Source organism: Heptranchias perlo, unplaced genomic scaffold (assembly GCF_035084215.1).
Source record: "Heptranchias perlo isolate sHepPer1 unplaced genomic scaffold, sHepPer1.hap1 HAP1_SCAFFOLD_63, whole genome shotgun sequence".
Lineage (NCBI taxonomy): Eukaryota > Metazoa > Chordata > Chondrichthyes > Hexanchiformes > Hexanchidae > Heptranchias > Heptranchias perlo.
In genome coordinates, this window is record NW_027139655.1 from 4,109,882 (window position 1) to 4,181,970 (window position 72,089).

General features: G+C 48.4%; 5 non-coding genes across 5 annotated transcripts; 4 read left to right on the forward strand and 1 right to left on the reverse strand.

Moving 5' to 3' along the window:
- The first annotated feature begins 39,410 nt into the window (after positions 1 to 39,410).
- trnam-cau (transfer RNA methionine (anticodon CAU)) lies at positions 39,411 to 39,483 on the forward strand. Its single transcript has one exon. It is a non-coding gene; the product is annotated as a tRNA-Met (tRNA).
- A 9,579-nt stretch (positions 39,484 to 49,062) lies between these two features.
- On the forward strand, positions 49,063 to 49,136 carry trnan-guu (transfer RNA asparagine (anticodon GUU)). The gene has a single exon. It is a non-coding gene; the product is annotated as a tRNA-Asn (tRNA).
- A 440-nt stretch (positions 49,137 to 49,576) lies between these two features.
- trnav-uac (transfer RNA valine (anticodon UAC)) lies at positions 49,577 to 49,649 on the forward strand. The gene has a single exon. It is a non-coding gene; the product is annotated as a tRNA-Val (tRNA).
- A 2,410-nt stretch (positions 49,650 to 52,059) lies between these two features.
- On the reverse strand, positions 52,060 to 52,142 carry trnal-cag (transfer RNA leucine (anticodon CAG)). The gene has a single exon. It is a non-coding gene; the product is annotated as a tRNA-Leu (tRNA).
- An 8,292-nt stretch (positions 52,143 to 60,434) lies between these two features.
- trnag-ucc (transfer RNA glycine (anticodon UCC)) lies at positions 60,435 to 60,506 on the forward strand. The gene has a single exon. It is a non-coding gene; the product is annotated as a tRNA-Gly (tRNA).
- The last annotated feature ends 11,583 nt before the right edge of the window (positions 60,507 to 72,089 follow it).

A 72,089-nucleotide genomic window follows, 5' to 3' on the forward strand; every position in this document is an offset into this window, starting at 1 on the left:
TGTCGACTTTTGTTATTTTGCCAATCACCTGAAAGATTTTGAACGCTTTTATCAAATCACCTCTTAACCTTCTCTGCTCTAAGGAGAACAATCTCAGCTTCTCCAGAATCTCCACGTAACTGAAGTCCCTCATCCCTGGAACCATTGTCGTGAATCTTTTCTGCACCCTCTCTATCTTCTTCACATCTTTCCTAAAGTGTGGTGCCCAGAATTGGACACAATACTACAGTTGTGGTCGAACCAGTGTTTTATAAAGGTTCCACATAACTTACTTTCTTTTGTACTCCATGTCTGTACTCATAAAGCCCTTGACGCCACATTCTTTTTTAACCGATTTCTCAAACTATCCTGCCACCATCAAAGATTTGTGCACATATACCCCCAGGTCTCTCTGTTCCTGCATCCCCTTTAGAATTGTACCATTTAGTTTATATTGCTTCTCCTCTTTCTTCCAGCCAAAATGTATCACTTCGCATTTCTCTGCGTTAATTTCATCTGCCACGTGTCCGCCCACTCCACCAGCCTGTCTTTGTCCTCTTGAAATCTATCACAATCCTCCTCACTGTTCACTACATTTCCAATTTTTCAGCCATCTGCAAATTTTGAAATTGTGCCCTGTACACCCAAGTCCAAGTCATTAATCTATATCAAGAAAAACAGTGGTCCTAATACCGACCCCTGGGGAACACTTCCTCCAGTCAGAAAAATAATCGTTCACTCCTGCTTTCTGTTTACTGTCACTTGGCCAATTTCGTATCCATGCTCCCACTGCCCCTTTAATTCCTTGGGTTTCAATTCTGCTGACAAGCCTATTATGTGGAACATTATCAAACAACTTTTGAAAGTCCATATACACATCAACTGCATTGCCCTCATCAACCCTCTGTTACCTCATCAAAAAACTCAGTCAAGTAAGTTAAACACGATTTGCCTTTAACAAATTCGTGCTGGCTTTCCTTTATTAATCCACACTTTTCCAAGTGACTATTAATTTTGTCTCGGATTATCGTTTCCAAAAGCTTCCCCACCACTGAGTTTAAACTGACTGGCCTGTGGTTGCCGGGTTTATCCTGACACCCTTTTTAGAATAAGGGTGTAACGTTTGCAATTCTCCGGTCCTCGGGCACCACCCCCATATCTAAGGATGATTCGAAGATTATGGCCAGAACCTCTGCAATTTCAACCCTTACTTCCCTCAGCAATCTTGGATGCATCCCAGCCGGACCGGGTGACTTATTTATTTAAGTACAGCCAGCCTTACTAGTAGTTCCTCTATCAATTTTTAGCCTATCCAGTATCTCAACTACCTCCTCTTTTTCTGTGACTTGGCAGCATCTTCTTCCTTGGTAATGACAGATGCAAAGTACTCATTTCGTACCTCAGCTAGGACGCGGGGTCTTAGCCTAACATTTAGAGCCAGGACGTGCAGGAATGAAGTTAGCAAATGCTTCTATGCACAAATGGTTGGTGAAGTTTGGAACGGTCTTCTGCAAATGACAGTTGTTGCTCGCTCAATCGAGAATTCTAAATCTGAGTTTGATAGATTTCAGTGAACCAAGGGTATTAAGGGATATGAGGCTATGGCGGGTATATGGAGTTAGGTCACAGGTCCACCGTGATCTGATCGAATGGTAAAAAAGGCTCGAGGGGCCAATTGCCATCCCCACTTGCTGCCTCCTGATATGTGCCAGCTTCTCCTGCAAGAAAGCGGGACGTGTGCCTGGGTGAGGTGCCTGTCATGGTGAATAGCTGCCAGTGTGTGTGGCCTGTGAGTTGTGGGTGGGCGGCTTGCAACGGTGGTAATGTGTAAAGGTGAGAGGTTGAGTACTGATGGAAAGAGTTTGTTGGTATGTGGGTGATGGGGTGTGTCGTGCGTGGAGCAATGGATGCGGCTGGTGGTGTAGTTGGTAGGAGACGCCACTTGACAGTTGTCCTCACTTACCTTGACCACTCATGTCAAAACATTGAACTTCTTCCTGTTCTGCATCCACGTTCACTACTGAGGGAGCACTGTGCTGTCGGATGGTCAGTACTGAGGCAGCACAGTGCTGACGGATGGTCAGTACTGAGGGAGCTCAGTGCTGTCGGATGGTCACAACTGACGGAGCACAGTGCTGTCGGATGGTCAGTACTGAGGGAGCACAGTGCTGTCGGATGGTCAGTCCAGAGGGACCACAGTGCTGATGAATGGTCACTACTGAGGGAGCACTGTGCTGTCGGGTGGTCACAACTGAGGGAGCACTGTGCTGTCAGATGGTCACAACTGCGGGAGCACTGTGCTGTCGGATGGTCAGTACTGAGGGAGCACAGTGCTGTCGGATGGTCAGTGCTAAGGGAGCACTGTGCTGACGGATGTTCACGACTGAGGGAGCACAGTGCTGTCGGATGGTCAGTACTGAGGGAGCACAGTGCTGACGGATGGTCAGTACTGAGGGAGCTCAGTGCTGTCGGATGGTCAGTACTGAGGGAGCACAGTGCTGTCGGATGGTCAGTACTGAGGTAGCGCAATGTTGTCGGAGGGTCACTTCTGAAGGAGCACAGTGCTGTCGGAGGGTCACTACTAGAGGGAGCGCAATGTTGTCGGAGGGTCACTTCTGAAGGAGCACAGTGCTGTCGGAGTGTCACGACTAGAGCGAGCGCAGAACTGTCGGTGTGTTACTACCGAAGGAACGCAATTATGTCGGAGGGTCAATACTGAGGGAGCGCAGCAATGTCGGAGGTGCCAACCTTTTTCATACACATTAGAGCGAGGACCCATCTGCCCTCTCATGCAGATGTAAAAGATCACCCGGCAATATTCAAAATAGTGCAGGGAAGTTCTCCCCGGTGTCCTGGAAAATAACTCCCTCAACCAACATTACTGAAACTGATTTTCTGGTCATTTATCTCAATGAAATTTGTGGGATCTTCCTGTGTGCAAATTTGCTGTCACGTTTCCGACATTACCACAGTGACTGCACTTCACAATATCCTTCATTGACTGTTTTGGGATGTCCGGAGGCCTTGAAAGGCGCTATATGAAGGGCAAGTTCTTTCCTTCTTTCAGACCTTCAATGAAACCCATCTCTTGCTCCAAGCTTTTGTCATCCCTCCTAATATCTCCTTCTTTTGGGCCTTCTTTCAGGCACTATTGGGTCTTGCTCTCTGCTGCCAAAACTGTTCACTATTCCAGGATCATCCTGGAATGCAAAGATAACCCCCAGCTTCTCTTCTCCACTACAAACCATCTTCTTAAACCCCTCACCCCTGCCCCTCCACCGTCACCTCCAACGTAAAATGCGAGGAACTCATGGAATTCTTTGTCACTAAGATTGAGACCATCCGTTCAGCTGCCTCCCTTCCCCTAGCCCACCAAGGCAAACTTCCCCTCCGGCTCCCCCATGCCCTAGCCCTGAAATCACATCTTCTCTTCTTTCTCTCCTGCCTCCCCTCCTACCCTCTCCAAGCTCATTTTGACCATAACACCAACCTCCTGCTCCATCGACTCTATTCCCACTAAATTGCTGACCACACAACTTCCCTTCCTGGGCCTCCATGTTAGCTGATATTGTTTACGGTTCCCTCTCCTCAGGTACTGTCCCCCTCCCCTTCAAATCCGCCGTCATCACCCCCTCCTAAAAAAAAACAACCTTGAACATCTGTCCTTGCAAATTACCGCCCCATCTCCAACCTCCCTTTCCTATCCAAAGTCCTTGAACGTATTGTCACCTCTCAAATCCGTGCTCATCTTTCTCTCAACTCCATGTGTGAATCCCTTCCATCAGGATTCCGTACCTGCCACAGCACTGAAACGGCCCTTATCAAAGTCACAAATGACATCCTATGTGACGGTGACGATGGTAAACTATCCCTCCTCATCCTTTTCGACTTGTCTGCAGCCTTTGACACTGTTGACCACACCATCCTCCTCCAACGCCTCTCCTGCATCGTCCAGCTGGGTGGGACTGCGTTCGCCTGGTTCCGTTCTTATCTATTCAGTCATAGGCAGCAAATAACCTGCAATGCCTTCTCTTCCCACGACCGCACCGTTACCTCTGGAGTCCCCCAAGGATCTATCCTTGACCCCCTCCTATTTCTCATCTACACGCTGCCCCTTGGCGACATCATCCGAAATCACAGCGTCAGATTCCACGTGTACACTGACGACACCCAGCTCGACCTCACCACCACCTCCTTCGATCCCTCCACTGTCTCCCATTTGTCACATTGCTTGCCTGACATTCAGTACTGGATCAGCAAAAATTTTCTGCGACTCAATATTGGGAAGAGCAAACCCATTGTCTTTGGTCCCTGCCACAAACTCCATTCCCAAAGCAGTGACTCCATCCTACTCCCTAGCCGTTCGCAACATTGGTGTCCTATTTGACCATGAGATGAGCTTCTGACCACACAACCGCTCTATCACTACTTCACCTCCCTAACATCAGCCGTCTCTGCCCCTGCCTCAGTTCATCTGCTGCTGACACCCTCATCCACGCCTTTGTTACCTCCAGACTGGACTATTCCAATGGTCTCATGGCGGGCTTCTTATCTTCCACTCTCCATGAAGTTGAGATCATCCAAAACTCTACTGTCCGCATTCTAACTCGCACCAAGTCCCTTTCTCCCATCACCACGGCCCGCATCCTAACTCGGACCAAGTCCCTTTCTCCCATCACGACGGACCGCATCCTAAATCAGACCAAGTCCCTTTCTCCCATCACCACGGCCCGCATCCTAACTCGGACCAAGTCCCTTTCTCCCATCACCACGGCCCGCATCCTAACTCGGACCAAGTCCCTTTCTCCCATCACCACGGCCCGCATCCTAACTCAGACCAAGTCCCTTTCTCCCATCACCACGGCCCGCAACCTAACTCGGACCAAGTCCCTTTCTCCCATCACCACGGCCCGCATCCTAACTCGGACCAAGTCCCTTTCTCCCATCACCACGGCCCGCATCCTAACTCGGACCAAGTCCCTTTCTCCCATCACCACGTCCCGCATCCTAAATCAGACCAAGTCCCTTTCTCCCATCACCACGGCCTGCATCCTAACTCGGACCAAGTCCCTTTCTCCCATCACCACGGCCCGCATCCTAACTCGGACCAAGTCCCTTTCTCCCATCACCACGGCCCGCATCCCAACTCGGACCAAGTCCCTTTCTCCCATCACCACGGCCCGCATCCGAACTCGGACCAAGTCCCTTTCTCCCATCACCACGGCCCGCATCCTAACTCGCACCAAGTCCCTTTCTCCCATCACCACGGCCCGCATCCTAACTCGGACCAAGTCCCTTTCTCCCATTACCACGGCCCGCATCCTAACTCGGACCAAGTCCCTTTCTCCCATCACCACGGCCCGCATCCTAACTCGGACCAAGTCCCTTTCTCCCATCACCACGGCCCGCATCCTAACTCGCACCAAGTCCCTTCCTCCAATCACCACGGCCCGCATCCTAACTCGGACCAAGTCCCTTTCTCCCATTACCACGGCCCGCATCCTAACTCGGACCAAGTCCCTTTCTCCCATCACCACGGCCCGCATCCTAACTCGGACCAAGTCCCTTTCTCCCATCACCACGGCCCGCATCCTAACTCGCACCAAGTCCCTTCCTCCAATCACCACGGCCCGCATCCTAACTCGGACCAAGTCCCTTTCTCCCATTACCACGGCCCGCATCCTAACTCGGACCAAGTCCCTTTCTCCCATTACCACGGCCCGCATCCTAACTCTGACCAAGTCCCTTTCTCCCATCACCACGGCCCGCATCCTAACTCGGACCAAGTCCCTTTCTCCCATCACCACGGCCCGTATCCTAACTCGGACCAAGTCCCTTTCTCCCATCACCACGGCCCGCATCCTAACTCGGACCAAGTCCCTTTCTCCCATCACCACGGCCCGCGTCCTAACTCGGACCAAGTCCCTTTCTCCCATCACCACGGCCCGCATCCTAACTCGGACCAAGTCCCTTTCTCCCATCACCACGGCCCGCATCCTAACTCGGACCAAGTCCCTTTCTCCCATCACCACGGCCCGCATCCTAACTCGGACCAAGTCCCTTTCTCCCATCACCACGGCCCGCATCCTAACTCGGACCAAGTCCCTTTCTCCCATCACCACGGCCCGCATCCTAACTCGGACCAAGTCCCTTTCTCCCATCACCACGGACCGCATCCTAACTCGGACCAAGTCCCTTTCTCCATCTCCACGGCCCGCATCCTAACTCGGACCAAGTCCCTTTCTCCCATCACCACGGCCCGTATCCTAACTCGGACCAAGTCCCTTTCTCCCATCACCACGGCCCGCATCCTAACTCGGACCAAGTCCCTTTCTCCCATCACCACGGCCCGCATCCTAACTCGGACCAAGTCCCTTTCTCCCATCACCACGGCCCGCATCCTAACTCGGACCAAGTCCCTTTCTCCCTTCACCACGGCCCACATCCTAACTCGGACCAAGACCCTTTCTCCCTTCACCACGGCCCACATCCTAACTCGGACCAAGTCCCTTTCTCCCATCACCACGGCCCGCATCCTAACTCGGACCAAGTCCCTTTCTCCCATCACCGCGGCCCGCATCCTAACTCGCACCAAGTCCCTTTCTCCCATCACCACGGCCCGCATCCTAACTCGCACCAACTCCCTTTCTCCCATTACCACGGCCCGTATCCTAACTCGGACCAAGTCCCTTTCTCCCATCACCACGGCCCGCATCCTAACTCGGACCAAGTCCCTTTCTCCCATCACCACGGCCCGCATCCTAACTCGCACCAAGTCCCTTTCTCCCCTTACCACGGCCCGAATCCTAACTCGCACCAAGTCCCTTTCTCCATCACCACGGCCCGCATCCTAACTCGGACCAAGTCCCTTTCTCCCATCACAACGGCCCGCATCCTAACTCGGACCAAGTCCCTTTCTCCCATCACCACGGCCCGCATCCTAACTCGGACCCAGTCCCTTTCTCCCATCACCACGGCCCGCATCCTAACTCGGACCCAGTCCCTTTCTCCTATCACCACGGCCCGCATCCTAACTCGGACCAAGTCCCTTTCTCCTATCACCACGGCCCGCATCCTAACTCGCACCAAGTCCCTTTCTCCCATCACCACGGCCCGCATCCTAACTCGGACCAAGTCCCTTTCTCCCATCACCACGGCACGCATCCTAACTCGGACCAAGTCCCTTTCTCCCATCACCACGGCCCGCATCCTAACTCGGACCAAGTCCCTTTCTCCCATCACCACGGTCCGCATCCTAACTCGGACCAAGTCCCTTTCTCCCATCACCACGGCCCGCATCCTAACTCGGACCAAGTCCCTTTCTCCCATCACCACGGCCCGCATCCTAACTCGGACCAAGTCCCTTTCTCCCATCACCACGGCCCGCATCCTAACTCGGACCAAGTCCCTTTCTCCCATCACCACGGACCGCATCCTAACTCGGACCAAGTCCCTTTCTCCATCTCCACGGCCCGCATCCTAACTCGGACCAAGTCCCTTTCTCCCATCACCACGGCCCGCATCCTAACTCGGACCAAGTCCCTTTCTCCCATCACCACGGCCCGCATCCTAACTCGGACCAAGTCCCTTTCTCCCATCACCACGGCCCGCCTCCTAACTCGGACCAAGTCCCTTTCTCCAATCTCCACGGCCCGCATCCTAACTCGGACCAAGTCCCTTTCTCCCATCACCACGGCCCGCATCCTAACTCGGACCAAGTCCCTTTCTCCCATCACCACGGCCCGCGTCCTAACTCGGACCAAGCCCCTTTCTCCCATCGCCACGGCCCGCATCCTAACTCGGACCAAGTCCCTCTCTCCCATCACCACGGCCCGCATCCTAACTCGCACCAAGTCCCTTTCTCCCATCACCACGGCCCGCGTCCTAACTCGGACCAAGTCCCTTTCTCCCATCACCACGGCCCGTATCCTAACTCGGACCAAGTCCCTTTCTCCCATCACCACGGCCCGCATCCTAACTCGGACCAAGTCCCTTTCTCCCATCACCACGGCCCGCATCCTAACTCGGACCAAGTCCCTTTCTCCCATCACCACGGCCCGTATCCTAACTCGGACCAAGTCCCTTTCTCCCATCACCACGGCCCGCATCCTAACTCGGACCAAGTCCCTTTCTCCCATCACCACGGCCCGCATCCTAACTCGGACCAAGTCCCTTTCTCCCTTCACCACGGCCCACATCCTAACTCGGACCAAGACCCTTTCTCCCATCACCACGGCCCGCGTCCTAACTCGGACCAAGCCCCTTTCTCCCATCGCCACGGCCCGCATCCTAACTCGGACCAAGTCCCTCTCTCCCATCACCACGGCCCGCATCCTAACTCGCACCAAGTCCCTTTCTCCCATCACCACGGCCCGCATCCTAACTCGGACCAAGTCCCTTTCTCCCATCACCACGGCCCGCATCCTAACTCGGACCAAGTCCCTTTCTCCCATCACCACGGCCCGCGTCCTAACTCGGACCAAGTCCCTTTCTCCCATCACCACGGCCCGTATCCTAACTCGGACCAAGTCCCTTTCTCCCATCACCACGGCCCGCATCCTAACTCGGACCAAGTCCCTTTCTCCCATCACCACGGCCCGCATCCTAACTCGGACCAAGTCCCTTTCTCCCTTCACCACGGCCCACATCCTAACTCGGACCAAGACCCTTTCTCCCTTCACCACGGCCCACATCCTAACTCGGACCAAGTCCCTTTCTCCCATCACCACGGCCCGCATCCTAACTCGGACCAAGTCCCTTTCTCCCATCACCGCGGCCCGCATCCTAACTCGGACCAAGTCCCTTTCTCCCATCACCACGGCCCGTATCCTAACTCGGACCAAGTCCCTTTCTCCCATCACCACGGCCCGTATCCTAACTCGCACCAAGTCCCTTTCTCCCATCACCACGGCCCGTATCCTAACTCGGACCAAGTCCCTTTCTCCCATCACCACGGCCCGCATCCTAACTCGCACCAAGTCCCTTTCTCCCATCACCACGGCCCGCATCCTAACTCGGACCAAGTCCCTTTCTCCCATCACCACGGCCCGCATCCTAACTCGCACCAAGTCCCTTTCTCCCATCACCACGGCCCGCATCCTAACTCGGACCAAGTCCCTTTCTCCCATCACCGCGGCCCGCATCCTAACTCGCACCAAGTCCCTTTCTCCCATCACCACGGCCCGCATCCTAACTCGCACCAAGTCCCTTTCTCCCATTACCACGGCCCGCATCCTAACCCGGACCAAGTCCCTTTCTCCCATCACCACGGCCCGCATCCTAACTCGGACCCAGTCCCTTTCTCCCATCACCACGGCCCGCATCCTAACTCGGACCCAGTCCCTTTCTCCCATCACCACGGCCCGCATCCTAACTCGGACCCAGTCCCTTTCTCCCATCACCACGGCCCGCATCCTAACTCGGACCAAGTCCCTTTCTCCCATCACCACGGCCCGCATCCTAACTCAGACCAAGTCCCTTTCTCCCATCACCACGGCCCGCATCCTAACTCGGACCAAGTCCCTTTCTCCCATCACCACGGTCCGCATCCTAACTCGGACCAAGTCCCTTTCTCCCATCACCACGGCCCGCATCCTAACTCGGACCAAGTCCCTTTCTCCCATCACCACGGCCCGCATCCTAACTCGCACCAAGTCCCTTTCTCCCATCACCACGGCCCGCATCCTAACTCGGACCCAGTCCCTTTCTCCCATCACCACGGCCCGCATCCTAACTCGGACCCAGTCCCTTTCTCCCATCACCACGGCCCGCATCCTAACTCGGACCAAGTCCCTTTCTCCTATCACCACGGCCCGCCTCCTAACTCAGACCAAGTCCCTTTCTCCCATCACCACGGCCCGCATCCTAACTCGGACCAAGTCCCTTTCTCCTATCACCACGGCCCGCCTCCTAACTCAGACCAAGTCCCTTTCTCCCATCACCACGGCCCGCATCCTAACTCGGACCAAGTCCCTTTCTCCTATCACCACGGCCCGCCTCCTAACTCAGACCAAGTCCCTTTCTCCCATCACCACGGCCCGCATCCTAACTCGCACCAAGTCCCTTTCTCCCATCACCACGGCCCGCATCCTAACTCGGACCAAGTCCCTTTCTCCCATCACCACGGCCCGCATCCTAAATCGGACCAAGTCCCTTTCCATCATCGCCACGGTCCGCTTCCGAACTCGGACCAAATATCTTTCTCTCATCACCACGGCCACGGCCCGCATCCTAAGTCGGACCAAGTCCCTCTCTCCAATCACCACGGCCCGCATCCTAACTCGCACCAGGTCCCATTCTCCCATCACCTGTGTTCGCCGACGGACATTAGCTCCAGATCCGGGATCACCTCGATTTTAAAATTCTCACCCTTGTTTTCAAATCCCTCCACACCCTCGCCTCTCCCCAACTCTGTAACCTCCTCCGTCCCTACAACCCTCCACGATCTCTGCGTTCCTCCAATTCTGAACTTTTGCAAAAGATTTTAATCGCTTCACTATTGGCGGGCGTGCCTTCTGTTGCCTGGGCCTTATGCTCTGGAATTCCGTCCCGAAACCTCTCCACCTCTCTACCTCTCCCTCCTCCTTGAAGGCACTGTTAAAACCTACCTCTTTGACCCCTGACCTAATGTCACCTTATGTGGCTCAGTTTCAAATTGTGTTTGCTGATCGCTTCTGTAAAGTGCCTTGCGACGTTTTCCTACGTTAAAGGAGCTGCATAAAGGCAAGTTGTTGATGTTCATGTTTCAGTTTGTAGAGGGGTCTGGGAGAGTGAGTCAATATGAAAAAGGGTACCAAGGACTATAGATATCCAGACAGTACCCAGATTGTGTCATCATATAGAGGGATGTATGTGAGTGAGCCAATATGTAAAATGGTTCCAAGGACTGTAGATATTCAGGGAGTCCCCAGATTCTGTCATTATTTACAGGGCTCGGTGAGAGTGAGTCGATATTAAAGGGATACCAAGGAGTGTAGATATTCAGGGAGTCTCCCGATTGTGTCAGTATTAATAGGGGTTTGTGAGGGTGAGTCGATATTTATAGCGATACCAAGGACTGTAAATATTCAGGGAGTCCCCAGATTGTATCAGTATTTATAGGGGTTTGTGAAGGTGAGTCGATATTTACAGGGATACCAAGGAGTGTAGATATTCAGGGAGTCCCCCGATTGTGTCAGTATATATAGGGGTTTGTGAGGGTCAGTCGATATTTACAGCGATACCAAGGACTGTAGATATTCAGGGAGTCCCCAGATTGTGTCAGTATTTAGAGGGGTCTGTGAGAGTGTGTCGATAATTACAGGGCTACCAGGGATTGCACACATCCAAGTTGTATCCAGTCTATGTCAATATTTACCGTGGCCTGTGGGACTGATTTAATATTTACCGTGTTACCAGGCAGTGCACACATTTAGACAGTACACAGATTGTGTCAGGAAATCCAGAATTGGATCAATATTTAAAAGCATCCATAGCCTTTCTCATAGTCTGTATGAATGATTGCAGTGAAATCCATAGACTGTGCGAATATTTACAGTGGAATCGAAAGACTGTGCCATTATTGACAGGAAGATCCAGAGACTGCTCCAATATTTACAAGAGGATCCATAGACTTGCCAATATTGACGGGGTATCCAGAGATTGTACCAATATTCGCAGAATGGTCTCCAAACTGACCAGTAGAATGGTTCAGTTCCCATCTCTGAGTTTAAACCCATCCCTTGAGAAGTGGGAAGGAACACTCTGAAATTAAAGGATTTCACTCAGAAATAATCTGCAATCTGTAAATGAAGCTGCTCTCCCTTCACATCAGTGCTGTCAGACTGTGGGTCGCATAGATTCTCTTCTTCCAAATATTTATTAAAATTATATACTGGGCTTTGGGCTTTCCATCTGTGTAATATTTGGTTAAATATTTGTTGTGATATAAATATTGTTGGATTTAAAGTTGTTAACTGAATCTGTTCGTTCAGTGACTGTAATTAATGTCAGCCTCCATGGGCCCTATTTGTGTCAGTGGAGTGTTTCTCCCTGCTATTAATAAGCGACTACTTTCAACATGTTATCCCATAGTGTCAGTGGGAACATCACCTCCAAGGTGGCCGACGTTGCATGTCACGCCGGATTTATATGCGCGAATTCCGGTCACCATCTGGGCACATTGGGAGGCCGCGTCGCGCCGATACAACGGGTGTTACACGAACCAATTTATAGCCTAGTGAGCTGACACGTCGAGGGAGGTCTCACAGTGTCGGAACTACAGTGAAATACATTGAAGTGTTTATAAACACAGGGAGCTGACACACCAGGGGAGGCCTCACTGTGTTAGAAATGCAGTGTAATACATTGAAGTGTTTATCAGGGAGCTGATACACCAGGCAGGCCTCAAAATGTTGGACACGGAGTGAAGAACAGTGACGTGTTTATAAACACTGAAAACTGATACACCAGGGGAGGCCTCACAGTGTTGGACACGGAGTGAAGAACAGTGACGTGTGCATAAACACTGAAAACTGATACACCAGGGGAGGTCTCACAATGTTGGAGACAGAGTGAAATACAGTGAAGTCTTTATAAACACAGAAAGCTGACACATATGCACATTGAAAGATCGGAACACGATTAGGCCATTTAGCCCCTCGAGCCTGTTCCGCCTTTCAATTAGATCATGCTTAACCTGTGACCTAACTCCACATATCAGCCTTTGCCCCAAATCCCTTAATACCTTTGGTTAACATAAATCATTCAATATCAGATTTAAAATTAACATTTGAGCTCGCATCAACTGCCGTTTGATGAAGAGAGTTCCAAACTTCTCCCACCCTTTCCCTGCAGAAGTGTTTCCGAACTTCACTCCTGAAACTCCTGGCTCTAATTTTCAGTCGTACACTCCCCAACCAGCGGAAATAATTTCTCCCTGTCTAATCGATCAATTCCTCTTCACACCTTGAAAACTGCGATCAAATTATCCCTTAATCTTCTAAATTCCAGGGAATACAAGCTTGGTTTGTTTACTCTCTCCTCGTAATTTAACTCTTAGTGTCCATGTATGATTCCAGTAAATCTGCTCTGCACTCCCAAGGCCAATATATCCTTCCAAAGGTGTGGTACGCAGGACTGAACACAGTACTCCAGGTGTGGTCTAACCAGGGCTTTGTATAGCTGTCGCATAACTTCTACCCACGTATTCTGGTCCTCCATATATAAAGACCAGCATTCCATTAGCCTTTTATGATTATCTTCTGTACCTGACCATGATATTTTAATGATCGATATACATGGACCTCTAAGTCTCTTGTGACTTTGTGATTTCCGTTCCCACTGCTGTTTCCCTGCACCAGTTACAAAGTACAGTCCTGGTCCCACTGCTGCTGAGACCCTGTGCTTCTGCCATCTCAAGCTTTCATTTCTCCAACACTCTCGTCACCTCACATATTTAAATTAGCCGAGCGAGGACATACCACCTGCAATCACAGAGCCTTAACATGATATCTCTCGGTGTGACCCGTCCAGTTAAATAGGCCTCATCCTGTTATCTCACGATGTGACCCATACAGTTAAAACAGTCTCACCCTGAGATCTCACCGTGTGACCCATCCAGTTATAGGTGTGTCACCCTGTGATCTCATGGTGTGACCCGTCCAACTAAAGAGGCTTCACCCTGTGATCTCACGTTGTGAAACCTCCAGTTAAAGGGGTCCCACCCTGTGATCTCACGGTTTGACCCGTCCAGATAAGGGGACGAGAAAGAGACAGAGGAAATTGTCCCAGCTCCAGAAAAGCATGCAGGATCTGCTCCAGCTGCAGTCGATGGGGATCGATGTCGGGGAGGAACTCAGAGAGGTGAAGGGCCAGCAAGTCTCGCTCTTCACCCTCGAGGCCTCAAAGATCACCTTTAGATCCAGGGTCCGCTCCATGGGGCAGGTTCGAGAAGTGCGCGCGCTTTTTCTTCTAGATGCTGCACAGGGAGACCTCTGGTGATCAGCAGCCTGAAGGAGGAAGAGGTCTCGGTGACGTCTTCACAGACCGACATACTGAGGATCAGCAAGTCCTTTTATGCTGGGCTGTATGACGTGAAGCCCAGAGACAGCACGGCCTCTCAATCCTTCCTGTCCTCTCTCTCTTAGAGGACAGCGAGTGGGAGAGCCTGGATTGGTCACTGACCTTGGACGAGTTGACAAAGGCCGTCCAGTCCTTCGAGAAGAGTAGAACTCCGGGGAGCGAGGGTTTACCCGTTGACTTCTACTCGGCTCTGAGGGACTGGATAGGTCCAGACCTACTGGAAGTGTACGTGGGTTTGCTTCTGGCAGGCAGCATGTCAGAATCCAAGAAGAAAAGCATCATCACCCTCATATACAAGCAGAAGGGGGAGAGGGAAGAAATCAGAAATTGGTGACCCATTTCCTTGCTAAATGACGACTTCAAAATTCTATCTGCGGCCATCGCCAACAGGCTCAAGTCTGCTCTGGAGCGGTTGATCCACCCGGATCAGACCTGTACTGTACCCGGCAGGAAGATATCTGATAGCCTTGTGCTGCCCAGGCATACGATCGCCTACATACAGGACAGGGGGGTAAACACCTGCCTCATCAGCCTGGTCCAGGACAGGGCCTTGCTCAGAATATCTCACACCTACATGATGGACGTGCTCTCCAAAATGGGGTTTGGGGAGGGAATCCGCGATTGGATCCGACTGCTCTATGTGGACATCCGCAGCTCATTACTAATCAATGGGCGGGAGTCGGAGAGTTTTCCAATCATATCTGGAGTCAGGCAGGGCTGTCCTCTCTCTACGGTCTTGTTCAAGTGTTGAATCGAGCTATTTGACCCGTCCATCAGGAAGGGCACAGGTATCAGGGGGATGACGATCCCAGGCAGCGGAGGCTCTCAGGTTAAGGCCTCCCTGCACATGGATGACGTCACCGTCTTTTGCTCCGATCAGCAGTCGGTCCACAGACTGATGGGCATCTGCGAACAATTCGAACTGGCCTCGGGGTCCAGAGTGAAACGCAGTATGAGTGAGGCTACGTTCTATCGCAGGTGGGAGACCGGATCCTTTGTCCCTTTCACCGTCAGGTCCGACTACCTGATTCAGGGGGGCCCTGGCCTCCACCAAGCCATGGGGGGAGCGGGTCGCCAAGGCGAAACAGAAGCTTGTTACGTTGGGGGGCTCAATAACGGGCAGGAACCTGGTGATAAAGTGTGAGGTGCTCGCAGTGTTGCTCTACGTGGCCCAGGTCTGGCCCATTCCCCACCGCTCGGTCGCCACAGTCACCCGAGCTATCTTCCATTTGTCTGGAGGTCCAAGGTAGAATGTGTCCACAGGGACACCATGTACAAGTCCCCAGGCAAATGGAGCAGAAGCGTCCCTAATGCTGCCCTGATCCTGATGGATATTTTTGTGTGTGGCTGCCTCAGGATGTGTGTAGAGCCCCGGTACACAAACAGCAAGTGTCACTACGTGCTGAATTTCTACCTGTCCAATACACTGAGAAAACTGGGTCTGGCCATGCTGGCCGAGCAGACGCAGGATGTACCTTCCAGCTAGACAGTCCCCCACCACTGTCCCAGGTGGAGAATTTCCTGAGGAGGAACCACTTCGATCACAAGGCCGTCAGACAGTGGTCGACGAGGAACGTTCTGGGGGTCCTGCAGGAAAAGGAGAGGGTGGATCCGATCGGGCAGTTCCCCGACCAGACGGTTGATGCCATTTGGCAGAACATCTCGTCGCTGGAACTGACCAACAGGCACCAGGATGTGGTCTGGATGGTGGTCAGAAGGACCCTCCCAGTGCGGTCCTTCCAACACGCACGGAATCTCAGCACCACCTCGAGCTGCCTTCAAAGCTGCAACGGGGATGAGACCGTCGTCCGTCTTCTGGTGGACTGAACCTTCACGCAGAATGTGTGGAGAGAGATGTGTTTGTCTCTGTCCCAGTTCATCCCCAATACCTCGGTAACACAGTACGCTGTGCTCTACGAACTGTTCCCCAGAACACAGAGAGAGATATCAACTGCTACTGGAAAACCATCAACTTGGTGCAGGAGGCCCTTTGGTCTACCCAAAACCTACAGGTTTTCCAGCTGAAGGAACGGTCCACGACCGAGTGTTGCCGACTGGCACACTCCAAGGTCCAGGGGAATGTGCTGCGGGACGCACTGAGACACGGTGCAGCCTATGCAAGGGCTCAATGGGAAAATGCTACTGTGTGAAGCCATCCCACCTTTTATTATACAGAATGTATTATAAGAGATGGACTGTGTTTTCTATTGAAATAATGGGATAAGACTGTGTGCGATCTGTTTTGTATTGTTTTGAATTGAAATTGCGATTTTTACCCTGAACTGTCGGTATCCTTAAATTTTATGAAATAAAGTATATTTTGAAAATAAAAAGAATTGATGCTAAAAGGGATTCCTTGCAGCAGCGAGAGACCTGTCCGACTGACTGAGAGGTGTTTTTTTCCCTGAAAGTTCGTGCGGTTTGACGTGTTGTTGCTCAAACGCGCACCCTGCTAGTGAGCAGAGGCAAATGCTTGAGAAAAACAGGCGTGTTCGGACAGACAAGGAAAGTTTCAAGGTTTGAGAAAGGAAAAGCCCCAACATTTTAAGCAGTGAGCAGTCTGTAAAGTTAAGAAAGCGGCCTTGAGCTCAATACCGCTAACTCCTAAAGCACGCTCACTATTTTGAGACTGACTCGCTACCTGCTCATACCACAGCGCTGTGGGACTGTAAACTGCTACTTGATCGGCCAGTGGAGCAATGGGTAACGTGTCTGATCAGGGTTCAGAGATTTGTTGGTTCAATTTCGACCTAGATGGATGGTTTTTGCAAACTGCCGATCAGTTTTTGATTTTACACCTTGCAAACTGTCCGACTTGGTAGTGTTGCCTGCTTATTTTAGGTCAAGTGTCTTCTTAGCGCAGCAGGCAGTGCGTCAGTCTTATAATCTGAAAGTCCTCAGTTCACTCCTCAGAGAAAGCATCATAAAGCTTTTCTTTCCATCTCTCACCTCATCTTTCCATGAGATCAATATCAAGAATTTTTCTTCCTGCAGCATACCAAAAGATTTGCTGCCCCTTGACCTCCCTGTACCGTAGCACGCAGTGAAGCTTAAAAAGTACATGGATCATGGGCTCGCTGAAAACTGACGCCACTTTCGTATCTGGACAATTGACCCAAGTCAAAAGGTGAGTCGAGAATGCAAGGATCGATCCTGCAATCTCTCACATGCTCAGCGAACACTCGACCAGAATCATAGAAAGGTTACAGCACGGAAGGAGGCCATTCGGCCCATCGCGTCCGCTCCGGCTCTATGCAAGAGCAATCCAGCTAGTCCCACTCCCCCACCCCATCCCCGTAGCCCTGCATTTTTTTTCCTTTCCATGAATGAATCACCTCCTCGAGCAGTGCATTCCAGATCCTAACCACTCCCTGTGTAAAAACGTTTTTCCTCATGTCACCTTTGGTTCTTTTGCCAATCACCTGAAATCTATGTCTTCTGCCCCTTTACCCTTCCGCCAATGGGAACTGTCTCTCTCTATATACTATGTTTAGACCCTTCATGGTTTTGAAAATCTCTTTCAAATCTGCTCGCAACCCTCTCTGTTCCAAGGCGAACATACCCATCTTCTCCAGTCTATCCACGTAACTAAAGTCCCTCATCCCTGGAATCATTGTAGTAAATCTCTTCTGCACCCTTTCTAAGGCCGTCACATCTTTCCTAAAATGCGGTGCCCAGAAGTAGACACAATACTCCAATTGTGGCCGAACCGGTGTTTTATAAATGTTCATCATGACTTCCATACTTTTGTCGTCCACTTATGAAGCCCAAGATCCCGTGTGCTTTTTAACCACTTTCTCAACCTGTCCTGCCACCTTCAATGATTTGTGCACATACACCCCCAGACCTCTCTGTTCCTGTACCCATTTTAGAGTGTGCCCTTTAGTTTATATTGCCTCTCCTGTTTATTCCGAACAAAATGCATCACTTTGCATTTTTCTGCGTTAATTTTCATCTGCCACATGTCCGTCCATGCAACCAACGTGTCCAGATCCTCTTGAAGTCTATCACTATCACTGCTTACTACCCTTCCAAGTTTTGTGTCATCTGCAACTTTGGAAATTGTGCCCTGTACACCCAAGTCCAAGTCATTAATATATATCAAGAAAAGCAATGGTCCCAGCACCGATTGTATACCTCCCTCCAGTCCGAAAAAAACAACCGTTGACCACTACTCTCTGTTTTGTGCACCTTAGGCAATTCTGTATCCATGTTTCTGCTGCCCCCTTTATTCCATATTTCAGATTGTTCCTTGTAAATTGCCCTTCACAGTAATTTCTTCGCACACGCCTCCAAGCAGCTCCACGACCAGCAGAGAAATCTTGCCTTGGGTTGGCGCCCCCTGAAAACAATCAATACTTTACTCCAATCGGCTGTATCGAGCATCAGCAAGAGAGCAATAGCAGAACGTGACTCACAGTAATCGTGAATGATGCTGAGAAGAGCCAGAGCCTGCAAAAGGCAGACGAGGTCACCGCAAAGGAACAGCGGCATCGAGCTCAAGGGAGCCATTAGAGCCGTGTCTGTCTGATTGACTGATGGAAGGCTTTTTTGCCTGAAAGCAGTTTAAAGTGTTGTTACTGAAAGGCACTCCCTGCCGGTGAGCAGAGGCAAATGCTCGAACAAAAAGCCGTGCTCGGGCAGACACAGAAAGCTTTAAGGTTTGAGAAAGGAAAAGAGGTCTCCTGTGCCTCAGCACCAACATGTTAAGCTCTCGGCTGCCTGTAAAGTTAAGAGAGCGGCCTTGAGCTAGTAGCTACTTACTCCAAAAGCACGCTTGCTTCTTCGAGCCAGAATTAAACCAGCAAACTAAAGATGACTTTGCTTTGTTTTCGACTACAGTCCTCTGCACTCCTCGGTGAGCGATCGAAGGGAAGCCGCAAAGATTGCTCTCTTTGGTGATTGTTCACCGTGTGCCTTTTGACTCTCCCGGACTCGTGGAGTCACGTGGACATGACCGAGACTGACTTGGTACCTGCTCATACCGCAGCGCTGTGGGAGTGTGAGCTCCGACTTACTCTCCACAATCTGGGCCAGTGGATCAATGGGGAACGTGTCTAATTACAGGTCAGAAGATTGTAGGTTTGACTTCTAGATTGCTCGAAGGTTTCTGCACACTTTTTTAAATTACAAAATATGCTTTATTTCATAAAATTTAAGAATCCACAGAGTTCAAACTAAACACCACAGTTTCAAAGCAATATAATTCAAAATAATGCATAACAGATCGTACAAAATATGATCCCAATATTACAATTCAATTACATTTCATATTTTATAATACATGGTGAACAATACAAGGTGGGATGGCTTTCCACGGTTCCCTTTCGCCTTAAAGCCTTTGCGTAGGCCGCACGTCGCTTCAGTGCGTCCCGCAGCAGGTACTCCTGGACCTTGGAGTGTGCCAATCAGCAACACTCCGTCGTGGACAGCTCCCTCAGGTTGAAAGCCAGCAGGTTCAGGGCGGACCAAAGGGCCTCCTTCACTTAGTTGATGGTCTTCCAGCAGCAGTTGATATCTGTCTCGGTGTGCGTCCTGGGAAACAGCCCACAGAGCGCAGCGTCCTGTGTTACCGAGGTGTTGGGGATGAGCCGGGACAGATACCAACGCATCTCTCTCCACAACTCTGGCCCGGGAAAATTGGAATCAAAGATTGGCAGGCAAAACTGTAATCGAACAATGGGCGGCCTTTAAAGAGGAGATGGCTCGGGTACAGTCTGGGTACATTCTCACGAGTGGGAAAGGTAGGTCAACTAAAGCCAGATCTCCCTGGATGACGAAAGAGATAGAGTGTAAGATGAAGCAGAGAATGGGGGCGTATGGCAGATGTCAGGGTGATAATACAAGTGAGAACCAGGCTGAATATCGAAATCTCAGAGGAGAAGTAAAAAAGGAAATAAGAGGGGCAAAGAGAGAATATGAGAATAGACGGGCTTCTCACACAAAAAGGGAATCCCAAAGTCTTCGACAGGCATATAAATGAAACGGGTAGTAAGAAGTGGGATGGGGCCGGTTTGGGACCAAAAAGGAAATCTACGCATGGTGACAGAGGGCATGGCTGAAGTACTAAATGAGTCTGTCATTACCAAGGAAGAAGATGCTGCCAAAGTCGCAGTAAAAGGGGAGGTAGTTCATCTATTGGATGGGCTAAAAATTGACAAAGAAGAGGTAACAGAAAGGCTGGCTATGCTTAAAGTAGATAAGTCACCCGGTCCAGATGCGATGCATCCGAGGTTGCCGAAGGAAGTAAGGATGGAAATTGCGGAGGTACTGGCCATAATCTTCCAATCATCCTTGGATACGGAGGTGGTGCCATAGGACTGGAGAATTGCAAATGTAACACCCTTGTTCAAAAAAGGGTACCAGGATAAACCCATCAATTACAGGCCAGTCAGTTTCACCTCGGTGGTGGGGAAGCTTTTGGAAAAAATAATCAGGGATAAAATGAATAGCCACTTGGACAAGTGTGGGTTAATAAAGGGACAAATTGGAAAGCCCTTTCAAAGAGCTGGCACAGGCACAGTGGGCTGAATGGCCTTCTCTTGTGCCGTACCTACTATGAAAATATGAAACTATGAACAAAACAATTTCAACAACTTCAACGTCATAAACCTGAAAAAGAATGGCAGCCAGTATGGCAGCAATCGTACTGAGGGACAAACTGGACATCTTACTGAGGTGCAAAGCGGCTATCTTACTGAGGGGCAAGGCAACCAACTTACCAGCGGGCAAGGGGGCAATGTCAAACAAATTGGCCGCCATGAAACTTAAACAAAATGGCCGCACATATCCTGAAACAAAATGACCACCAGAAAGGCAGCCATCTTAATGAGGGGCAAGGTGGAGCTTGTTCTGGTCAGAGACACGGAGAGGGTTCATTTGCTGTTCCTGTTAAATCACTGTTGCACTATAGTTAACGATACAAACTGAGTGAGACTGGCACTAGCTGATGTTTAACACAAAGACAGCGGTGCAGTGAGGGAATTAAACACCAAAACGTGAACTTCTGCTGAAAAAAAAGGATTAACGTTTGTTTTTTTTTGACGTAATGTTCACGGCGAAGGAGAGACCAGACAATCGTACCAAAGGTCAAATTAGCCATTTTGTGTAGAGAATGCAATTCTAGCTTCTATTAAATCAATCAGATTAAAATTGGACTCAATGTGAATGTGGTTCTGATCTGGGATTGTGTTTATTTCTCCATTATTATTTAATCTGAAACAATAACAGTATTTGTAACTGTAACAGAGCAGAAGAGTACTGCGGGACCCTGTCACAAGTAACACAGCACAGGGGGTAAGACTACAGTATGATTTATCACAGAATCCAGCAGCTCACTAGGAAAGTTATACATGGTACAGATGGAGAAGCGAAAAGGTGCAAAGTGATTTTACACTTCAATTTGGAGCAATGATTTTTATCTCCACAAGGTTTACTTTTATAATTAATTCAATGCGCTCTTTTTCCTGAAGAAACTTCAGGCACAAACCATGGCGTTATGAAGAAAACAATCATTTATCATTATTAATACACGAGAACATTTGAGATTATAATTTAAACAACACATTGGGTTTATGCCCGAATTAGAATTGCTTTAACACCAATAAAACAACACATTCTGAATTCCCAACATGCATAACCGTTTGGAAATCCAGTGTCTATCTTAGACTAAGCCCATAACGAAAGTTTTATACTGATGGTTGGCTCAATCTTGCCGGGAAGATTCCGGGTATTTTGATGGAGACCGTTGTCGTGCATCGTGACTTTCTCTTGTATCCAGGTCATCTACTTCACAGGCATTCTGTAAACCAGCATCGAGGCATCAAGCTGGGAGGTCGCGAGCAGTCATTAAGATTCCAGGAAGTGAAAGGTGAGATTGGACCAGTCGTGGTGGATCTGTGTCTCTCCCCACTCAACTTCTGCCCAGCTTTTAAAGAAATTTTGAAGCAGAATCACACCTCTGGGACGGTGGCTTATCAACAATAGGTTCCGACAAATACAGCCCACGATTGATTGACACTTCACTTGTTTTCGCTCAGTGTCCACAACGTAGCCGAGTGAAGTCGGCAGGAGTTCAAACCACTTCTCGCCCTCCTGGAATCGTTCTTGTTGCCATGGTGATCTATCCTCCGCTGTCTGATCTTTTGCAATGTGTCACTAACAAACCTTTAATCGTCCTTTTCCTTCAGACATGCTGAAGCCGATTTATTCTCAGGCCTTCGGTTATCAGTTCAATTTTTACTACACAGAGCAGCTGGGAAACTCCTGCAGTCAGTAATGGTCAGGGTCAGGTACACAAGACTGAGTGACTTTAATGTGCAGCCTCCAGGTATCACCTTTAGAAATGTCAAAATTAAATCCACAAGAGTGTTACCCCAGAACAAACATGAACTGTCTGGCCTGCTTCATCTGCTGTTCTGCTGGTCAGCACTCTCACACACTCCAGGCTGATTACACAGTTTGTTTAATGCTTTCTGCGTTCTATTCTCATTCCTGTCTCTGCCTTCCTTTCACTATATATGTTTGTCCATCTTTCATTGTGTCTGTTCTCTGTTTTTATCGTTGATCTCTGTTGACATTCTGTGCGTTTTTCTATCTTGTTATTTCCACTTCTACTTTTATCAATTTGTGATTCTGTGTCAATGTCTTTCTCTCTCGTTCCATCCACGTCTGCTTGCTCTCTCTCATTATGCTTTCTTTGACGCTTTTTATCGCTCTTTATTTTTATCTCCTGCCTTACAAACTCTCTTTATTTCTCTCCTTCTCCTAGTAACTCTGTCTCTACCTCTCTTTGTTTCTATCTCTCTCGCTCACACACCCTCTCCCTTTAATGTGAATCTCTTAATTTTCTGCGCTTTTGATTCATTATATTGCTTTTGTCCCTCTGTCTCTCTCTCTCGTTGTCGCCCCGTTTCTCTCTTTTCCTGCCTCTCTCTTTCTCTCTTTCTCTCTCTCTCTGTCTGTTTCTCTGTCGTTGTTTCTCTCCCGGTCTCTCTCTTCCTCTCTCTGTCTCTCTCTTTTTCTTTGTCTCTGTTTCTCGCCCTCTGTCTCATTCTCGCTCTCTGTATCACTATCTGGCTTTCTCTCACTCTCTATCTCTGTGTATGTCTGTGTGTGTGTGTATGTGTGTGTTTCTCTCCCTCTCTAAATCACCATCCCTCCCCCTCACTTCCTTTCCCTGTCGCTCCCTCTTTATCGATCTCTATGTCTTTCTCTCTCTCTCTCTGTCTCTTCCTCCCTCTCTCTCCCGTTCTCGCTCCCTATCTCTCTCCCTCTCCATTTATGTGGAGTGTCGCCCATTGTGATCAGGCCCACTGCAGCTACTTTTATTCGAAGCTTTGTAATTTATTTCAAGTCCAGCTGATCTCATTCGTGCCGTCAGTTCGAGCAAAAATGCATATGTCGTCTGCAGAATAAATCCTGCCTCAAAACGTCAGATTTTAATAAAATATAATATTAGAAGCATATTTCAGATCATTTAATGGCTCTGTGCTGCTAATATAAAATGTATTTTCCCTCCCCCGGGAAGTGCAGGAGATGGAGTATGAAATGGGATTTAGTTCTAGTGCTTGAAACCCTTCAGCTCTTTCGATGATTTCACTAATTTAACAATTAGATTGAGTGGGTATTTCACCGCGTTCTTCAGCTCCTCTCTGAATTTAGTCTGGGTCAGGACATAAATACACGTGTTTGTGCAGGAACTGAGGAGCTGCAGCATCTTTGATGTGTGTTCTGTGAGAAAAACAGGGTCAGTGATGGAGTAAAAATACCGAATGTCTGCAATTCGCACATAAATGGAATATACAACCTGTGTCAGCCACAACAGTATAAAACTGCCCGATATACTGAAGAGTAAAATGATGGATTTCTTTCGGTTCTCCATCTCTGGATCACTCTGATTCTCTCCATTGCTGCGGCCCCGGAGTCCCCTGCGGACTCGACTGGACATTAAAATACACCTGACCGTCAGAACATTGAGCAGCAAAATCAGACAGAACGGGACACAAGGGGTTAAAATGAGGTGAAACATGTCAAATGCGGCCCATGGGAGGGAAGTACGGAAGCTCGGTTTAATAACACATAACCAAGGAATATTATCAATTATATAGTACGGTTCATATGTAAAGTACCAGGGGGCATTCACCAAACAGCCCAGCACACTCACTGTTCCCAGAACCACAGCCGCCGTTCTCTCGGTGCAATATTTAGTTTTCAGCTTCTCACAACAAATGGCCACAAATCGATCAAAGGTGAAAGCGACTGTGAACCAGACAGAAACACCCGTGGCTGCATTACTCAAGGAGGCAATAAAACTACACACTGGAGTAATGAGCAGGAATGAAACTCCGAAATACATCATACCAATCCAATTCAATATCACACCAATGATAACAACCATGAGATCGCCCACTGCCATTCCAACGAGGTAGACACTGATACATTTGGAGAGACCGCACTTTCCTCGGGACAGGATCACAATCGCCACCAAGTTAACTGTAAGAGAGAGAAAAGGAAGCAGAGAATTTACTGATCAGACCTGGAGCCAAAGCAGCGGTTTGAGCGGATCTGGGATGAAATTTCCAGCATTTTCAGAGAGATGTTTTTAAACACAATGATCAATAATAAATTGGGAGATGGATACAGAAAGTGAATAAAGTGAGAACTGGATCCAGTGTAAGGGCTGTGTGAGGGCGCAGTGCCGGTGGGGAAGGGAGGAGGGGTTTTACACACCGGGAATCTAGCGGATTAAAGACGGGTTTGGGCTCTAGACGGAAGGGGAACGAGAGCGAAGTGTCGGGAAGGTGAGGGGACAGGGGGAGGTGCATCTGGTTTGTTGCTCTGGGTTAAGAGAGCCGACCGGGGTGGCACTAATCGAGAAAGTCAGCTGGAGACCGAGCCAGTGAGTGAGATTGGGAGGGAGACAAGGAAAAGGACATGTCGGAGCTGGAGGGGAGTCAGGAGCAGATAGTTTGGGAAAGTGGACAAACTGAAGAAACGGATGAGGAGACAGAGGATTCAATGCAGTGGGAGGAGAGGCTGGGATTCACAGGGAGAGACTGCAGCAGAGTGTTAGAGGAAATCTAATCTATCGGTCCCACTAACACAATCCAACCAATACATTCAACTGTTCATTTCTGTGGTTATTGGTGTCAGGGAACCTGTGTTGGGTATAAAATGTGTTCAATAGATTTACTTTGTACATTCAATTAAAATTAAATTTAAAAGTATCAACAAACTCAACCTCGTTGTTTATTGAAGTCAGCAGAGCTTTAAAAATACAGTATCCCAATATTTCATTACGATGAAGAAATTACTGATTCTATTCTTGAATTTTAATGATGTTTAGTGTTAATGTGGAAAACAAGGAACATTCACAAAAACAGACTGAGGACCTGACAGGGATATAAACATGAGGAGTGAGTCCCACAATAAAAACTCACCCAATCTGACCACATCATAATAATACCTTCAAATCACATTTTCTCTGTTTAATTGTACTGCAAGTTTCAGCAGTTCATTCTGATGAATTATTCACACCACAGCCTCTCGCTTTCCCTCTCAGTCGCCCTCTCTATCACTCACTCCACTCTCTATCTCAAGTCCATTTTCATATCCGATGAAATCGTATCATCCTGTGCCTGCATTCTGTTCACCAGCCCCGTGTTCCACCGATCATAAGAACATAAGAAATAGGAGCAGGAGTAGGCCAATCGGCCCCTCGAGGCTGCTCCGCCATTCAATAAGATCATGGCTGATCTGATCCTAATCTCAAATTTAAATTCATGTCCAATTCCCTGCCCGCTCCACGTAACCCCTAATTCCCTTTACTTCGAGGAAATTGTCTATTTCTGTTTTAAATTTATTTAATGATGTCGCTTCCACAGCTTCCTGAGGCAGCAAATTCCACAGACCTACTACCCGCTGAGTGAAGAAGTTTCTCCTCATCTCAGTTTTGAAAGCGCAGCCCCTTATTCTAAGATTATGCCCCCTCGTTCTAGTTTCACCCATCCTTGGGAACATCCTTACCGCACCCACCCGATCAAGCCCCTTCACAATCTTATATGTTTCAATAAGATCGCCTCTCCTTCTTCTGAACTCCAATGAGTAGAGTCCCAATCTACTCAACCTCTCCTCCTTTGTCTACCCCCTCTTCCCCGGGATTAACCGAGTGAACCTTCTTTGTACTGCCTCGAGAGCAAGTATGTCTTTTCTGAAGTATGGACACCAAAACTGTATGCTGTATTCCAGGTCCGGTCTCACCAATACCTTATATAACTGCAGCAGTACCTCCCTGTTTTTGTATTCTATCCCCATAGCAATAAAAGCCAACATTCCGTTGGCCTTCTTGATCACCTGCTGCACCTGCATACTAACTTTTTGATTTTCTTGCACGAGGACCCCCAGATCCCTTTGTACTGCAGTACTTTGCAGTTTCTCGCCATTAAGATAATCACTTGCTCTCTGATTTTTCCTGCCAAAGTGCGTAACCTCACATTTTCCAATATTGTATTGCATCTGCCAAATCTCCGCCCACTCACCCAGCCTGTCTATATCCCCTTGTAGGTTTTTTATGTCCTCCTCACTCTCTACTTTCCCTCCCATCTTTGTCTCATCTGCAAACTTTGACATGTTACACTCGGTCCCCTCCTCCAAATCGTTAATATAGATTGTAAAGAGTTGGGGACCCAGCACCGACCCCTGCGGAACACCACGAGCGACTGGTTGCCAGTCCGAGAATGAACCATTTATCCCAACTCTCTGCTTCCTGTTCGATAACCAATCCTCCACCCGTGCCAGAATATTACCCCCAATCCAGTGATTCTTTATCTTGAGCAATAATCTTTTATGTGGCACCTTGTCGAATGCCTTCTGAAAGTATAAATACACTGCGTCCACTGGTTCCCCTTTATCCACCCTGTACGTTATGTCCTCAAAGAACTCAAGCAAATTTGTCAGACATGACTTCCCCTTCATAAAGCCATGCTGACTTTGTCCTATTAAATTATGTTTATCCAAATGTTCCGCTACTGCCTCCTTAATAATAGACTCCAAAATTTTACCCACCACAGATGTTAGGCTAACTGGCCTATAATTTCTAGCCTTCTGCCTACTACCCTTTTTAAATAAGGGTGTTCCATTTGCAGTTTTCCAATCTGCCGGGACCTTTGCCGAGTTCAGAGATTTTTGGATCCTATTCTCATTGTCGGTTTGTTAAATAGTGAAGCCTCTGTGGAATGGTTTAATGTTTCTGCAGATCATTCAATTCTCTTTTTGTTCACCTACACTCTTCACTTCATCTACAAATCATGGAATAAACAGAATCGAATGCCTCTTCCAGACAGATCTCTCAACAATTTGGATTCCTTTTCCTGCAATTATAAAGTAAAGGGATAGATGGCGGGATTGTTCAATTAACAAGCCGCTAACATCACACTTATTATCTACAGATAAATAGAAGGACTCCTGATTCCAGCAGATACAGTGCAAACTACGAACATACGGACATACGAATTAAGAGAAGGATTAAGCCATTCGGCCCGTCAGGCCTGCTCTGCCATTTTTTAAGATCAGGGCTGAACTGAATGTGACCTCAATCTTACTTTCCCGTTTACCTCCTATAACCTTTGACTCCCTTGTTAATCGGGAATCTATCTAACTCAGCATTGAAAATGCTCAATGACCCTGCCTCGAGCGCTCTCTGGGGAAGGGAGTTCCACAGACTCAGGACCCTCGGAGAGAAAAAAATCTCATAATCTCCGTCTTAAATGGGAGGCCCCTTAGTTTTAAACTGTGACCCCTGGTTCCAGTCTCTCTCATAAGGGGAAACACCCTCTCAACATCTACGCCTTCTGGTCCCCTCAGGATATTGTATGTTTCAATATGACGACCTCTCATTCTACTAAACTCCAGTGTGTGCAGGCCCAACTCGTCCAACATTTCCTCATAAGATAGCTCCCTCATCCCAGGAATCAGTCGATTGAACCTTCTCTGAACCGCCTCCAATGCAATTATGTCCTTTCATAAATAAGGAGACCAAAACTGCACGCAGTATTCCAGATGTGGTTTCACCAATGCCCTGTACAACTGGAGCAAAACATCTCTACTTTTATTTTACATTCCCCTTGCAATAAATGACAACGTTCCATTTGCCTTCCTAATCATTTGTTGTATCTGCAGACTAACTTTTTGAGATTCTTGTACGAGGACCCCCAGGTCCCTCTGCACTTAAGAGTTCTGCAATCTCCCTCCATTTAAATAATATACTGCTCTTCTGTTCCTCCTGCCAAAGTGGACAAGTTCACATTTTCCCACATTATACTCCAGCTGTCAAATTTTTGCCCACGCACTTAACCTATCTATATCCCTTTGCAGATTCCTTACGTCCTCTTCACAACTTACTTTCCTACCTTCATTTGTGTCATCAGCAAATTTAGCAACCATACATTCGGTCCCTTCATCCAAGTCATTAATGCAGCATAATATCAAAACATTTAATTTCACAGTGAAGTCCAGTTACAGTTAGCGCATTCATCCACAGTGAAGCAGAGAAGGAGATGTGAAAGATTCAGCAGCAAACTCAGTTCAGTAGCCAGACATCTGAAGCGGCGTCAGATACACACATAATGAAATAATATTTCATAACAGTGATCACAAATAAATACATTGAAATCCCAGTTAAACTGAAACATGTTATTGGGGATGGAAGACACGCGCTGCCTCCTTGTAAACACTGAGACCGTGAGCTGTCTCATTATCAATCACTGAAGACACATTGATGAAAACTTATTCCAGGACAGGTTAGTTCAACAACAAGAAACTGTTATCAGCTCCTGATGGTCTCATATCAACTCTTAGCCCAGACACCTGATTGCAATACATTCAGTACAGAGAAAAATCCAGTGACAATGCCAGTGTTGGATATACAATGTTCATTACAGATATATGGACTGTGATGGAATACTCTCTACTTGCCTGGATGAGTGCAGCTACAACAGCACTCAAAAAGCTCGACACCATCCAAGATAAAACAGCCCGCTTGATTGGCAACCTGTCCACCACCCTAAACATTCACTCGCTTCATCACCGGTGCAGCAACTCGCCAAGGCTTCTTCGACAGCACCTCCAAAACCCGCGACCTCTACCACCTAGAAGGACAAGAGCAGCAGGCGCGTGGGAACAACACCACCTGCACGTTCCCCTCCAAGTCACACACCATCTTGACTTGGAAATATATCTCCGTTCCTTCATTGCCGCTGGGTCAAAATCCCCGCACTCCCTTCCTAACAGCACTGTGGGAGAACCTTCACCGCACGGACTGCAGCGGTTCAAGAAGGCGGCTCACCACCACCTTCTCAAGTGCAATTATGGATGGGCAATAAATGCCGGTCTCACCAGCGACGCCCACATCCCATGAACGAATATAGAAAAAAATGCATCTCCTACAAGATCGAAAGAGCAAAGACTTAACACATTCCATTATTCAACCAACAAAACAGAACAGGTAACTGTGTAAAATATGCAGGGTGAAGGAACAATTTTCCAAGTACAGCAGCAGAGGTAACACCGATTTACACCATTAACAGATGAGATAACGGCTTACCCGGAACTCCAATGGCTGCAAGAACAGGATAATAAATGCGTGTTATCTGAATCATTATTGGATATCCCATTTCGGTGAGAAGCATTGACTTCTGTTGCCCTCGGTAACACAGTTCTGGCAGGCACTCTGAGCTGATCTATAACAACAAGCCCTGATTTATACAGGGGATATGTCTCCACTGACACGGTTTTACCCCTGACCATTGCTGTTAGTTACAGTCAGTTTAACAAACACATTATATCAGCAGCTTTGACTCCGATGTAAATAATGTGGTGAATAAAACACAAACATCTCAAAGCCCAGGTTATTAACTTAATCAGATCTCTCTCAGGAATAAAGTTTAAATCTGTTCTCATACAGGACTGATCCAACAATAATGCGCTGCTCCATTTACGGTTTTTATATAACTTTATTGACCATGTTCACACCTGGTGATTCATTTATAATTTAGACCGATTTCTCCACAGTGTGGACTGAATCCAGGGACACAAGCAGACCCGTTTCACTCTGTTCCTGCAATTTCCCAGTTAAAATATGAATTGTGAGTCTCTGACACGAGGACAGTTAAAGGGCAGGTTGAGGATTGCAGCCTAGAAATGAATGTGGGTGATATTAGGGGACGGACACTGAACGTGTCCCATTGACATTCCTCTCTCCGCTATTTTACTGCGGATGTTTCCCCGTTTATTCTACATTGGTTAACGTCTCCAGTAAAATTGGCCCCGTGTAACACCGAGCTGAGCTCATGACCCGAAGTGACCTCCATCACAACGGCCCCGTGATTCCCTCACCCGCCTCCATTCCTTCCTCAGCCCGTTGCCATTGAAACCCTCATCAATGCCTCTGTCCCCTCCAGACTCCATTCCCCCAATGCACTCCTGACCGGCCACCCAACCTCCATCTTCCATAAATCTCCAAAACTGTGTAGTCCGTGTCCAACCAGCACCAGGTCCTGCTCGGCCTTATTGACCCTCAATTGCTTCCGGTCCCATATCCATTACTTTTATAATTCTTATCCTTGGGTTTAATGCCCTCCATGGCCAGCGCTTCCCCATCTCTACACCCACAGACAACCCACCCGTCACCTCCTCATCCATCGGACACTGGCCTCTTCTGGTGGGACTACACTCACTTGGTTCCACTAACCTATCTGATCAGAGCCAGGCGAAGCTTCTCTTCCCACCCTATCACAGTTATCTCTGATGTTACTAAAAGTTCAGTCCTTGGATCCCTCCTCTTCCTCATCCACATGCTGCCCTTTGGTGACATCGTCCACAGACTTGGAGCAGCTTTCAGATAGACGCTGAAAAAGCACCAACTCCATTGACCCTTCCAATGTCTTTGTGTTTTCAGGCCCACACTTTCTGCTTTAGATGAGCCAACATTTCCTCCAGTTAAAAACTGGGAAGTCACAGATTCCATCCCCACCGCTGGCTTTTTGATTGGTGAGTCTCTCACCAATCACCAAAGCCTTTACTGTCCTGCATTGGATTCCAGTCTCCTAAGCCTGTAGTTTATTTTTATTCTTTCTTACATTTAAATCCATCAGGGCCTCACCCCTCCCGATCTCTGTAACTTCCTCCATTACGACACCCCCTCCCAAACACTCTGCTCCTCCACCTATGGTCGCTTGTGCACCCGCAGTCCATTTACCCTACTTTTGACACCCGTGCCTTCAGCCATATCCACGTTCCAGGAAGCACAACCTGAGCCCCTCCATCTCCCTCTCCCCCTTTCAGGTGTCAGACGTGGCTCAGTGGTCGCAGTCTCGCCTCTGAGTTAGAAGGTTGTGAATTCAAGTCTAACTCCAGAGACTTGAACACATAATCCGGGCAGACACTACAGTGCAATTCTGAGGGAGCATTGTACAGTCGGAGGGTCAGTACTGAGGGAGTGCTGCACTGTCGGAGGGTCAGTACTGAGGGAATGCTGCACTGTCGGAGGGGCAGTACTGATGGAGTGCTGGATTGAGGGAACACAGTACCGATGGAGGATCAGTACTGAGGGAGCGCAGTACTGTCGAAGGGGCAGTATTGAGGAAGTGCTGCACTGTCGGAGGGTCAGTAGTGAATGAGCGCTGTACTGCCGAAAGGGTAGTATTGAGGAAGTGCTGCACTGTCGGAGGGTCAGTAGTGAAGGAGCGCTGTACTGTCGAAGGAGCAGTATTGAGGAAGTGCTGCACTGTCGGAGGGTCAGTAGTGAAGGAGCGCTGTACTGTTGAAGGGGTAGTATTGAGGAGGTTCTGCACTGTCGGAGGGGCAGTAGTGAAGGAGCGCTGTACTGTCGAAGGGGTGGTATTGAGGAAGTGCTGCACTGTTGTGGATGCCGCCTTGCAGACGAGACGTTAAACCGAAGCTCCATCTGCCTTCCGAGGTAGATGTAAAAGATCCCACGGCATTATTCGAAAAAGTGCGGGCTAGTTCTCCCCGGTGTCCTGAGCAATATTTATCCCTCAACGATCTTCATTAAAACCGATTTTCTAGTCATTCATCTCATTGTAGTATGTGGGATCTTATTGTGTACAAATTGGCTGCAGCATTTCCAACATTACCACAATGACTACACTTCAAAATCAGAGAATCATAGAATGGTTACAGCGCAGCAGGAGGCCATTCGGCCGATCGAGCCCGTGCCGGCTCTTTGCAAGAGCAATCCAGTTAGTCCCAATCCCCCGCTCTACCCCGTAGCCCTGCAAAGTTTTTCGCTTCAAGTATTTATCCAATTCCTTTTTGAAGGCCATGATTGAATTTGCTTCCACCACCCTTTCAGGCAGCTCATTCCAGATCATAACCACTCGCTGCGTAAAAAAAGTTTTTCCTCATGTCGCCTTTTGTTATTTTGCCAATCACCTGAAACGATTTTGAACGCTTCTATCAAATCACCTCTTAACCTTCTCTGCTCCAAGGAGAACAACCTCAGCTTCTCCAGACTCTCCACGTAACTGAAGTCCCTCATCCCTGGAACCATTGTCGTAAATCTTTTCTGCACCCTCTCTATATTCATCACATCCTTCCTAAAGTGTGGTGCCCAGAATTGGACACAATACTCCAGTTGTGGTCGAACCAGTGTTTTATAAAGGTTCCACATAACTTACTTTCTTTTGTACTCCATGTCTGTATTTATAAAGCCCTTGACACCACATGGCTTTTTAACCGATTTCTCAAACTATCCTGCCACCTTCAAAGATTTGTGCACATATACCCCCAGGTCTCTCTTTTCCTGCATCCCCTTTAGAATTGTACCATTTAGTTTATATTGCTTCTCCTCTTTCTTCCAGCCAAAATGTATCACTTCGCAAATCTCTGCGTTAATTTCATCTGCCATGTGTCCGCCCATTCCACCAGCCTGTCTTTGTCCTCTTGAAATCTACACTATCCTCCTCACTGTTCACTACACTTCCAATTTTTGAGCCATCTGCAAATTTTGAAATTGTGCCCTGTGCACCCAATTCCAAATCATTAATATATATCAAGAAAAGCATTGTTCCTGATACCAACCCCTGGGGAACACTTCCTACAGTCTGAAGAACAACCGTTCACTCCCACTCTCTGTTTACTGTCACTGAGCCAATTTCATATCCATGCTCCCACTGCCCCTTTAATTCCTTGGGCTTCAATTCTGCTGACAAGCCTATTATGTGGAACATTATCAAACAACGTTTGAAAGTCCATATACACATCAACTGCATTGCCCTCATCAACCCTCTGTTACCTGATCAAAAAACTCAGTCAAGTTAGTTAGACACGATTTGCCTTTAACAAATTCGTGCTGGCTTTCCTTTACTAATCCACACTTTTCCAAGTGACAATTAATGTTGTCTCGGATTATCGTTTCTAAAAGCTTCCCCACCACCGAGGTTAAACTGACTGGCCAGTAGTTGCCGGGTTTATCCTTAAACCCTTTTTTGAATAAGGATGTAACATTTGCAATTCTCCGGTCCTCGGGCACCACCCCCATATCTACGGATGATTGGAAGATTATGGCCAGAATCTCTGCAATTTCCACCCTTACTTCCCTCAGCAATCATGGATGCATCCCAGCTGGACCGGGTGAATTATTTATTTAAGTACAGCCAGCCTTTTTTGTAATTCCTCTATCAATTTTTAGCCTATCCAGTATCTCAACTACCTCCCTTTTTCTGTAACTTGGCAGCATCTTCTTCCTTGGTAACGATACAGGTAAAGTACTCATTTCGTACCTCAGCTCGGATGCAGGGACTGAGCATAACAATTAGAGCCAGGACGTGCAGGAGTCAAATTAAGAAATCCTTCTACGTACAAAGGGTGGGAGAAGTTTGGAATACTCCTCTGCAAACGGCAGTTCATTCCAGCTCAATCCAGAATTCTAAATCTGAGATTGATGGATTTCTGTGAACCAAGGGTATAAAGGGATATGGGGCTAAGGCGGGTATATGGAGTCAGATTACAGGTCCACCCTGATCTGATCGAATGGTAGAAAAGGCTCGAGGGGCAAAATGCCACGGCCACTCGCTGTCTCCTGATATGTGCCAGCTTCTCCTGCAAGAAAGCGGGTGATGTTCCGATCATGGTTGAATAGCTGCCAGTGTGTGTGGCCTGTGAGTTGTGGGTGTGCTGCTTGCAACGGTGATAATGTGTAATGGTGAGAGGGTTGAGTACTGAAGGAAAGAGTTTGTTGCTATGTGGGTGATGGGGGGTGTAGTGCATGGAGCAATGGGTGCGGCTGGTGGTGTAGTTGGTTGGAGGCGCTACTTGACAGTTGACCTCACTCACCTTGACCACTCATGTCAAAGCATTGAATTTCTTCCTGTACTGCATCCATGTTCATGATGCTGTGCACCTGGCATTGACCTCATCCCCGACTGCCTCCCACTACCTTTTGGGTGTATGTCTGGAGGACCTCTTGCCCACCGTGGATATCGGATGCCCCTCCTTCAGTCCACCTCTTACACCAAGGCCTCTGGTGCATCAGCAGAGAACCTTGGTGCACGGAGTCTCAGGCCGGCACATTGGTGAGGTCTGGCCTGCAGATTGGAGGATGTGGGATTTACTGGTGTGCAACCTTTATTTAATATTTTTAATTAACTCATCAGTATTTAAAAATAGGAATGGGACCTGCATCTGTGCTTTACACGTGCGATGTCTGATCTCCGTTCAGACTCCGTGCAGACAGCAGTCTGTTATATTCAGCAAATAACAGGTACTCGCTACCTTGAAGAGATTTCTAACAGACAGCCTGCCTTTAAGAAATAGGAGCTACCCCCTGCTGGTGGAAAGTGCGAATTGCATGGAATCCTCGTTCAACGCTGATTTCCAACGCAGATTGCAGGTGAGTCCTCAGGGCTGACGAAAATCTTGTCCTGCCTGCGCAGGGCCCATTGGGCGCGGGGTAATAGCGGATCGTGCTGCACCCGCCCAAAAACAGGTCCTATCCAATTATCCCCCTCAATGTCCAGGTAACATTCTAGTAAATCTGCGTTGCACTCCCAAGGCCAATGTGACCTTCCTAAAGTGTGGTATCCAGAACTGAACACAGTACTCCAGGTGTGGTCTAATCAGGGCTTTGTATATTTGTAGTATAACTTCTACCCCATTGTATTCTGGTCCTCTATATATAAAGGCCAGCATCCCATTATCCTTTATTGATTATTTTCTGTACCTGTCCATAATATTTTAATGATCCATACACATGGACCTCTAAGTCTCTTGTGATTTTGTGATTTCCGTTCCCACTGCTGTTTCCCTGCACCAGTTACAAAGTACAGTCCTGGTCCCACTGCTGCTGAGACCCTGTGCTTCTGCCATCTCAAGCCTTCATTTCTCCAACACTCTCGTCACCTCACATATTTAAATTAGCCGAGCTAGGAAATACCACCTGGAATCACAGAGCCTTACCCTAATATCGCTCGGTGTGACCTGTCCATTTAAAGGGGCATCACACTGTCATCTCACGGTGTGACCCGTCCGGTTAAAGGGGCCTCATCCTGAGATCTAACGTTGTGACACATCCAGCTAAAGGGACTTCACCTCATGATCTCACGGTGTGACACATCCAGTTCAAGCGGTCTCACCCTGAGATCTCACGGTGTGACCCATTCAGTTAAAGGGACCTCACCCTGAGATCTGACGTTGTGACTCGTCCAATTAAAGCAGTCTCACCCTGAGATCTCACCGTGTGACCCGTCCGGTTCAAGAGGCTTCACCCTGTGATCTCACGGTGTGACACCTCCAGTTTAAGGGGCCGCACACTATGATCTCACGGTGTGACCCGTCCAGTTAAAGAGGCTTCACCCTCTGATCTCACGGTTTGACCCGTCCAGTTAAATGAGCCTCACTCTCTGATCTCACGGTTTGACATGTCCAGTTAAAGGGGCCTCACCCTCTGATCTCACGGTTTGACCCGTCCAGTTAAAGGGACGAGAGAGAGACAGAGGAAATTGTCCCAGATCCAGAAAAGCATGCAGGATCTGCTCCAGCTGCAGTCGATGGGGATCGATGTCGGGAAAGGACTCAGGGAGTTGAAGGGCCAGCAAGTCTCGATCTTCACCTCCGAGGCCTCGAAGATCACCTTTCGGTCCAGAGTCCACTCCGTGCAGCAGGGCGAGAAGTGTTCGCGTTTCTTCGTCCAGAAGCTGCACAGAGAGACCTCTGGTGATCAGCAGCCTGAAGGAGGAAGACGGCTCGGTGACGCCTTGACAGACCGACATACTGAGTATCAGAAAATCTTTATATGCCGGTCTGTATGACGCAAAGCCCAGAGACACCACGGCCTCCCAATCCTTCCTGTCCTCTATTACGGAGGTCTTAGAGGACAGCGAACAGGAGCGCCTGGATCGCCCATTGACCTTGGAGAAGCTGACAAAGGCCGTCCGGTCTTTGGAGAAGAGTAGAACTCCGGGGAGCGATGGCTTACCGGTTGAGTTGTACTCGGCTCTGTGTGATTGGACTGGCCAAGAGCGACTGGATGTGTCCGGGGGTATGCTTCTGGCAGGCAGCATTTCAGAGTCCATGAGGAAAGGCATCATCACTGTCATCTACAAGCAGAAGAGGGAGAGGGGGAAATCAGAAATTGGCGACCCATTTCCTTGCTAAATGTCAACTACAAGATTCTGTCGAAGGCCATTGCCAACAGGCTCGAGTCCGCTCTAGAGCAGGTGATCCACCCGGATCAGACCTGTACTGTACTCGGCAGGAAGGACTCTGATAGCCTTGTACTGCCCAGGGATACGATCATCTATATGTAGGAAAGAGGGGTGAACACCTGCCTCATCAGCCTGGACCAGGAGATGGCCTTTGACAGAATATCCCACACATACATGATGGACGTGCTGTCCAAAATGGGCTTTGGGGAGGAAATGTCCAATTGGACCTGACTGCTCCACGCGGACATCCATAGCGCAGTCCCAATCAATGGGCGGGTGTCGGAGAGTTTTCTGATCAGATTTGGAGTCAGGCAGGGCTGTCCTCTCTCCATGGTCTTGTTCATATGTGGTATCGAGCCGTTTGCCCCGTCCGTCAGGAAGGACACAAGTATCAGTGGGATGACGATCCCAGGCAGCGGAGGCTCTCAGGTGACGGCCGCCCTGTACATGGATGACGTCACTGCCTTTTGCTCCGATCAGCAGTCGGTCCACAGATTGATGGGCATCTGCGATCGTTTCGAACTGGCCTCGGTGTCCCGAGTGAACTACAGTAAGGGTGAGGCCATGTTCTCTGGCAGGTGGGAGACCCGATCCTTTGTCCCCTTCACCGTCAGGTCCGACTAACTGATGGTACTTGCGAGCTGGTTCAGGGGGCCCCAGGCCTCCACCAAGAAATGGGAGGAGCGGTTCGCCAAGGCGAAACAGAAGCTTGGTATGTTGGGGGGACGCTGTCTCTCTCAATAACGGGCAGGAATCTGTTGATAAGGTGTGAGGTACTCGCGGTGTTGCTCAACATGGCCCAGTCTGGCCCATTCCCCCCAACTCCGTCACCACAGTCACCCGAGCTATCTTCCACTTTTTCTGGAGGTCCAAGGTAGAACGCACCCACAGGGACACCATGTACAAACCTCCAGACAAAGGGGGCAGAAGCGTCACCAATGCTGCCCTGATCCTGATGGCCAGCTTTGTGTGTGGCTGCCTCAGGATGTGTTTAGAGCCTCGGTGTACAAACACCAAGTGTCTCTACGTGCTGAGTTTCTACCTGTCCAAAACATTGAGAAAATTGGGTCTGGCCATGCTGGCCGAGGAGACGGAGGACGTCCCGTCCAGCTCGACCACCCCACCCTACCTGCCCCAGGTTGAGAAGATCCTGAGGAGAAACCACTTCGACCACAAGGCCATCAGACAGTGGTCGACGAGGAACGTTCTGGGGGTCCTGCAGGAAAAGGAGAGGATGAATCCGATCGGGCAGATCCCCGACCAGACGGTCGATGCCATTTGGCAGAACATCTCGTCGCCGGAACTGACCAACAGGCACCAGGATGTGGTCTGAAGGGTGGTGAGATCCGCACTCCCAGTGTGGGCATTCCAACATGGACAAATTCTCAGCACCACCTCGAGCTGCCTTCAAGGCTGCAACGGGGATGAGACCATCGCCTGTCTCCTGATGGACTGGTCCTTCACGCAGAATATGTGGAGAGAAATGCGTTGGTCTCTGTCCCCATTCATCCCCAACAACTCGGTCACACAGGACGCTGTGCTCTATGGGCTGTTCCCCGGGACGGACACCGAGACAGATATCAACAGCTGCTGGAAGGCCATCAACTCGGTGAAGGAGGCCCTTTGGTCCTCCCGAAACCTTCTGGTCTCCCAGCTGAAGGAACGGTCCACGAGCGAGTGTTGCCGACTGACACACTCCAAGGTCCAGGGGAATGTGCTGCGGGATGCACTGAGGCACGGTGCGGCCTATACAAGGGCTCTATGGGGAAAGAGCACCGTGTAAAGCCATCCCACCTTTTATTATACAGAATGTATTTAAAGACATGTACTGTGTATTGTATTGAAATAATGGGATCATAGTGTGTGCGATCTGTTTCGTATTGTTTTGAATTGAAATTGTGACTTTTACCCTGAACTTTATGTATCCTTAAATTTTATGAAATAAAGTATATTTTGAAAATAAAAAAGCATTGCTGCTCAAAGGCACTCCTTTGATCAGCGAGAGACCTGTCCAAAAGACTGACAGAAGTCTTTTTTGCCTGAAAGTGAGTCCGGTTTGACGTGTTGTTGCTCAAACGCGCTCCCTGCTGGTGAGCAGAGGCAAATGCTCGAGCAAAACAGCTTTAAGGTTTGAGAAAGGAAAAGCGCCAACATTTTCAGCAGTGAGCAGTCTGTAAAGTTAAGAAAGCGGCCTTGAGCTCAATACCGTTTACTCAGAAAGCACGTTCGTTATTTTGAGCCAGAATTAAACTAACAATTTAAGAGTGATTTTGCTTTCAAGTTTTAATCTCTACAAGTTTTCCACGCTCCCAGCTGAGCTCTCGAAGGGAAGCAGCAAAGGTCCCTCTCTTTGGTGATTGTTCGCCGTGCGCCTTTTGACACTCCCCGACTCGTGGAGTCGCGTGGGCATGACCGAGACTGACTCGGTACCTGCTCATACCGCGGCGCTGTGAGCGTGTGAGCTCCGACTTACTCGACACACCTTTGGCCAGTCGAGCAATGGGGAACGTGTCTGACCAAAATTCAGAAGATTGTTGGTTCGATTTCCACCTGGATGGAGAGTTTTTGCAAACTGCCGATTAGTTTATGATTTTACACCTTGCAAACTGTCCTACTTGATAGAGCTGCCTGGAGTTTCATGCATCAAGTGCCTTCTTAGCGCAGTCGGCAGCGCGTCAGTCTCATAATCTGAAGGTCCTGAGTTCAATCCTCAGAGAAGGCATCATTAAGCTTTTTTTTCCACCTTTGCTGAAGACCAAAATGAAGAATTTTTGCTTCCTGCAGCATATAAAAAGATTTGCTGCCCCTTGACCTCTCTGTACCGTAGCACGCAGTGAAGCTTAAGAAGTACATGGACCATGGGCTCGCTGAAAACTGACGCCACTTTTGTTTCTGGACAATTGACCCAAATCAAAAGGTGAGTGGAGAATGCAAGAATCGATTCTGCTATCTCTCACATGCTCAGCGAGCACTCGACTTGAATCGTAGAAAGATTACAGAATGGAAGGAGGCCATTCGGCCCATCGAGACCACACCAGCTCTATGCAAGAGCAATCCAGCTAGTCCCACTCCACCGCCCCATCGTTTTTCCTGATGTCATCTTTGGTGCTTTTGCCAATCACCTTAAATCTATGTCCTCTGTTCCTTCACCCTTCTGCAAATGGGAACGATTTCTCTCTATACACTAAACCCTTCATGGTTTTGAAAATCTCTATCAAATCTCCAGCTTCTCCAGTCAATCCACGTAACTAAAGTCCCTCATTCCTGGAATCATTCTAGTAAATCTCTTCTGCACCCTCTTTAATGCCTTCATATCTTTCCTAAAGTACGGCGCCCAGAAGTGGACATAATACTCCAGTTGTGGCTGAACCAGTGTTTTCAAAAGGTTCTTCATGACTTCCATACTTTAGTACTCTATGCCTCTATTTATAAAGCCCAGGATCCCGTATGCTTTTTTTAACCGCTTTCTCAACCTGCCCTGCCACTTTCAATGATATATGCACAAATACCCCCAGATCTCTCTGTTCCTGTATCACTGTTAGAGTTGTGCCCGCTGGTTTATATTGCCTCTCCTCGTTCTTCCTACAGAAATGCATCAATTCGCATTTTTCTTCGTTAAATTTAATTTGCCATGTGTCTGCCCATGCAACCAGTCTGTATATATTCTCCTGAAGTCTATCACTATCCTCCTCACTGTTCATTACCCTTCCAAGTTTGGTGTCATCTGCAAATTTGGAAATTGTGCCATGTACACCCAAGTTCAAGTCATTAATATATGTCAAGGAAAGCAGTGGTCACAGCACCGGGCCCTGGGGAACACCACTATCCACCTCCCTCCAGTCCGAAAAACAACCGTTCACCACCACTCTGTTTCCTGTCCCTTCGCCGATTCTGTATCCATGTTGCTACTGCCCCCTTTATTCAATGCCCTTCACAGTAGTTGATTCGCACTCGCCTCCAAGCGGTTCCACGATCAGCAGAGAAATCTTGCCTTGGGTTGGCCCCCTCCCTGACGACAATCAATACTTTGCTCCAATCGGCGGTATCGAGCATCAGCAAGTGAGCAACAGCAGAACGGGAAGCCACAGTGAGCGGGAATGATGCTGAGAAGAGCCCGAGACTGCGGAAGGTAGACGAGATCTCAGGAAAGTAACAGCGGCCCCGAGCTTGAGGGAGCAGCGAGAGCCCTGCCTGACTGATCGAAGACATTTTCGCCTGAAAGCAGTTTGCCATGTTGTTGCTCAAAGGCACTCCCTGCTGGTGAGCAGAGGCAAATGCTCGAACAAAACAGACGTGTTCTGACAGACACAGAAAGCTTTAAGGTTTGACAAAGGAAAAGTGGTCTCCTGTGCCTCAGCGCCAACATGTTAAGCTGTAGGCTGCCTGTAAAGTTAAGAGAATGGCCTTGAGCTACTTACTCCAAAAGCACGTTTATTACTTCGAACCAGCATACTTTGATCTGTTATTTGTACTTATAGTCCTCCGCTCTACAAGCTGAGCGATCGAATGGAAGCAGCTTATGTCTCTCTCTTTGGTGATTGTTCACCGTGCACCTTTTGACACTTCCGGACTCGTGGAATCGCGTGGTTATGACCGAGACTGACTCGGTAACTGCTCATTCTCCAGCGCTGTGGAAGTGTGAGTTACTGCATGCTTTTTGAAAACTGGGCCAGTGGAGCAATGGATAACGTGTGGAGGCTCGATTCCGGTTTGATTCGAAAGTTTCTGCGAATTTTTTTTTATTACAAAACATACATTACTGCATAAAATTTAAGAATACACAGAGTTAAAACTAAATTTCACAATTTCGAAGCAATACAGTACAATACAGACCGTATCTCACGGTATGAACCGTCCAGTTAAAGGGGCCTCACCTTGTGATATCACGGTGCGATCCATCCAGTTAAAGGGGCCTCAAAGATTATCATTCGCTCCAGAGTCCGCTCCGTGGAGCAGGACGAGAAGTGCTCGCGCTTCTTCTTCCAGAAGCTGCTCAGGGAGACTTCTGTGATCAGCAGCCTGAAGAAGGAAGAGGGCTCGGTGACGTCTTCACAGACCAACATACTGAGTCCACCCCACCTTGTAATTTGCTAATTTACCTCATGCTCATGCTTTAATATTGCATTTGTTTGATAAAGATTAGAAATGTATTTGATAAACTTGAGTAATGAAGGACGAGAGACAGAAAGCGACAGAGAAACAACAACAGAGCAATAAACAGGTGGAGGGAGAAACAGACATAGAGAGATTGGAAGACAAAGGTAGACACTTAGATAGCTGGATGGATAGATAGAGATAGATAGATGGATAGATAGACAGATGGATAGACAGATGGATGGATAGATAGATGGATAGAGAGATATATACATAGAAAGAGAGCTCGATGGACAGATGAATAGAGAGATATATAGATGGAGAGATAGATCGATAGTGAGATAGATGAATAGATAGATAGAAAGATGGAGAGATAGATGGATAGAAAAATAGATAGATGGATAGATAGATAGATAGATGGATAGATAGACAGATAGATAGATGGATAGATAGATACATACATACATTTAAAGCAGTGGAGAGTCAACGATACATCCGAATCGGTCGAAGGAGATTTATATTGATTTTTAATAAGGTGAAAATAACAATGGATATATTTGAAAGAGATAAAGAAACATAAAAAATAGTAGAAAGATCGCAGGCAGATTTATACATAGAGACAGAGTTAGAGATTGGCAGAAGTAGCGATGGAGAAGTGGAGTAGGTTGGAACATTGGGAGGGGGCGGGGAGTGGGTGCAGGAATAGTCCGTCTTTTTGTGATAGTTTAATTGAAATGTATTGAGTCAATTGAAGATCGATTACCAATGGGCAGCTACAAATTGCCCGATACAAACTCAAATACCCCTCGCCCCAATGAAGCTATGCTGGTGAAGAAACAACTCTATTTGAAATCAGCACAGGTTACTTGAAAGGCATCTCGTGATGAGCTTCAGACTGAATGTACTGGGGATGTTGTACTGAATTAGGCCGACCATGGAAGGCCCTGCCGTGATATTACATACCACGTGTTTCTCTGCTCCAATATTGAGAAAAGACTCGAAATTAATTGAATATAACTGCAGTTCCTCAACGGGACTTTCTCCTGCAGCTTAATATCCTCTTAACAGATCCGCCGCCTGTCAAGGTCAACCTGCTTCTCCTTTTCGGACTTTGAAATTTCAGTTAATGGTTAGTTTTGGGCTACTGTATTAGTTTGAGGTACTGTATTTGTTTGAGGAACACTATTAGTTTGAGGTGCTGTATTAGTTTGAGGAACACTATTAGTTTGAGGTGCTGGATTAGTTTGAGGAACATTATTAGTTTGAGGTGCTGTATTTGTTTGAGGTACAGTATTAGTTTGAAGTGCTGTATTTGTTTGAGGAACACTATTCGTTTGAGGTGCTGGATGAGTTTGAGGTACACTATTAGTTTGAGGTGCTGGATTAGTTTGAGGAACATTATTAGTTTGACGTGCTGTATTTGTTTGAGGTACACTATTAGTTTGAGGTGGGGTATTTGTTTGAGATACTTTATCAATTCGAGGTACAGTATTAGTTTGAGGTACTGTATTAGTTTGAGGTGCTGCATTTGTTTGAGATACTTTATTAATACGAGGTACAGTATTATTGTGAGGTACTGTATTAGTTTGAGGTGCTGTATTTGTTTGAGGTACTGTATTAATTCGAGATAGGATATTTGTTTGAGGTACTGTATTAGTTTGAGGTCCTGTATTTGTTTGAGGTACTGTATTAGTTTGAGGTGCTGCATTTGTTTGAGATACTTTATTAATACGAGGTACAGTATTATTGTGAGGTACTGTATTAGTTTGAGGTCCTGTATTTGTTTGAGGTACTGTATTAATTCGAGGTACAGTATTAGTTTGAGGTGCTGCGTTAGTTTGAAGTGCTGTTAGTTTAAGATGCTGTACTAATTTGAGGTAACATATTAGTTTGGGGTACTGTATTAGCTTGAGGTGCTGTATCAGTTTGAGGTGCTCTATTAGTTTGAGGTGCTGTATTAGTTTGAGGTCCTCTATTCGTATGAGGTTCTCTATTATTATGAGGTGCTCTATTAGTTTGAGGTACTATATTAGTTTGAGGTGTTGTAGTAGTTTGTGGTATTAGATTAGTTTCAGAATCTGTATCAATTTGAGGTGCTGTATTAGATTAAGGTGCTGTATTCGTTTGAGGTGCTGTATTAGTTAGAGGTACTTTATTAGTTTGAGATACTGTATTAGATTGAGATGCTGTATTAATTTGAGGTATTATATTGGTTTCAGGTTGTGTATCGGTTTGAGGTACTGTATTAGTTTAAGGTGTTGTATTTGTTTGATGTACTGTATTAGTTTGAGGGACTTCATTCATTTGAGATGATGTATTAACTTGAGGTATAATATTCGTTTCAGATTCTCTATCCGTTTGAGGTACTGTATTGGTTTGAGGTACTGTTTTAGTTTGAGAAGCTCTATCAGTTTGAGGTGTTATATTAGTTTGGGGTATCTGTATTGTCAGGAAAGAGTTAGTCTTTATATTGAAGTAATATTAACCTTTAGCTTTTGCCTCTTAAGTAAGGAAGTATAAATCTCTGTTGGGAGAATGAAACTACAATCATAAGACAGATTTGCTTCATTTTATATGCAAGCATATGTTTAATATGGAGACGAGTAGATTCTGAAGTCCAAAAACTCTTGGATCGTAGCTAATATCATAATACTCGTAAGTTTAATTATCCTTTTGATATAAACAATTCTCTGACAATTATAACAAGGCCTTTAAATCATTCAGAGCTGGTGTTTATATGTGTCAGACAGCATTGTGTGCTATTCGTCTTACCAGCTTCACAGGGAAGCAGGAGATTTGTGACATCTGTACGATTGCTACGTATCATTCCAAGCTGATGCAGCGGGAAAGGGCTGTACTGGTGAGAGATAAACACCATTCTGCTTTCTGGTCAATGGGCAAGGCCATATGTTCTAACCAACAAGTTCAAAAGTTAAGTTATAATTAATGCCGAAAGCAGAACACCTGGCTGTGCGGAAGGAGCCTGTTTGCACCACAAGGCGACATCTAGTGGAGGAGTGTAGTTCGGTGATGAGGGAAGTGATACTCTGATAACATGGAAAATGCTGGAAAACCTCAGCAGGTCAGGCAGCATCTGTGGAGAGAGAAACAGAGTTAATGTTTCAGCTCAATGACCTTTCATCAGAACCAAGTTGGGCAGTTGTGTTAGGTAATAGTATGAAACATAGGAATTGTTTCACTCATGTGGGGTGATTTGGATACTTTTCTGTCTTTGGACGTTCAAGATCAAAAGGAAAATAAGGGCTCGTCCGGGATCTCTCACATATTTGGACAAACAACCCCGAAGCGAGAATCATAACACTAGACCAACGTGGCCATTGGCAAAAGCCAATGCACTCAAAAGCCAGCCATCGTAAAACCCGTTTTGGTGGATATCCTTGATAAGCAATTATGACGACAGGTTGCATGGACTAGACTTGCATTCCCTTGAGTATCGAATAATAAGGGGTGATCTAATTGAGGTGTTTAAGATGATTAAAGGATTTGACAGGGCAGATAGAGACTATTTTCTCTGGTGGGGAAAGTCCAGAACAAGGGGGCGTAACCTTAAAATTAGAGCTCAGCTGTTCAGGAGTGAGGTCAGGAAGCACTTCTTCACACAAAGGGGAGTGGAAATCTGGAACACTCACCCCCAAAAAGCTGTTGAGGCCGGGGGTCAATTGAACATTGCAAAACTGAGATTGATTGATTTTGGGGCTAATTCGGGAGTTTAATGACTTTGACATTTTTCCCTGTGACTTGTATAGTTTCGATCGATGAAATATTCGTGAAAAGAGTCAGTGTAAAGAGACTCAGCAGTTCATGTTTCCCCGAGACACTTCCTTCAGACCTGAGACCGAAAAGTTTGTCCTTTCCGTAGTGTAGCGGTTATCATGTTCACCAGTTACATGCAGAAAGTCCCCGATTTGATCTCGGAGGGAAACATTTTGTTGGGACTTGCTCCCCATAAACCTTCAGGGTCGAGTTTGTTCATGCGTGAACGGGGCGACAAACCTTTTTAAATTTAACAGCGGCTGCACCGGATTCCTTGTATAATAAGCACTAAACATTTTTAAGCAGACTCCTAAAATACAGTATGTAAAATGGGAAGGGATAAAAGTTCATGACATGCAAAGCTCAAAGATTTATTGACGTTTTAATTGTCACTTGGCAAACAAGTTAACATTTCCTTCAGTGTGCAACAGAACGTATTAATGGCGATTAAAGAAAATATTAAATGTCTCACAGACTTGAATTATATTTGTGCAATGAACTATTCCCAACCACAAGGGAACACTGCATCAAATGTTTATATATTTAAGGATATAATAAGTTTTTATACATATATAATCTATGCCATCAGTAGACCCCGTGGAGAAACGGCAGCGCGTCTGACTCCAGTTTCTGAAGGCTGCGTATTTAAATCATGTCGAAATCACTATTTATCTTACCATTCATATCAGCCTGGATAATTTCGGAATCACTGCTTTTTAATAATAAACGGAACTTTGGTCACTCGTTCATTGTTCATTGCTCCCTGTCATTGATAATTGAAATGAAATGTTAATCTGGCAAAACCGGAGAACAAAATATTAAACAAGCGAAACAAATACTGAGCAAAATTATTTGCAATGTTTTGGGGAAGTGCAGCTGAAAAGCAGAAGATCTGAATGGAATTATCAATGATTGAGCGGAATACATTGCTCGACTTGTTACTCGATTGCCTTCGACACCATGGAATTCAGGAGAACCTGTTTCATGGTTTGCACTGAACCCTTGGAGCGGAGCCAACAGCCGGCTCGCTGCAACAACAGACAAGGAAGTAACAGTTTCCTCAGGCTTGGCGAGCTCAGTCGGGAGAGGCATTCCCCTCGGGATCGTGGGTGCGAGTTGCATCTTTTACGCTGCACTCATGAGCGGACCCCAGCGCTCCATTTTCGCTGAAATTGAGAATTTCTCGGCCACCTTTTTCTTGATATCACAATTGCTGGCGTGCGAGGGAAAACGGCCCTCCGCTTCACTGTGAGTGCAAGAGACAAGTCTGGAGGGGCCGCGTGGCGTCCAATGAATGTCAAAACTTTGAAAGAAGAGTTAGCGATTCAGGTACACAAACCTCGCTGGTGGGCAAGAGATTTTTTTTTTGCCAGAGGTTCCAGCCTTGCCTTCATCTCTTGCCCTTTGCGAGGCACTTGTTCCGGTTTAAATTTACAAACTGGGTGAGTTGGTGATCGTGGGGACTGCAGGAGACTCAGCGGCCCCGGGTGAGACACAGAAAAATCCGCCCAAGCCCTGTCCCAATGTACGTATGTGGAAGTAAAGACGGGAGGGAACGGTGTGACGCTCCAGTCAAACCGCCTGTCGGGGAACGCCTTGATTTTAAAATTCTCATCCTTGCTTTCAAATCCCACCAGAACCTCGCTACCCCACCCTATCATGTGGCTACAAGAGCAGGTCAGAGGCTGGGTATTCTGCGGCGAGTGACTCACCTCCTGACTCCCCAAAGCCTTTCCACCATTTACAAGGCACAAGTCAGGAGTGTGATGGAATACTCTCCACTTGCCTGGATGAGTGCAGCTCCAACAACACTCAAGAAGCTCGACACCATCCAAGATAAAGCAGCCCGCTTGATTGGCACCCCATCCACCACCCTAAACAGTCACTCCCTTCACCACTGGCACAATGTGGTTGCAGTGTGCACCATCCACAGGATGCACTGCAGCTGCAGCAACTCGCCAAGGCTTCTTCGACAGCACCTCCCAAATCCGCGACCTCTACCACCTAGAAGGACAAGGGCAGCAGGCACATGGGAACAACACCACCTCCACGTTCCACTCCAAGTCACACACCATCCAGACTTGGAAATATATTGCCGTTCCTTCATCGTCGCTGGGTCAAAATCCTGGAACTCCCTTCCTAACAGCACTGTGGGAGAACCTTCACCACACGGACTGCAGCGTTTCAAGAAGGCGGCTCACCACCACCTTCTCAAGGGCAATTAGGGATGGGTAATAAATGCCGGCCTCGCCAGCGACGCCCACATCCCATGAACGAATAAAAAAAATCTCTGTGCTCCTCCAATTCTTGCCTCTTGCGCATCCCCGATTTTAATCGCTCCACCATTTGCGGCTGTGTCTTCAGCTGCCTCGGCCCTAAGCTCTGGAATTCCATCCTTAAACCTCTCCGCCTCTCTCTCCTTTAACACATACCTTAAAACCTAACTCTTCGACTAAGCTTTTGGTCACCTGTCCCAATATCTCCTTATGTGGCTTAGTGTCAAGTTTTGTTCAAAAACTCTTCCTGTGAAGCACTTTGTGAGGTTTTACTGCATTAAAGGTGCTATATAAATGCAGGTTGTGTCCTCTGGTTATCGACCCTCCTGCCAATGGAAATAGCTTCTCCCCATCCATTCTATCAAAATCCCCTCATAATTTTGAACACCTCTATTAAATCTCCCCTTAACCTTTTTTTTTGCTCGAAGGAGAACAATCCCAGCTTCTCCAGTCTCTCCACATAACCCATCCCTGGACACGATGGAAGGCGGAGGGCTGCAACCAGGTTTGCAAATTATTGCCAATCGGGAGCTGGACAAATCGAAAGGAACCGAAATGACAAAGAGCTTTGTGTATCTGTAGATACGCTTTGGGAAACGGAATTGGAGGCGAATAAAGGACTGAGCAGAGAGGCGGCCAAGACGCAGTTGAGTCGGCATGTCCCCCTGGAACAGTTACTCTGATGTTGTGGGTGAAATTAAGAGGTCGGAGCCATTTAAAGCGCTCCCAGTTACTGCAGATCAGGCATCAAAACCTGATATCAGCGTCAGGACGCTCAGAATACTTTTTCTTCATTCGTTCATGGGTTGTGGGCGTCACTGGCGAGGCCGGCATTTATTGCCCATCCCTGATTGCCCTTGAGAAGGTGGTGGTGAGCCGCCTTCTCGAATCGCTGGAGTCCGTGTGGTGAAGGTTCTCCCACAGTCCGACTCAATAACAGACAAAGCACCAGTGGGCGCGCCGGTTGCAGGAGAGCTGGTTCGCGGTGATATCGATGCTGTGAGCGAGACCAGACCGTTTCCATAAACAATGTCCCATCCTTTGTTTCTGGAAAAGTAAGACTGATAGTGGACAATTGCATTTCTGTGGCTGCAACATGTAACTTTGGCTAGGTGACACGCTGCTTTAGTGTATCTCGCAAGAAAAAGCACCGGGCGGTTTCTGTAGCGCAATCGGTTAGCGCGTTCGGCTGTTAACCGAAAGTTCAGTGGTTCGAGCCCACCCAGGGACGAAAATTGTGCTTTTTTTCTTCCCACTTTCGGATTCATTGCCTCATTCTGATCGCCCTGAAGCCGGTGCCAGCTTTTCATTCCTGATCTGCAGTCACTGGCCGCAGTTTAAATGGCTCCGATCTCTTCATCTCATTTCACGTTTTCGAATGTGTGATTTGGCTGCAAGAAAACACTCTGTGAACAATGTGATCTGAGCATGCCTGATTCGCCATAATTTACACTGCGGTCGGATATCAGGCACATGAAAAAAAACAGTGAAATGTTTGTGTGGGCGCGATGCTCTGGGATTCCCTGCCTGACCATCTCCACCGATCCTTCTCTGCAGCCTTCCGAAATACAGCGCAGTAAATGTATCCCTGTGAAATGAGCTCCTGGACAGTAATACGGAAATTAGTTTGGCTGAGGGGTTATATCCTTAACACGGAGTTTGCAGCATCAGGTTTCCGTAGTGTAGTGGTTATCACGTTCGCCTTACACGCGAAAAGTCCCCGGTTCGAAACCAGGCGGAAACATTTTAAAACCCTGTTCCCATTAAAAATTAGTAAATATTTAACGATTCACATTGCTGAATAATATGAACAAAGTCCATATCTCCCAGCCCTGTTAATACAGTCCGCTGGGAGCAGGCGATGAAAGCCAGCGTGATCGTGGGGGTGAAGGCTGCTTCCAATACTGTCTCATTCCCGGTGGGATCTGGCGGAGATTTGATAAGCCCCATCGATTCAACCAAGGTGGGAGAAATGAAACGGTGTTTGAGAAACATTCATATAAATGATAACATCCAGGATCCTGTCTTCAGAGCGCGTGGTGCAAAGGTCTGACTCCAGATCAAAAGGCTGCGTGTTCACATCACATCGGGGTCAGTGTTTCTTTCACCGCTCACATGAGACTGGATAATTCCCGAATGAAGGTTTTAATTGCTTTTTCACAAAAAAACCCAGAAGTTTGGTCTGAACCCTGACTCAGTACCGACCCAATGGCAGGGAGGGGAGCGCCTGATACCCTCATTTATTTCATGCAACAAACTGACACGAACACTGGTATTGATTCAAAATTGACCTGCAGATGGACACACATATAAAAAAGACAGCCACAGAAACAGACAGCAATGACTTGCATATATTACATATATATACATATTTATATATATGTATATAGCGCCTTTAACGTGGTCAGACGATTTAAGCTCGGTGAACTTGCTTCAGCTTTCTGAAATGTACTTGTCCATCCTTCAGAGGTCACGGGAAATATATTTTTTTCCCTTTCGAAAAAAGACGCGAAAAGCAGAGACATGTTTTGTTTTCAAAACGGCTGGAGAAATGGCGGACGATCATAAATTAGGAGTCGCCTGTGAAACATTTAAAGGCGACTACCTAAAAATCACTTAGTGCAAATTTAAAATCACGGTTCCTATTTATTTAGGTCTGAAAGAAATAACAATAAACATGTCAGTCAGCGCCCGCGGTGAGACGGTGATGAACTTGTTTGCTGCGAAGTTCACCGCTGGGCTAAAGTTGACGCCGTTCAAAAGACGCGAACCGACTCAATGTAAAGGATGAGCTCATAACCAACAGGTCCCGTCAACGTCAAACACCTCCTTTCTTGTTCAATGGAGGGAGCAGAGGCGTGTACATCATCAGACACCAGCAACTTTAAGAAATGGAACAGATAAAGGCACAGATGCAAGTTCCAAATCTTTTCAATGCAAAGTTATTTCACTTTACTTAAAGAGCCGTGAGGCTGAAAACGGGTCCCAGATGATTTGCGTTCACTCGTGACTTGTTTTCCAGTGTTGGTCCGTCAGGTTTGCAATTCAATTTGTGTTGGATATTGAAGATATTTCAGGATGATTGCACAACATACCATGTGTAAAGAAACATCTTGATAACTTCATTGACGCTGCAGAGGCCCCAGCACCCCTTTCAATATTGTTTTTTTAACTCACAGTTTTCAAAAGGGAATTGGATAAACGCTTGAATGGAAACATTTTCAGGGCTATGGGGAAACAGCAGGCGAGTGGGACTAACTGGACAGCTCTTTCAGAGAGCTGGCACAGGCACGATGGGACGAATGCCATTCGAATGGCGCTGTCCTATTCCATGATTCTATTAATAGGTCAATTTCCGCCTTTCACTGAGCCTCTCTAAATGGTGCACAGTAATCGTGTCCCTGTGAAATGAATCTGAACAGTAATACGGAAATTAGCGTGGGTGAGCGGTTTAAAACTCTGGTTAGGCACCTAACAGGAAATTTCCCCTCTCAGTTTGATGAGATTATCAATTATCTCCCCCCCTTTCGATCTTAAATGTCTTTATATTTTTTTGATCTCTTCTTCCACTGTCATGCACTCAATGCTGGTCTCCCTGGTAAATACTGAAGAAAAGTGATTATTTAATATTTCTGCCATTTCGCTGTCATTGCCTGTGAGTTTGTCGTGTGTATCCCTTAGTGACCCTATTCCTATCCTAAACTTTCTTTGGCTGTTGATGTGTCCAGAATACTTTGCTTTTTTTGATATTCCTTTTTGCCTTTCTAATAGTTCTTTAGACTTCTTTCCCAGTCTTTTCACATTCCCCCTCTCCTTTATTGTACAGTGTGGGCCTTTTTCTTCAGTTTCAATTTTGACCTTATTTCTTTATTCATCCCTGGTGTGTCATTTCTGGCTAGTTTGTTCTTACTTTTTAGTGGGATATATTTCTCCTGGACTCTATTGATCACCGTTTTAAATGTTTCCCACTGCTGTTCTATTTCTTTGTCCAGGTCATTAATATGTGAACCATTTCACCGTTCGAAACTTCTCAAGTCACATTTCCATCACAAAGCCAGTTGCTTTTGTGGGAGGAGCAAATCGACTTGGCAGGAAAATCAGCTGCAGCCCAATCCACAAATAAAATATTTCCACGTAACAGTAAAGATAACAAATGTCAGAAGTGGGATTCGAACCCACGCCTCCAGAAGAGACTGCGACCTGAACGCAGCGCCTTAGACCGCTCGGCCATCCTGACGACCGATTTCATGTTTCATTCTGCATCATTTCTGCACTGTTGGCCAGTGAAAGCATCATAAAAGTTTAAAATGTTACTCACCCAACGTGGAGCTCGAACCCACGATTAAAAACTTCGTGCTCTGTCCGACTGAGCTGGCCGGGCCTGAGTATTGTTCACCGCCTGATCTGTCATGACAGCAAGCAGGAGAAAGACTCAATTTCGAATTATTGCAATCAATGAGGGATCGGATGAACTGTCACTTCGAAAGGCACGGACTCATCAAGGACAGTCAGCATGGATTTGTCAAGGGGAGGTCGTGTCTGACGAGCCTGATTGAATTTTTCGAGGAGGTGACGAGCAGGATCAATGAGGGTCGTGCAATTGATGTAGTCTACGTGGATTTTAGCAAGCCTTTTGAAAAGTTCCCACATGGCAGATTGGTCAAAAAAGTAAAGGCCCATGGGATACAAGGGAATGCGGCTTGTTGGATCCAAAATTGGCTCAGTGGCAGGAAGTTAATGGCCGACGGGTGTTTTTGCGGATGGAAGGCTGTTTCCAGTAGGGTGCCGCAGGGCTCGGTACTTGGTGCTTTGATTTTTGTGGTATCCATGAACGATTTGGACTGAAACGTCGGAGGCATGATAAAGACATTTGCGGGTGACACAAAAATAGGCCGTGTGGTTGATAGCGAGGAGAAAAGCTGTAGACTGTGGGGGTTCAGGCAATTTTCTGATAACAAAGCACTCAATCTATCTCTGAACGAATCTTGAACGAATACGTGTGTTTGACCCGGCACAGGCACGATGGGCCGAATGATCTCCTCTTGTGGACTAACATAATACGATGATACCAAGTGTTGTCAGACGGAAAAGCAACACATTCCAAATAAGAGCAGAGAGAGGAAACTAGTCTAACAGGATAACAGCACGGTGAGATATTGTATTTGAGAAGGATGAGGAGGGATAGTTTATCATGGTGGTAGTCACATAGGGTATCATTTGTGACTTTGATAAGGACCATTTCATGCTGCGACAGTCTCTGGTACTGTGTGTGAGTGTGGGATTCATTCTGTATCTGTCAGTCTCTGGTACTGTGTGTGAGTGTGGGATTCATTCTGTATCTGTCAGACTCTGGTACTGCGTGTGAGTGTGGGATTCATTCTGTATCTGTCAGTCTCTGGTACTGTGTGTGAGTGTGGGATTCATTCTGTATCTGTCAGTCTCTGGTACTGTGTGTGAGTGTGGGATTCATTCTGTATCTGTCAGTCTCTGGTACTGTGTGTGAGTGTGGGATTCATTCTGTATATGTCTGTCTCTGGTACTGTGTGTGAGTGTGGGATTCATTCTGTATCTGTCAGTCTCTGGTACTGCGTGTGAGTGTGGGATTCATTCTGTATCTGTCAGTCTCTGGTACTGTGTGTGAGTGTGGGATTTATTCTGTATCTGTCAGTCTCTGGTACTGTGTGTGAGTGTGGGATTCATTCTGTATCTGTCAGTCTCTGGTACTGTGTGTGAGTGTGGGATTCATTCTGTATCTGTCAGTCTCTGGTACTGTGTGTGAGTGTGAGATTCATTCTGTATCTGTCAGTCTCTGGTACTGTGTGTGAGTGTGGGATTCATTCTGTATCTGTCAGTCTCTGGTACTGTGTGTGAGTGTGGGATTCATTCTGTATCTGTCTGTCTCTGGTACTGTGTGTGAATGTGGTATTCATTCTGTATCTGTCAGTGTCTGGTACTGTGTGTGAGTGTGGGATTTATTCTGCATCTGTCAGTCTCTGGTACTGTGTGTGAATGTGGGATTCATTCTGTATCTGTCAGTCTCTGGTACTGTGTGTAAGTGTGGGATTCATTCTGTATCTGTCACTCTCTGATACTGTGTGTGAGTTTGGAATTGATTCTGTATCTTGTCAGCAGTGTGTGTGAGAGTTTGTGATTCATTCTTTATATAAAACTGTGTGTTAGTGTGGGAATCTTTCGGTATCTGTCAGTCTCTGGTACTCCATGTGAGTGTGGGATTCATTCTGTATATACAGTCTCCAGTACTGTATGTGGGAGTTGAATTCATCCTATATATGCAGTTACTCATACTGCATGTTAGTGTGGGATTCATACTGTACCTGTCAGTCTCTGGCACTGTGTGTGAGTCTGGGATTAACTGTGTGTCTGTCAGTCTCTTGTACTGTATGTGAGTTTGGGATTCCTTCTGCATCTGTGAGAGTTGGATTCATTCTGTGTCTGTGTGTCTCTGGTACTTTCTCTGAATGTGAGATTCATTCTGTATCTGTACGTAATTATTCTCTCAGATTACATTATGGCGTTCAATATTGTAGCTTTAATATCTCAATGTTTAAATCGTTTTACTCCTTGTTTAATTGGTAAATATGGACATACTTTAGGATTTGATGCTGGAGGTTTTAATCAGATTATTTGTGTGCTTTTTGGAGTACTATTAAATCTGTATCTCTGTGAGTACTATTGTGGATGATAATGTATCTCTCAAACTGATAAGGTGACATTTTTGAATTGGTATGTAATGTGTAGATCAATCTGCAGAAATGGAATTGATACCGTATCTTTCAGTCTGATATTGTATGGAATTTTTGGACTGGTATGTAATGTGTATCTCTGTCTGCACTAATAGAATTGGTACACTATCTTTAAATCTCATTCGAGGAGTGCATTCTGAACAGGTATCTAATTTGTTTCTCAGGTTTACTATCTTTCAATATTTCTCACTCAGATACTCTACCTGAGTTTTGGACTTGTATGCAATTTGTATCATATGATACACTTTTCGAATGGATATTGCATGTATTAAAGTCATGTGTGTGAGAGTTCTGGGCTAGTATTCAATTTGAATCTCGGGGTACATTATTGGGATTCATTCTCTACCTTTGAATCGGGTACCATGTGTGATTTCTATCTGGTATTTAATTCGTAGCTAATTTTGCCCTATTGTGAGATTGACACAGTGCCTTTCACTCTGAGAGTGTGATTTTGGACTGGGATTTTTGTATCTACCTCTCAGCGGGACTGAGTTAGGGGGAAATGGAACAGTGTCAGCCTCACCTACTCTGCTTGACTGTTGCATTGAAAATGTGTCTCTGGAAATTGTGATCAGTGTGGGACTGACTACTTGTGCTGTCTGAGACTGTGGAACTGATGACCTGTCTGTGTCTCTGTGCTCTGTGAGTGATAATATACCTACTGTGTGTGAGAAGGAGCTGGCTGCACTGTTCCTTCTGCCTCGGGTGGAGGAAGCATCACATTTATTCTGGATCGTTCAAGGGTTTGCCTGGAGAAAGAAAATTATCTCTTGTTACTCAGGAACATGTGAGGTAGAAAATACAGAAGTGATCAGTTTAATATCTCTGTTAATGATCATTTTGAATATCCACAAATGAAATCCAGTGATACAAACAGTGTCAGTGTCTGACTCCACTGCAGTACTGCAGCACTCAGCTTCTGCATACCAGGGGTGTTGGGCCGTTTTACAACAATTTAATGACATCCAGACACGGCCCAACCCCTGCACCGATCCATGAATGGGACTACCCGATGGAGCAGAGACCTTTGTACAGGTCAGGTTTCTAATCCCCTCTCCCATGGGACTAACCGTTCAACGGAAACCAAACAGCCGCTGTTTAAAATGTGCCCTTCACACTTCTCACCTGATGCCTGCAATAGATGTTCTTTGTATAACTCCCCATATCCTTACTGTCCGGCTCTGTTTCCACTCTTCACTGTCCAATAACAATAAACAGGGTGAGGCTGGAACTAAACCAGGACCATTCACGACTGGTTTGGGGAGAGAAAGCAGCAATGATTTTAATAGCAGGTTCTTCCCATTCTCTCTCCCTTCCCCTGGACACACCCTGTACAAACACAGCCCGAGAATGACCTCTCCCTCCCCCCCTCTCACTCCATGTTACGTGACCACTTCCTGATGCACTCCGCCTCTTACAAACAGCCCCCGGACTCCCCCTGAACTTCCCCCGGACTCAATGCCGATCTCTGAGCCCATCTGCGGACACGGTCCAGAAGCGATGATCTGCTGTAACTAGGCTGCTCTTTGCTCCCTTCCCCCTGGGGCCGTGATCTCTCCATTCCCGGCTGTTTTAAACCATCTTCTTCCGCTCACTGAGGGAATGGCGCCCACAATTCCCAATCCAAAAATCGATGGAAACTTTCCCCAATTGGAATTTTTCCGAGTCTGAGCAAAGGAAGTGGGACTGGGGGAAATGTCAGAGGGAATGGGGTCCACAGGCAGTGCAGGAACAGGCACCAGAATGGGAAACAGATGGGATTCCACCAGTGCCTAACGCTGGAATCCAGACTGACTTTACAATCTCCAACTATTAAACTAGACGTTTCCATCCCTGCTGTTTCTCTCGGGGTCTTTTGATGGTAAAGAGCCTTTCAGAGATAAAGTGAGCGGCTGTGAAATCAGCCAATGGATTCTCTTCATTAATGGCCCCTATAATGTGTGACTGAGAGAGGATTTCTCAAACCAATCCTGGAGAAACATGGGAGGAAAGTGGGAGTCGGTGTATTTGCTGGGACCGTGTAGGGTTAATATCAGGCAGCAACAGTCGCAGATTAATTTAACAGGAGTGAAACTGTAGGTCACTGAGAGTAATATCGAACAGCCCTGAGCTGTAAAACTGCAGATAGTACAACAGGCATTAGAGGGTTAAATGTGACCCATTGTTTCTGTCCCTATCTGTACTGTCCCTGAGTATGGGATTAATAGTGTTTCTGACCCTTGTACAATATCAGTGAGAGATGAGATTGCATCTTCTGTCTCTCCAACGCGATCTTTCTGGATAAAACCTCACTTTACCGGTCAGTCTGGATCTAATACTGTTAACGTCTGTCTGTCACTGTATCTCACCGCTCTCTCTGTCTCTCTCACCGTGTCTGCCTCCCTCTCTCTCTCTGGTGCTCTATATGAAGGTGGATACTGCTATTGAGCGTGATTTGGACACAGTTGGGAAGTGTAAGACTGATACTGTCTCTCTCTCTCTCTCTCTCTATTGCTGGACATGAAAGTGGGATACTGTCTGATATAAAATAGAGAGAATGAGATGTCCGGGCCGGGCCTCACTGCAACTGGGGATGTGTTCAGCTCCAGTCCCAGTTCATGGTCATAATCTTTTCACAGATTCAGGGCGAGAGTCTCTGTGAGACGGGAACACTGGTGGAGTAACTCCGCGTCATAACTCAAACCCCAACACATGAGATTCTCCAAATAAGCTGAAATAAGGTGTTTGTAAAACGCTGAACCCGTCTGGGAGGGGATGTTTGGGGAGATCGAACAAGGAAACAGACTGAAATGGAGGAGCCGCATTGACTTGTTATCGAATGGACTGTATTTAAGCAGGAATATGAACGATTTCTCATTGTAACGGGGCTTATTTAAAGCTTCGGGTTTTGGGAATCCTTGAATATGAAGCCCGGGTCTGTCAGGGTTTGTGCGGAGCGCTGAGGTTCGGTTCTGTTATCGATAAACGGTTTGAAACTGTCGGATGGAGAGAACTGGAGGTGGAGCTGGAAGATCAGAGGCCGCTCTCCGCTCTGTCACTCTGACTGTCTCCTCCCCTCCTGATTTCTCTGTTTAATCCCCCATATGGAACCAAAGCGGGTCGGTGGACTCCAAACACGGTTTACTCGTTAACAGGACGAAAGGTGAGTAATGTTCCTGATCTCCTGGACACCAGGCAATTCACTGTTATTTGTTTCTGTACAGAGTTACATTTCAGTGATTCCCCAGTGCGTTATGTAAATAATCCAACAAAATAGAACAGAAACGGAGCGAAGCGCTGAAATCCACAGATGTGGAAAGGTTAGTCGAGCAGTTCTGGTGATTCTTTATGAGCCCAGCATGGCAATTAGTTTAAATAAATACAAGAAATTTGGTGATGTGTGGTCTGGGTTCTATAAGTCACCGTTTAAAGTCCCGGACTGTGGTCACTGCCCCGACTCCAGTCCCATTAATTCCTCATCTCGTCCACAATGAGACAAAAGCAGCTCAAAGCCACACTGGTAGCATGATATTCGCGTTTCCCTTCAGACAGTAACCAGGCCTTTCACAGATACAGAGGGTGGCTCTGAAAAGAGCCTTTACATCGAGTTACATTGAAAGTACAGCACAGAAACAGGCCATTCGGCCCAACTAGTCTCTGCCGGCGTTTATGCTGCTCATGAGCCTCCTCCTTCCTTACTTCATCTAACCCTATCTGCATATCCTTCTCTTCCTTTCTCCCTCATGTGCTGATCTATCTTCCCCTTAAATGCCCCTATGTTATTTGCCTCAGCTACTCTTCGGCGTTGCAAGTTCCACATTCTAACCACTCTCTGGGTAAAGCAATTTCTCCTGAATTCCCTGTTTGATTTATTAGCGACTATTTTATATTTATTACCTGAAATTTTGGACTCCCCACAAGTGGAAACATTTTCTCTACATCTCTCCTAACAAATCCTATCATTATCTTAAAAACCTCGATCAGATCAACCCTCAGCCTTCTCTTTTCTACTGAAACGAGACCCAGTCTGTTCAGTCTTTCCTGATAAGAATATCCTCCCATTTCTGGTATCATCCTTGTGAATCTTGTTTGCACCTTCTCCAATGCCCCTATGTCTATAATATGGAGACGAGACCTGTTCGCAGTATTCCAAGTCTGGTCTAAACAAGGTTCAATATAAGTTTAACATAACCTCTTTGCTTTTCAACACTATCCCTCCAGAAATGAATCCTATTGTTTGATTTGTCTTTTTATGATCTGATTAACCTGGTTCGCTACTTTTGGTAATTTGTGTATCTGTAACACTAGATCCCTTTGCTCCTCTATCCCGTTTAGACTCTTATTATCCAAGCAGTGTGTGACCTCCTGATTCTTCATTCTGCAAGTTTATTCATGTCCTCGTGTATTTTGATGTATTCTTCTTTTGTATTAACTAAATCCCCCAATTTGGTGTCGTCCACAAATTTTGGAATTGTCCTTCCGATTCCCGAATCCAAATCGTTAATGTAAATTGTGAAGAACAGTGGTCCCAGCAACTCGAACTCCACTTCCCACCTTTTCCCAGTCTGAGTAGCGAGCTTAACCTCTATTCTTGGCTTTCAGTTTTGTCGCCAACTTACTATCCATTCTGCCACCTGACCCTGACTCCACGTTCTCTGAAGTTAGCTATGAATCTATGATGTGGTACATTTTGGAAGACCTTCGGAAAATCCAAATATATCACATCGACTGCATTAAACTTGTCGACACTTTCTGTTCCTTCTTCAAAGATTTCAATAAGGTTGGTCCTGTCCTTGGCCGGTTTACTTGCTCTTGGAGCTTACAATGCGGGTTTCCTTCGGCAGCAGCACGTCCTGGATATCAGACAACACCCTGAGCGATGGTCACCCGTCCCAGCAGCTTGTTGAGCTCCTCGTCGTTGCGGATGGCCAGCTGCAGGTGTCTGGGGATGATGCGGGTCTTCTTGTTTGTCCCGGGCCGCTTTGCCGGGCAGCTCGAGGATTTCAGCCGTCAGATACTCGATGCACAGCAGCCTGATAGACCGGGGCTCCGGCACCCACACGTTCAGCATAGTTCCCCTTCCGCAGGAGCCTGTGAACACGGGCAACAGGGAACTGCAGTCCGGCCCGGGATGAGCGAGACTTGGCCTTGGACCGAGCTTTACCGCCTGTTTTTCCTCTTCCAGATATTTCCACAATCTCACAAACACTTTCACAAAGAATGAAGAAATCCTCCCGCACTCGCCCTTCTCATACATTCTGGAGGATTACAGTGGGGGCACTTGTGATGGGTCTCTCTCAGAGTGTTTACACTGCCCGCTCACCCTCACTGATATTCTATCTTTGAACTGCTGTAATATTGTCCTTTAGTAATATTGCTGCTCCTCCTCCTTTCCCTATTTCCCTGTCCTTTCTAAAGATATTATAGACTTGAATATTAAGCTGCCATTCCTGCCCAGTTGGTAGTCAGGTCTCTGTAATGATTTAATGTAATTATTTAACTTTACTCAAAGGCTGATGTGAGCTGTGGTAAAATGTATTTCCAGCTGGTCAAGTATTGCAGGTATCGACTGTCTCTTCAGTCCGATATAAGGTGAAGAATTACTGGCTGGTGTGGAATTTCCATTGATTGGGGGTTGGTGAAATCTACTGGGCGGAAACAGGAACTGCAACAGAGCGAGAAAGGATCCGTCAGAAACCAGTGAAAATGAAGAACAAAATCCAACAGCCTGCAGTGTCTGTTCAGGATCTGATGTTTGGGAACTATTTTATTGTCGATTATTTTCAGCGATGGTGGTATAGTGGTGAGCATAGCTGCCTTCCAAGCAGTTGACCCGGGTTCGATTCCCGGTCATCGCAGTTTAAGTGTTCTTATTAGTTTATTTCCATCAGAAACTCTTAAGTTTATAATCGAATTTGATGCAGTTCAGTTGGATATTGTTTCCAAAACATAATCGGGTGTAATTATAGTAAAATATTTTCAACCTTCATTTCTTTTCCCGACAGAAGGAAAAGAGGAAAAACATGCTGGAAATATTGAGTTACCACGGGTCTAATGAGAGTGAGGAAGGGAAATGATATGTTAGCCTTTGTTGTAAGGGTGTTGGAATATAAGTGTAAGGAGGTCTTGCTGCAATTGTAGTATGAGGAAATATTGTGTAAAATTGGCCAATATTGGTTGGAGTTTTGAAGAATGAGAGGTGATTGCATTGAAATGTATAAAATTCTTGGACGGCTTGGCAGTGTCGATGCTGAGAATCTGATTCCCCTGGCGGGAGAGTCAAGAACTCGAGCTCATAGTCTCAAGATGAGGGGTCGGCCATTTCGGACCGACATGAGGAAACATTTCTTCACTCGAAGGATTGTGAATCTTTGGAATTCTCTACACCCCAGAGGGCTGTGGATGCTCAGTCGTTGAGTTATATTCAAAGTTGAGATCGATAGATTTTTGGACTCTCGGGGAATCAAGGGATCTGGGGATCGGGCGGGAAAGTGGAGTTGAGATCGAAGATCAGCCATGATCTTCTTGAATGGCCGACCAGGCTCGATGGGCCATATGGCCTCTTCTGCATCTATTTCTTATGTTCTTATGTAGAGAACTTTATTTCCAAGTGTGCTGGCGACAGTAATTTAGGTAGCACAGTAAACATTGGAGATGGGAGCAGGAAGTTGCAAAGGGATATTGATAGATTAAGTGAGTGGGTGAAACTGTGGCAGGTGGAATTCAACGTGGGGAAGTGTGAGGTCATCCCTTTGGACCATAAAACGATAGATCAGTGTATTTTCTAAATGGCAAGAAGCTAGGAACATGGATCCTACAGTGCACGCAATCACCCAAGACTGATCCCAGACTGCACCCAGGAATAATACAGTGCACGCAGTCAACCCAGACTGATCCCAGACTGCACCCAGGGATCCCAGAGTGCACGCAGTCTACCCAGACTGATCACAGACTGCACACAGGGATCCTAAAATGCACCCAGTCACCCCAGACTGATCCAAGACTGCACCCAGGGATTCCAGAGTGCACCCAGTCACGCCAGACTGATCCCAGACAGCACCCTGGAATTCAACAGTTCACACAGTCACTCCTGACTGAACCCAGACTGCACCCATGGATCGTACAATGCACGCAGTCTCCCCAGACTGATCCCAGACTGCACCCAGGGATCCGACAGTGCACTCAGCAACCACAGACTGATCCCAGACTGCACCCAGGGATCGGACAGTGCACGCAGTAATCCCAGACTGATCCCAGACTGCACCCAGGAATCCCACAGTGCACGCAGTCACCCCACACTGATCCCAGAATGCACCCAGGGATCCTACATTGCACGCAATCACCCCAGACTGATCCCAGACTGCACCCAGGGATCCCAGAGTGCACCAAGTCATCCCAGACTGATCCCAGACTGCAGCCATAAAATCTACAGTGCACGCGGTGACCCCAGACTGATCCCAGTCTGCACCCAGGAAACCTGCAGTCACCCCAGACTGATCCCAGACTGCACCCAGGAATAATACAGTGCACGCAGTCACCCAAGACTGATCCCAGACTGCACCCAGGAATAATACAGTGCACACAGTCAACCCAGACTGATCCCAGACTGCACCCAGGGATCCCAGAGTGCACGCAGTCTACCCAGACTGATCACAGACTGCACACAGGGATCCTAAAATGCACCCAGTCACCCCAGACTGATCCAAGACTGCACCCAGGGATTCCAGAGTGCACCCAGTCACGCCAGACTGATCCCAGACAGCACCCCGGAATTCTACAGTTCGCACAGTCACTCGTGACTGAACCCAAACTGTACCCAGGGATCGCACAATGCACGCAGTCTCCCCAGACTGATCCCAGACTGCACCCAGGGATCCGACAGTGCACTCAGTAACCACAGACTGATCCCAGACTGCACCCATGAATCCTACAGTGCAGGCAGCCACCCCAGACTGATCCCAGACTGCACCCAGGGATCCCAGAGTGCACACAGTAACCCCAGACTGATCACAGACTGCACCAAGGTAACCCTGAGGGCACCAAGTCATCGCAGAATGATCCCAGACTGCAGCCAGGAAATCTACAGTGCATACAGTCACCCCAGACTGATCCCAGACTGCACCCAGGGATCGGAAAGGGCACGCAGTCACTCCAGACTGACCAAAGACTGCACCTAGGGATCCTACAGTGCACGCAATCACCCCAGACTGATCCCAGACTACACCCCGTGATCCTGCAGTGCACGCAGTCACCCCAGACTGATCCCAGACTGCAGCCACGGATACTGCAGTGCACCCACTCACCCCAGACTAATCCCAGACTGCACCCAGGGATCCCAGAATGCACACTGTCACCCAGATTGATCGCTGACTGCACCCAGGAATCCTACAGTGCACGCAGTCACTCCAGACCTTTCCCAGACTGCACCCAGGGATCCCAGAGTGCACCCAGTTACCCCGACTGATCCCAGACTGCCCCCAGGAAATCTACAGTGCACGCAGTCACCCCAAACTGATCCCAGACTTCACCCAGGAATCCTATATTGCACGCAGTCACCCCAGACTGATCACAGACTGAACCCAGTGATCCTACAGAGCAGGCAGTCACCCCAGACTAATCCCAGACTGCACCCAGTAATCCTACAGTGCACGCAATCATCCCAGACTGATCACAGACTGCACACAGTAATCCTACATGCAGCCAGTCACCCCAGACTGATCCCAGACTGCACCCAGTAATCCAACATGCACCCAGACCCCCCAGACTGATCCCAGACCGCACCGAGGAATCCTACAAAGCACGCAGTCACAACAGACGGATCGCAGACGGATCCTGCAGTGCACACAGTCAACCCAGACTGATCCCACAATGCACCCAGGGATTCCAGACTGCACTCAGTCTACCCAGACTGATCCCAGACTGCACCCAGGGATCCTAAAATGCACCCAGTCACCCCAGACCGATCCCAGACTGCACTCAGGTATCCCAGAGTGCACCCAGTCACGCCAGACTGATCCCAGAATGCACACAGTAATTCAACATTGCACGCAGTCACCCCAGACTGATCCCAGACTGCACCCAGGGATCGTACAGTGCACGCAGTCTCTCCAGACCGATCCCAGACTGCACCCAGTAATCCTACATGCACCCAGTCACCCCAGACTGATCCCAGACCGCACCCAGGAATCATACAGAGCACGCAGTCACCCCAGACGGATCCCAGACTGCACCCAGGGATCCTGCTGTGCACGCAGTCAACCCAGACTGATCCCAGAATGCACCCAGGGATCCGACAGTGCACCCAGTCACCCCAGACTGATCCCAGACTGCACCCAGCAATCCGACATGCACCCAGTCACCCCAGACTGATCCCAGACTGCACCCAGGAATCCTACAGTGCACGCAGTCACCCCAGATTGATCCCAGACTGCACCCAGAGATCCGACATTGCACGCAGTCACCCCAGACTGCACCCAGGAATCCTGCAGTGCACGCAGTAACCCCAGACTGATCCCAGACTGCACCCAGGGATCCTACAGTGCACGCAGTCATCCCCGACTGATCCCAGACTGCACCCAGGAATCCAGCAGTGCACGTAGTAACCCCAGACAGATCCCAGACTGCACCCATGGATCCTACAGTGCACGCAGTCATCCCCGACTGATCACAGACTACACCCAGGGATCCTGCAGTGCACGCAGACACCCCAGACTGATCCCAGGCTGCACCCAGGGATCCAAGAGTGCTCCCAGTCACCCCAGACTGATCCCAGACTGCACCCAGGAATTCTACAGTGCACGCAGACACCCCAGACTGATCCCAGACTTCACCCCGTGATCGTACAGTGCACGCAGTCACCCCAAACTGATCCCAGACTGCACCCAGGGATCCTAAAATGCACCCAGTCACCCAGGACTGATCCCAGACTGCATCCAGGGATCCGACTGTGCACGCAGTCATCCCAGACTGATCCCAGACTGCATCCAGGGATCCTACTGTGCACGCAGTCATCCCAGACTGAACCCAGACTGCACCCAGGGATCCCAGAGTGCACGCAGTCACCCAGACTGATCCCAGGCTGCACCCATGGATCCCACAGTGCACGCAGTCACCTCAAACTGATCACAGACTGCACCCAGGGATCCCAGAGTGCACGCAGTCACCCCAGACTGATCCCAGACTGCACCCAGGAATCCAAAAGTGAAAGCAGTCACTCCAGACTGATCCCAGACTGCACCCAGGGATCCGACAGTGCACGCAGTCACCCCAGACTGATCCCAGACTGCACCCAGGTATCCTACATTGCACGCAGTCACCCCAGACTGATCCCAGACTGCACCCACGGATCCCAGAGTGCACGCAGTAACCCCAGACTGATCACAGACTGCACCAAGGTAACCCTGAGGGCACCAAGTCATCGCAGAATGATCCCAGACTGCAGCCAGGAAATCTACAGTGCACACATTCACCCCAGACTGATCCCAGACTGCACCCAGGGATCGGACAGTGCACGCAGTCACCACAGACCGACCAAAGACTGCACCGAGGGATCCTGCAGTGCACGCAATCACCCCAGACTGATCCCAGACTACACCCAGGGATCCTGCAGTGCACGCAGTCACCCCAGACTGATCCCAGACTGCAGCCACGGATCCGACAGTGCACCCACTCACCCCAGACTAATCCCAGACTGCACCCGGGGATGCCAGAATGCACCCAGTCACCCAGATTGATCGCTGACTGCACCCAGGAATTCTACAGTGCACGCAGTCACCCCAGACCTTTCCCAGACTGCACCCAGGGAACCCAGAGTGCACCCAGTTACCCCGACTGATCCCAGACTGCGCCCAGCAAATCTGCAGTGCACGCAGTCACCCCAAACTGATCCCAGACTTCACCCAAGAATCCTGCATTGCACGCAGTCACCCCAGACTGATCCCAGACTGCAGCCAGTGATCCTTCAGTGCAGGCATTCACCCCAGACTAATCCCAGACTGCACCCAGTAATCCTACAGTGCACGCAATCATCCCAGACTGATCACAGACTGCACCCAGTAATCCTACATGCAGCCAGTCACCCCAGACTGATCCCAGACTGCAGCCAGTGATCCTTCAGTGCAGGCATTCACCCCAGACTAATCCCAGACTGCACCCAGTAATCCTACAGTGCACGCAATTATCCCAGACTAATCCCAGACTGCACCCAGTAATCCTACAGTGCACGCAATCATCCCAGACTGATCACAGACTGCACCCAGGAATCCTACATGCACCCAGTCACCCCAGACTGATCCCAGACCGCACCGAGGAATCCTACAAAGCACGCAGTCACAACAGACGGATCCCAGACGGATCCTGCAGTGCACACAGTCAACCCAGACTGATCCCAGAATGCACCCAGGGATTCCAGACTGCACTCAGTCTACCCAGACTGATCCCAGACTGCACTCAGGTATCCCAGAGTGCACCCAGTCACGCCAGACTGATCCCAGACTGCACACAGTAATTCAACAGTGCACGCAGTCACCCCAGACTGATCCCAGACTGCACCCAGGGATCGAACAGTGCACGCAGTCTCTCCAGACCGATCCCAGACTGCACCCAGTAATCCTACATGCACCCAGTCACCCCAGAATGATCCCAGACCGCACCCAGGAATCCTACAGAGCACGCAGTCACCCCAGACGGATCCCAGACTGCACCCAGGGATCCTGCTGTGCACGCAGTCAACCCAGACTGATCCCAGAATGCACCCAGGGATCCGACATTGCACCCAGTCACGCCAGACTGATCCCAGACTGCACCCAGCAATCCGACATGCACCCAGTCACCCCAGACTGATCCCAGACTGCACCCAGGAATCCTACAGTGCACGCAGTCACCCCAGATTGATCCCAGACTGCACCCAGAGATCCGACATTGCACGCAGTCACCCCAGACTGCACCCAGGAATCCTGCAGTGCACGCAGTAACCCCAGACTGATCCCAGACTGCACCCAGGGATCCTACAGCGCACGCAGTCATCCCCGACTGATCCCAGACTGCACCCAGGAATCCTGCAGTGCACGCAGTAACCCCAGACAGATCCCAGACTGCACCCAGGGATCCGTCAGTGCACGCAGTCATCCCCGACTGATCACAGACTACACCCAGGGATCCTGCAGTGCACGCAGACACCCCAGACTGATCCCAGACTGCACCCAGGGATCCCAGAGTGCTCCCAGTCACACCAGACTGATCCCAGACTGCACCCAGGAATTCTACAGTGCACGCAGTAACCCCAGACTGATCCCAGACTGCACCCAGAGATCGCAAAGTGCACGCAGTCACCCCAAACAGATCCCAGACTGCACCCAGGGATCCTAAAATGCACCCAGTCACCCCAGACTGATCCCAGACTGCATCCAGGGATCCTACTGGGCACGCAGTCATCCCAGACTGATCCCAGACTGCACCCAGGGATCCCAGAGTGCACGCAGTCACCCAGACTGATCCCAGGCTGCACCCATGGATTCCACAGTGCACGCAGTCACCCCAGACTGATCACAGACTGCACCCAGACATCCTACAGTGCACGCAGTCACCCCAGACTGATCCCAGACTGCAGCCACGGATCCCAGAGTGCACCAAGTCATCCCAGACTGATCCCAGACTGCACCCAGGAAATCTGCAGTGCACGCAGTCACCCCAGACTGATCCCAGACTGCACCCAAGGATCCTACAGTGCAGGAAGTCACCCCAGACTGATCCCAGACTGCACCCAGGGATCCTACAGTGCAAGCTGTCACCCCAGACTGATCCCAGACTGCACCCATGGATCCTACATTGCACACAGTCACCCCAGACTGATCCCAGACTGCACCCAGGGATCCTACAGTGCACGCAGTCACCCCAGACTGATCCCAGCCTGCACCCAGGGATCCTACAGTGCACCCAGACTGATCCCAGACTGCACCCAGGAATTCTACAGTGCACGCAGTAACCCCAGACTGATCCCAGACTGCACCCAGGGATCGTACAGTGCACGCAGTCACCCCAAACTGATCCCAGACTGCACCCAGGGATCCTAAAATGCACCCAATCACCCCAGACTGATCCCAGACTGCATCCAGGGATCCTACTGTGCACGCAGTCATCCCAGACTGATCCCAGACTGCACCCAGGAATCCCAGAGTGCACGCAGTCACCCAGACTGATCCCAGGCTGCACCCATGGATCCCACAGTGCTCGCAGTCACCCCAGACTGATCACAGACTGCAGCCAGGAAATCTGCAGTGCACGCAGTCACCCCAGACTGATCCCAGACTGCACCTAGGAATCCAACAGTGCAAGCAGTCACCCCAGACTGATCCCAGACTGCACCCAGGGATCCCAGAGTGCACGAAGTCACCCCAAACTGATCCCAGACTGCACCCAGGGATCCTACAGTGCAAGCAGTCACCCCAGACTGATCCCATACAGCACCCAGGGATCCGACATTGCACACAGTCATCCCCGACTGATCCCAGACTGCACCCAGGGATCCCAGAGTGCACCCAGTCACCCCAGACTGATCCCAGACTGCACCCAGGGATCCTACAGTGCACGCAGTCACCCCAGACTGATCCCAGACTGCACCCAGGAATCCTACCCTGCACCCAGTCACCCCAGACTGATCCCAGACTGCACCCAGGGATCCCAGAGTGCACGCAGTCACCCAGACTGATCACAGACTGCACCCATGGATCCTACAGTGCACCAAGTCACCCCAGACTGATCCCAGACGGCAGCCAGGAAATCTACAGTGCACGCAGTCACCCCAGACTGATCCCAGAATGCACCCAGACATCCTACAGTGCACGCAATCACCCCAGACTGATCCCAGACTGCACCCAAGGATCTTGCAGTGCACGCAATCACCCCAGACTGATCCCAGACTGCAGCCACGGATCCCAGAGTGCACCAAGTCATCCCAGACTGATCCCAGACTGCAGCCAGGAAATCTACATTGCACGCAGACACCCCAGACTGATCCCAGACTGCACCCAGGTATGCCAGAATGCACCTAGTCACCACATTGTGATCCCAGACTGCACCCAGGAATCCTACAGTGCACGCAGTCACCCCAGACTGATCCCAGACTGCACCCAGGAATCCAAAAGTGAAAACAGTCACTCCAGACTGATCCCAGACTGCACCCAGGGATCCGACAGTGCACGCAGTCACCGCAGACTGTTCCCAGACTGCACCCAGGAAATCTACAGTGCACGCAGTCACCCCAGACTGATCCCAGTCTGCACCCAGGGATCCTACTGTGCACCCAGTCTCCCCAGACTGATCCCAGACTGCACCCAGGGATCCTACAGTGCACGCAGTCACCCCAGACTGATCCCAGACTGCACCCAGGGATCCTACAGTGCACGCAGTCACCCCAGACTGATCCCAGACTGCACCCAGCGATCCCAGAGTGCACGCAGTCACCCCAGACTGATCCCAGACTGCACCCAGGGATCCCAGAGTGCACCCAGTCACCCTCGAGGGATCGCAGAGTTGCAGTTTTCTATTTACACCACCAGAACACCAGCTGCTACTGCAACATCAACTTGTATTTATAAAATATATAATACGTGTTTGTGTATTTCTACACGGCCAGGATGGCAGCAGTCTGGAAATAATCGCGGCAGGTTCGGCAGCCAGCTTGTTCAAAATCGCCACAACTGTGGCTGCCATCTTGGTTAAATAGAGGAAATTCCCCCGCAGATTGTCGACAGTGATCCAACACTGATCACAAAGTGATCCCAGAGTGAACCCACAGTGACCCACAGTGCACCTAGTCCCACAGAGTGATCCCAGAGTGAATCCACAGTGACCCACAGTGCACCTAGTCCCACAGAGTGATCCCAGAGTGAACCCACAGTGACCCACAGTGCACCTAGTCCCACAGAGTGATCCCAGAGTGAACCCACAGTGACCCACAGTGCACCTTGTCCCACAGAGTGATCCCAGAGTGAATCCACAGTGACCCACAGTGCACCTAGTCCCACAGAGTGATCCCAGAGTGAACCCACAGTGACCCACAGTGCACCTAGTCCCACAGAGTGATCCCAGAGTGAACCCACAGTGACCCACAGTGCACCTAGTCCCACAGAGTGATCCCAGAGTGCACCCACAGTGACCCACAGTGCACCTAGTCCCACAGAGTGATCCCAGAGTGAATCCACAGTGACCCACAGTGCACCTAGTCCCACAGAGTGATCCCAGAGTGCACCCACAGTGACCCACAGTGCACCTAGTCCCACAGAGTGATCCCAGAGTGCACCCACAGTGACCCACAGTGCACCTCGTCCCACAGAGTGATCCCAGAGTGCACCCACAGTGACCCACAGTGCACCTAGTCCCACAGAGTGATCCCAGAGTGCACCCACAGTGACCCACAGTGCACCTTGTCCCACAGAGTGATCCCAGAGTGAACCGACAGTGACCCACAGTGCACCTTGTCCCACAGAGTGATCCCAGAGTGCACCCACAGTGACCCACAGTGCACCTTGTCCCACAGAGTGATCCCAGAGTGCACCCAGGGATCCCAGAGTGCACCCACAGTGACCCACAGTGCAACTCGTCCCACAGAGTGATCCCAGAGTGCACCCAGTGACCCACAGTGCACCTAGTCCCACAGAGTGATCCCAGAGTGCACCCACAGTGACCCACAGTGCACCTTGTCCCACAGAGTGATCCCAGAGTGCACCCACAGTGACCCACAGTGCACCTAGTCCCACAGAGTGATCCCAGAGTGAACCCACAGTGACCCACAGTGCACCTTGTCCAACAGAGTGATCCCGGAGTGCACCCAGGGATCCCAGAGTGAACCCAGTCACCTCAGAGTGATGCCAGAATTTAACCATTCACCCCAGACTGATCCCAGTGTGCACCCAGGGATCCCAGACTGAACCCAGTCACCTCAGAGTGATGCCAGAATTTAACCAGTCACCCCAGAGTGATCCCAGAGTGCGCCCAGGGATCCCAGAGTGAACCCAGTCACCTCAGAGTGATGCCAGAATTTAACCAGTCACCCCAGAGTGATCCCAGAGTGCGCCCAGGGATCCCAGAGTGAACCCAGTCACCTCAGAGTGATGCCAGAATTTAACCAGTCACCCCAGACTGATCCCAGAGTGCGCCCATGGTTCCCAAAGTGCATCCAATCACTGCAGAGTGACCCCAGAGTGCACTCAGGGATCCCAGAGTGGTCGGCTTCATATTTAGACAATCACCACAACAACTACGACTGCAACAACTTTTATATATCACATATATATATATGTGTATTTATACATGGCCCGCATCACTGCAAGGACGCCAGCCATCTTAATCAAAACGCGGGTTTGTCCAGCGGCAGTCATCTTGGACATTATGGCAGGATGTATTGCGGCCATGTTCAACAATTTTATTTTTATTCGTTCACGGGATGTGGGCGTCGCTGGCGAGGCCGGCATTTATTGCCCATCCCTAATTGCCCTCGAGAAGGTGGTGGTGAGCCGCCTTCTTGAACCGCTGCAGTCCGTGTGGTGACGGTTCTCCCACAGTGCTGTTAGGAAGGGAGTTCCAGGATTTTGACCCAGCGACAATGAAGGAACGGCGATATATTTCCAAGTCGGGATGGTGTGTGATTTGGAGGGGAACGTGCAGGTGGTGTTGATCCCATGTACCTGCTGCTCTTGTCCTTCTCGGTGGTAGAGGTCGCGGGTTTGGGAGGTGCTGTCGAAGAAGCCTTGGCGAGTTGCTGCAGTGCATCCTGTGGATGGTGCACACTGCAGCCACAGTGCGCCGGTGGTGAAGGGAGTGAATGTTTAGGGTGGTGGATGGGGTGCCAATCAAGCGGGCTGCTTTGTCCTGGATGGTGTCGAGCTTCTTGAGTGTTGTTGGAGCTGCAAGTGGAGAGTATTCCATCACACTCCTGACTTGTGCCTTGTCGATGGCTGCAAGTACTGCCACTATCTTGGACAAAACGACGGAAATTATCACGCACAGTGTCGACAGTGATACGAAAGTGACCCCAGAATGTCCCAGTGAACCCTCAGTGATTCCAAAGTGCACCTCGTCCCACGGAGTGAGCCCAGAGTGCACCCAGGGTTCACAGATTGCATCCAGTCACCCCAGAGTGATCTCAGCATGGGAGTCTTTATATATTGACCAGGACCACAACAACAACAACTTGTAGTTATAAGATATGCATCATATATACACACATATATATATATATACATATATATATAAACTAGGCCTGCATGGCAGCACGTACCGCAGCCACCCTTGGAAAAATAGCAGCCAGTATTTTGGCCATCTGGGACAAAATGACAGCTAGTAGTGCGCAGAGCCTCCCCAGTGACCCACAGAGACCCTACAGTGAATGTAGATTGCACCCATCGACCACAGAGTGCAACCAGTTACAACAGAGTAGTCCCAGA